Raw genomic sequence first — 69,388 nt, 5'->3', positions numbered from 1 at the left:
GAATTTCTGAAGGAAGAACAACGACAACAGGAAGCAAGTAGCGAGTTACCCCAGATTTGCGTGCGTCAAACACGTCAAAGTCTTACTGCCAAGCGTTGTTTGGCAACGTGCTCCAAATGTTTTAAAACAACTGCGGTTTTCAAAGATCTCGACTGTTTGGAGAAACGGCCTGGAAAAAAGGATTCCTCTTTCGCAGCGAGTTTGCGAGGACGGATGGGGTGCCGTACTCTTTAACAAAAATACTCCACTTGGGACGTATCGGGTGAGGAAATCGCGGCTCTACTTAGGCTTGAGAAAACGTACGTAGGTACCTGTGCCCGTCACCTGCGCGTCTCTAGGAAAGCGAGTTCTAGCGAAACTAAAGCTGCCGATGAGCCAAAAAAAAGGCACGGTTGTCTAAAACGTGCAGAAGTTCTAGTGGCCTGTCTCAACAACTGCACCAAAGACGATGCCAAATACTTTCTCCTCCACTCAGTTGTTCTCTTCGCGGCAAAAGAAGCTTTGTGCTAAACGTTGTTTGTTTTTTTTTTCCTTTCCTCTCAGCAGAACGTCAACTGCCGTGAAAGTACGAGACAGATGGAAAGGATCCGTAGTGGTCTGCAAGTACAAGGTAGGCCTGTGATACGTGTCTGCATTTTTCCTAAGGTGCTTGTAGCACGGACTTTACAGTTAACACGAGGAACGTGGCAGCTCTCCTTCTATGTGATTTTTTTAATGTGAAATATTTTAACGCCAATACTAAAAATAAAGGAGGTCTGTTCTGGACCGTGGTACGCCTATGCAAAGCTTGCTGCCCTCCGTCTGTTTTCTCTTCCTGCAAGCACGGTCTTCTGTTTCTGTGCGCTTGCTATGAAAGGGTGCTGTGAAAATAACGTTGGACTAGAAGAGGAAAGGAACCGTTTGTAAGAGTTGGGATGTTCGGGAGAAAGAGGCTTTGTTTTCACGATAAAAGCTTTAGGCTTTTTCAGTCAGTCAGTGTTTAAAATGCCTTACAGGAGCACTCGAACACCTTACTGAGATGCTAGCATCTGTGCTAAAAGCAATCAAGGTCAAAGAAGAGGCGCGGACAACACGGGACAAATCGGTGTCGCTTCGGTGCGTTTTCCAGGCTTTCCCGAGAAGCGGTAGCAGCCTCGTAACTAGCGACAGAGAGTCCTGATGTGGTTTTGGTGAGTTACTGCTTCTATCGCGTCCTTTTTCCTTAACCTGCAGCGCGTAATTTTGACTTTGGTTGGAAAGAGATTTTCCAGAATGGAAATCTTTCTCGTTCAAAGGAGTTGCCTTTTACGAACTTCCCATCAGAATGGATCTTCAGAGATGACGTGCTCGGCAGTAGAAGTCATCCGCAAGGAGACTTTTCGCTCTCTCTCTCTGGAAAAAAAAAAAAGGGGTAAGCCGATTTCCTTGCACAGACCCAAGCGCAGTACGTCTTCCGATAGTCGACGTACGGCTGATCTTTGGTTCTCGGGTGTAACGGTCGAGAGATCGTAAAGACGCGTTCCTCCGCACGCTCGGCTACGGCCAACAGCGTTAGCAAACCTGCCGGTCCTTTTTGGTAGCCTGATGTATTGCAGCACCGGGGATTTGATATTCCCCACCGCCTGCCCCCCCCCACCCCCCCCCCACCCCCCCCCCCCCCCCAAAAAAAGAGTAAAACCATACGGGAGATCTCTTATCTCACTGATTTTTCTATCGTAAATGAAATTTTAAAAAGAAAGTTAAAATTGTATAACTTCCAAACTGACTTGCGTTGTTTAAACTGCAACTGCCAAATAGCCGTAGCGTATAATTTATTAGGTGTGCTTAAGCAGTTGGGTAGTTGCTCTAAACGTTTCAAAAGAGAGGCAACTGAACGTTACGGGCTTTTTTCCCGATCTTTTGGCAGAGTGCTCTGAAGTCCTTTATTTCTGTCTCGCTTTCGACGGCGCCTTTCCCCGGCAGTTCGGTAGCATCGGTCTCGGCGCCGCTCCTAGTCACGTAACGCACGCAAAACCCCTGGTCAAACGATAGCTGTGTAGTTTGGAGGTAGATAATTTAACGGCATGAATTCACAGCTACGCAATTTCAATTAACGCAAAAGGAAAATGAAATACTTTTACGGTATAAGCCTTCTCATTGTACGTATGCTAAAAATGTGCGCGTACGTTTACATAAAATGAATTGCTGAGATTTGTTCTTTCTTTTTCATTTTACTCTTCAAAGTTTTACGCTTCACTTTCAGCTTTATCGGCCAAGCGAGCGAGATGCGCAGCAGCAGCAGCAGCAGCAGCGCAAGGGCTGGAGCTGTGGCGGCGGATCCGTGAGCGTAGATGCTGATTACGGCGCGCCCTTGTCCTGCAGCCTCACGGGGTTATCTCCCGGCAGCGGTGCTGTAAGGAAGGGACGGGGCGTTTTCGACACCAGCGAGAGCGTTTACTTCTCTACGAAGGACGCGTTCAGAATCGCGTCAATTAGTCCTCACGCGGATTTTAAGCGTTCGAATCGCTCGAGCTTTTAAAGGCCGCGTTGTATTTCGAGCTGACCCGTTGTCGTGGTTTAACCCGGCAGGCAGCCAAATACCACGCAGCCGCTCACTCACTCCCCCCACCCCCAGCGGGACGGGGAGAGAATCGGAAGGGTAAGAGTGAGGAAAAACTCGTGGGTTGAGGTAAAGACAGTTTAATAGAACAGGGAAAAAAAGGGAAAATAATGATGATAATGATAAAATATACAAAATGAGTGATGCACAATGCAGTTGCTCACCACCCGCGCTGACCGATAACCAAGTAGTGATCGGTACTTCCTGGATCACGCCTACCCTTCATATACTGAGCATGACGTCACATGGTATGGAATACCCCGTTGGCCAGCTGGGCTGGCTGTCCTGGCTGTGTTCCCTCCCACCTTGTGTACCTAGCTCAGTCAGTAGGCACGGGAGCTGTCCTTGGACTAGGAGGGCACTTAGCAACAACTGAAAACATCAGGGTGTTATCAACGTTCTCCTCCTACTAAATCCAAAACACAGCACTAGGAAGAAATTTAACCCTATCCCAGCCGAAACCAGGACACCCGTTTGCCTGGCATCCTCCTTTAGCTCGACTGCTACCCTCTCCCTTGTCCTGACCGAATTCCGCTGCTGCCTTCGGTGCTGTTTTTTTAACGTGCTGAAATATCCGTTGGGATTTTTGTTTTTCAGATGCCTCGCTGTAAGCGTCCCGTGGTGCTCAGGAGAGACCCCCGGCCCGGGTTTGCCTGCCGGTCGTTGGGCGTGCTGAGGGTAAGGGGCCGGCTGCCAGCCTGCGGGACGGGGGCTAAGGGGGGGCTGCAAGCGTTTGGGGGGGCTGCCCCTCCTTTATCTTTCTAGCGGAGCCCCCCTTTTTGGCGGGGGTGCGTGCGTACATACGCCAACGGCATTATTGACGTAACGAGCCGCCGGTTGGGGCCGTTTCCCTCCTGTTGTGCCTTTTTGGGGGCTGAATAAAAAGGGGGGTTTGGGGGCCTGGAGGGGTGATGATGTCATTTGGGGCACCCCAACATCACCGGCGGGCTGATGATGCCGTGGAGGAGCAGGTGAGTGGGGAAGGGGGGGTCGTCCCCCCCCCCCCAAAAAGGGGGTCACAGCCCCAAAATGCCTGATAATTCCTGGGGGGGTTCAAAAATTTTTAAAAAACTGTAAATCTATCTGTGAGGCCTCGAAATAGAGAAAAATCTCTCCTTGTTCTATATATGGAAAAATAATATTCCTTTATACGTATACAAGGATTTCAAAATAGGAACCTATACCTGCCCTATTATATAAAGGATTTTAGAGCAGAAAAAAATTCGGAAGACGTATATAGGGTTTTAAAATACAAAAAGAACTCACGTCTATATAAATTAAAAAAGAAAGCACTTCCAAATGCAAAAGGGATGATATATTTTATGTATGAAGGAATTGAAAATAGAAAAAAGTCTGAATAGATACCGCTGTCTACACTCACTACGTGTTATGTAGAGAGCCTAAATAGGCATTGTATGTAATCTAAGAGATGATCTATAAGTGTAAATAGGTATCTAAGTCTATAAAGAGATAAGTGTAAATATATGTAAGTTTAAATAGAGAAGTCTATAAAGACATTTAAGTGTCAAAATATGTAAGTCGACAGATATCTAGTCTGAGCAGGTATTATATATAATGAGTGGGAAATAGGGGGGTATAAGTGAAACATAAATATATTCACTAAATATAGAGAGAGAGGTATGTGTAAATACGTTAAGCGTAAACGTCTATGATAGATAAGGTTTGTAAAATGCAAAGAAACCCTGTTTATAGAATCTTCACCCCCCCCCCCCCCGAAACACCTCTCTATTGAAGATACAAAAGCGCTTTCAAAAGCTGCCTCTTCCCTGTTCTCCTTTTCCACCTTTTCCCATCCTGATTGGGGGCCAGTTCCCCCAACAGGGACTTTCCCCTGCAGGGCCGTGCACACAGAGCGGGACCTGCTGCCACGGCATAAAAACACCACAAAACCCCTAATTTGGGGCCTGCAAGGGGTGGGGAAAAAGAAAACCCGCATTTTTTGGGGAAAAATACCCAACTTGGAGCTCCCGGGAAAGCCAAATCCACCAGGATTTGGGCAGCCGGAAAGCAAAAAAACCCCCATTTTCATGCACAAAACGAAAAAGCAAAAATCGCCAATTTTTGTTGTGAAAAAGCGTTGAAAAACCTCCAAGTGGAATATTTTGGAAAAGGAAAAAACCCCAGCTTTGATATTATAGAAAAGCAAAAAACCCCCCGATTTGGGGAAGCTTTGGGGTGAAACACCAGCCATTTGAGGGGCCCGGACCCCTGGGGTGCTGCCTGCCCCGCCAACCTGCCCGTTGCCCCCCGCCCAAACTCTGGCACCCCCCTCCCGCTCCCCCGCCCCCCGCTCCCACCCCGCTCGCCCTCCTCCTGCGTTTTGGGTTTGTGCTGAAAACGGCGTGGGTGACGCGGGGCTGCGTGAGTTCCCGCTGCGCAGCGCTTGCACGGCGCCGGGGGCTGTGCTGCCCCTCGCCCCGCCCTGCCGGCGAGCGGGCTGGGGGTGCGCGAGGGCCTGGGAGGGGGCACCGCTGGGAGAGCTGACCCCGGCGGACCCAGGGGATGTTCCAGACACTATGACGTCAGGAAATAAAACTCGGGGGGCGGTTGGCGGGGGGGCCGCTGCTGGGCTGCGGCTGGCTGGGCATCGGGCGGTTGGCGGCGAGCCCTTGTTTTCGTTTGTACCGCTTGTCTGTCTGGGGTTTTTCTCTCTGTTGTTTGGGGTTTTTTTCCCCCCCTCCTTTCCCTTACAAGTGGAGTTTTTTCACTTTTGCCCTTCCAATTCTCTCCCCCCTCCCGCTGAGGGGGCAGCGAGTGAGCGGTTGTGTGGTGCTGAGTTGCGGGCTGGGATTCGACCACGGCACAAGGTGAGTGGCAAGCCCTGCCTGGCTAAACGCTTTAGGCTGCCCGCGTTATTCCTGCCATCTTGCGAGGCCCTCCTTGTTCTTTCCTGCTGCTTTCAAGTGCCTTGTGCTCCAGCAGCAGGCTGGGAAGGAGGGTTGTGGCAGGAGCGGCGGCTCCCCGTGACTCCTTCTCGGGCTGTGGGCTTCGCCCCGCGTGTGGGCTGCCGAGGATCGTGGGCTCTGCAGGGGCCACAGGCAGCCCGCAGAGCTTGAGGCCGAGCCGTTCCTTTCCCCCTGTGAGCATCTGGGGAGGGGGACTGGGGGGGCTGCGGACCCCCGAGGGGGCCGAGGAGTGGGGCTGTGCATCCCGGGGGGGGCTGCGAGCCCTAGGGGGTCGGGGAGAGGGGCTGGAGGACTTCCGGACCATAGAGCCCAGCCCAGTCCAGACCAGAGAGTATAGCTGGAGGACTCCCGGACCATAGAGATGGCGGACTGCCGGGCCAGAGAGTACACCTGGAGGACTTCCGGACCATAGAGACGGAGGTCCAGACGCATAGAATGTACCTGGGGGACTTCCGCACCATAGAGGAAAATGTGCGGCCTAGAGAGTACAGCTGGAGGACTGCCGGACCATCGAGACGGTCGTCCGGACCGGAGAGGGCACGTGGGGAACTTCCGGACCATAGAGAGCAAAGTCCGGCCTAGAGAGTACCCCCTGGAGGACTGCCGGACCATAGAGAGCAGAGTCCGGCCTAGAGAGTACCCCCTGGAGGACTGCCGGACCATAGAGAGCAGAGTCCGGCCTAGAGAGTACCCCCTGGAGGACTGCCGGACCATAGAGAGCAAAGTCCGGCCTAGAGAGTACCCCCGGAGGACTGCCGGACCATAGAGACGGGAGCTGGACCAGAGAGTACCCCCGGAGGACTGCCGGACCATAGAGAGCAAAGTCCGGCCTAGAGAGTACCCCCTGGAGGACTGCCGGACCATAGAGAGCAGAGTCCGGCCTAGAGAGTACCCCCTGGAGGACTGCCGGACCATAGAGAGCAGAGTCCGGCCTAGAGAGTACCCCCTGGAGGACTGCCGGACCATAGAGAGCAGAGTCCGGCCTAGAGAGTACCCCCTGGAGGACTGCCGGACCATAGAGAGCAAAGTCCGGCCTAGAGAGTACGCCCGGAGGACTGCCGGACCATAGAGAGCAGAGTCCGGCCTAGAGAGTACCCCCGGAGGACTGCCGGACCATAGAGAGCAGAGTCCGGCCTAGAGAGTACCCCCTGGAGGACTGCCGGACCATAGAGAGCAGAGTCCGGCCTAGAGAGTACCCCCTGGAGGACTGCCGGACCATAGAGAGCAGAGTCCGGCCTAGAGAGTACGCCCGGAGGACTGCCGGACCATAGAGAGCAAAGTCCGGCCTAGAGAGTACGGCCGGAGGACTGCCGGACCATAGAGAGCAAAGTCCGGCCTAGAGAGTACGCCCGGAGGACTGCCGGACCATAGAGAGCAAAGTCCGGCCTAGAGAGTACCCCCGGAGGACTGCCGGACCATAGAGAGCAAAGTCCGGCCTAGAGAGTACTCCTGGAGGAACGCCGGATCATAGAGACGGACGTCCAGACCAGAGAGTACACCTGGAGGACTCCCGGACCATCGAGATCAAGGTCCCCCAAGGAGCTGGGGAGTGGGGCTGTGGGTCCTGGCGGGACTTGAGAGTGGGGCTCCCAGGGGGCTGGAAAATGGTGTGGTCGGGTGCCGTGAGCTCCGGGGGTCCTGGGGCTGGGAAGTGCTTGCAAACGCTGGGGAGGGGCTGCGAGCCGTGCGCATGCGCGGTCCCCGGGGCGCCGTGCGCATGCGCGGTCCCCGGGGCGCCGTGCGCATGCGCGGTCCCCGGGGCGCCGTGCGCATGCGCGGTCCCCGGGGCGCCGTGCGCATGCGCGGTCCCCGGGGCGCCGTGCGCATGCGCGGTCCCCGGGGCGCCGTGCGCATGCGCGGTCCCGGGTGGGGACTACAACTCCCGGCGTGCCTCGCGCGGGCGGTCCGGTGGAGCCGCGCGCTGATTGGTTGCGGACGGTATTCCAACGGGCCGCGCGGCGGGCTCTGCACCGAGGCGGCGGCGCAGCGTGAGTGTGAGGGGCCGCGGGCCCGGGGAGCCGGGCTGTGGCGGGGGGGGGGGCGGTTCTGCAGGCTCCGGGGACAGGGTCTGGGGGGGCTCCAGGCGGGGGAGGGGCTGTGAGCATCTGGGGAGTGGGGAGTTGGGGGGGGGGCTGCGTGCCCTAGGGGGGCCGCGCAGTGGGCCGGGGCGGGGGGGGCCGGCGGGCGGGAGGAGGGGGGGGGCGCTTTGTGCAAACAGATCCTCCCTGCGAGTCCCCACTGTCGCCCCGTGGGGCCGGGGACCCCCCAGCCCTCCCTGCAGGCAGACTGGGGGCTTCGCGGGCCGGGTCGAGGGAGGAGCTGCTGGAGAGAGGGCTTAGAAACGGCCTTCTGCCCCGAAACTCCTGCAGCATTTGGAGGGGAGGGACAGGTCCACCCCAGGGCCCCAAGGGGAAGACCTCGGAGCAGGGACCTGGGGTTGTTCCAGGAGCAAAAGCTGGTCCCAGCCAGCTCGCCTCTGCTCCCGCGGCACCGGGATCGGACCTTTCAGCCCCGTTTCTGCCCGAAGCATCACGCAAGCGCTTGCCCTCCCCGGGGTCACCTTTGGGACTTGAGAAGAGGCGCAGCAGCTGGGTTTTTGGGCTCAGAAATGGGCGCTAAGTGAGCTGGTTTGGGGGCCTAAAGCAGAAGCCGGTTTGGCCGTTTGTGCGGGGGGGTGGGAGGGCATTGGGGGCTGCAGGGGAAAGCAGGGGGTGGGCAGGGTGCGTGGACCCTCTCGGGGGGGGGGGCGGGTCTGGTCCTGCTGCACCCCGAAGTGCGGGAGGCCGGCATGCACCAGGCCCAACTCAACGTCTGCGGTGGTCTCTGGGGGGAAGAGGCGGTCTCTGCTTTTCAGACCCCGCACGCCCTCTTCGAGTCCAGCTCTTGCTTGTCGACTGCTTAGAATAGTTATTAACTAATTAGTCGTACAAACTCATTAATGCTTATACAATGTCCAACTATGATATTTAATCCTAATAGTCGAGTTTTGACGGCGGTTGGTTTACGACCTTGTCAAAAGCCCAGGCTGTTGCAAATAGCTGGAGCTTGTAAGGAGAAGGAGCTGAAATCAACGGTGCAGAGCTGGAGCTTCGATTAGCCAGAACCGTAGCAAGCAGGAGCTGGAACGAGACGAGGTGTCCGCTGTCTGGGGCATGCCTTAGCCAGAGGCAAAATTACCAGCAGCTGTAACGAGCGGGAGCTGCGATTCGCTGCAGTGTCTGTTTGCCGGAGCATCCGTCGGCCAGACTGCACTCCCAGCACGGCTGAAGAGCAGCCAGGCGCAGGCAGGGCTGTCCCCGGCAAGGCGCTCCGAGCGGCAGGGAGGCGAGTTGTCCTTCTGCCAGCGGGGAGCCCGGCCTCTTCCCTCGGGGATTAAATCCACGCCACGCGTGGATCCGCTCTCTTTGCGTGGAGGGTCTCTCCCGGTCCCGTTCCCGAGGGCTGAAGTGAGGTGGGGGTCCCCCGGCTCTCCCCGGGGGGCAGGCGGCAGCACGAGGCGGCGGTGTCTCCCCGGTACCCGGCAAAGGGGAGCGAAACCGGCCGGCTGGAGCTCCGGGGGTGCACAGCCCGGCCCCGCACGGCAGAATCCTTCCCTGGGTTTTCACCGTTGGCTGGGTGTGACAAACAGGTTCATTTTGTGCCTCCTCTTTTCCCAGCGTCACCTTCTGCGTCACGTGAAGAAAATCCTGCGTGGCTGATGCCGCTTGCTGCTCAGGTAACGGCACGTGGGGGGCCGGGGGAGCGGGGAGAAACATTGGCGCGTTCAAGGACGCTGCAGGTGCTCCACGTCAAACCCAGGGAAAAGGCAAATTTGTGCCGGTGCAGAAAAGCTGATGAACAGTTGCCGTTAACAGAGCGCGCGTGCCTCGTTCCCGCATCGGTCCCTGGGTAGTTACGAGCGTTTTCCTTTCAGGGAAAAGAATGAGCTTTCGCCTACGATAAATTAAGAGCTGCCTGTGACCTTCTTTAGGGTCAAGTGTTTCTCTTCTGTTTGTTCGTACTGATTTTACGGGCAGGTTGGAAAGAGCCTTTTATTTTTACCTGCGTAACTCAATTTGTAGTACTACGTGGTGTCAGGAGAGTGAATTTTGGAGCACCCAGGCACTACTAGAAACGTAATGAATGAGACACGATGGAAGCTGATATTTCAACTTGATTTTTACGTGATTTTTTTTTCATTAGAGCGTCGATGGCACGTTGTCCTGTGGCTCAATCCACGTTCTGTTCAGTGGAGTCTTCAATCTAGCACTTTGAAGGACAAAAGTTGGTCCTTCCAAAAAAGGGCTAGTCGTTCATAGGATGGAGGTATAGACTTGGAGAGCCGCTTAAGTACGTGATCAGAATTGAAGCCAAATGCCGCTTCGCGTTGCTGCTGTTGGTCTTCGCTTTCATTAGTTTTCCCGCTGCTCCGTCATGGTTGGGAGCTCTGAATCATCCTTTTTTTCACTCCCTAACGCATTTTTCTCCCCAAGGAGAGGCTACGTTTAAAAGCTACTTAGTTTCCTCACAAATGCATTGGTCAGTAAAATGGAGTTATGATGCTTGGAACCACACAAATGACACCAGTCTTACAGATCTGGACTATTTCTGAACACGTGTTCATCGCGTGCAGATGTCATCGGGATACGGATCATCTGCACTTTGTGCTCTGTCGAGACGATCAGCTGAGACAGGGACGAGCTCCAAAAGAAAAGAAAGGTACAACGTCAAAGTTTTGTTTTGTTGTTGGTTTTTGTGTTTGTGTGTTTTGGGGTTTTTTTTCTTTGGTTTTTTGTTTGTTTGTTTGTTTGTTTGTTTTTCCTTAAGAGTGCGATGTTGACTGGTGGCAGCCTGCAGAGCTCTCTTGCTGCCTGACCTCTCCTTTCCTTCTCTGTCGCTCCTCTTTCGTGGCTGTCATTTTCACTCGGGTAGTTTTAGAAGAGCGATTTAGTTCCTCGCCTGTGTAAACGCGCTGGTAATAGCTGGAAGGTAAATGCTTGAACCAGTAGCGAATAACTTGGCTACAAGTAGAATTTCTGAAGGAAGAACAACGACAACAGGAAGCAAGTAGCGAGTTACCCCAGATTTGCGTGCGTCAAACACGTCAAAGTCTTACTGCCAAGCGTTGTTTGGCAACGTGCTCCAAATGTTTTAAAACAACTGCGGTTTTCAAAGATCTCGACTGTTTGGAGAAACGGCCTGGAAAAAAGGATTCCTCTTTCGCAGCGAGTTTGCGAGGACGGATGGGGTGCCGTACTCTTTAACAAAAATACTCCACTTGGGACGTATCGGGTGAGGAAATCGCGGCTCTACTTAGGCTTGAGAAAACGTACGTAGGTACCTGTGCCCGTCACCTGCGCGTCTCTAGGAAAGCGAGTTCTAGCGAAACTAAAGCTGCCGATGAGCCAAAAAAAAGGCACGGTTGTCTAAAACGTGCAGAAGTTCTAGTGGCCTGTCTCAACAACTGCACCAAAGACGATGCCAAATACTTTCTCCTCCACTCAGTTGTTCTCTTCGCGGCAAAAGAAGCTTTGTGCTAAACGTTGTTTGTTTTTTTTTTCCTTTCCTCTCAGCAGAACGTCAACTGCCGTGAAAGTACGAGACAGATGGAAAGGATCCGTAGTGGTCTGCAAGTACAAGGTAGGCCTGTGATACGTGTCTGCATTTTTCCTAAGGTGCTTGTAGCACGGACTTTACAGTTAACACGAGGAACGTGGCAGCTCTCCTTCTATGTGATTTTTTTAATGTGAAATATTTTAACGCCAATACTAAAAATAAAGGAGGTCTGTTCTGGACCGTGGTACGCCTATGCAAAGCTTGCTGCCCTCCGTCTGTTTTCTCTTCCTGCAAGCACGGTCTTCTGTTTCTGTGCGCTTGCTATGAAAGGGTGCTGTGAAAATAACGTTGGACTAGAAGAGGAAAGGAACCGTTTGTAAGAGTTGGGATGTTCGGGAGAAAGAGGCTTTGTTTTCACGATAAAAGCTTTAGGCTTTTTCAGTCAGTCAGTGTTTAAAATGCCTTACAGGAGCACTCGAACACCTTACTGAGATGCTAGCATCTGTGCTAAAAGCAATCAAGGTCAAAGAAGAGGCGCGGACAACACGGGACAAATCGGTGTCGCTTCGGTGCGTTTTCCAGGCTTTCCCGAGAAGCGGTAGCAGCCTCGTAACTAGCGACAGAGAGTCCTGATGTGGTTTTGGTGAGTTACTGCTTCTATCGCGTCCTTTTTCCTTAACCTGCAGCGCGTAATTTTGACTTTGGTTGGAAAGAGATTTTCCAGAATGGAAATCTTTCTCGTTCAAAGGAGTTGCCTTTTACGAACTTCCCATCAGAATGGATCTTCAGAGATGACGTGCTCGGCAGTAGAAGTCATCCGCAAGGAGACTTTTCGCTCTCTCTCTCTCTGGAAAAAAAAAAAAGGGGTAAGCCGATTTCCTTGCACAGACCCAAGCGCAGTACGTCTTCCGATAGTCGACGTACGGCTGATCTTTGGTTCTCGGGTGTAACGGTCGAGAGATCGTAAAGACGCGTTCCTCCGCACGCTCGGCTACGGCCAACAGCGTTAGCAAACCTGCCAGTCCTTTTTGGTAGCCTGATGTATTGCAGCACTGGGGATTTGATATTCCCCACTGCCTGCCCCCCCCCACCCCCCCCCCACCCCCCACCCCCCCCCAAAAAAAGAGTAAAACCATATGGGAGATCTCTTATCTCACTGATTTTTCTATCGTAAATGAAATTTTAAAAAGAAAGTTAAAATTGTATAACTTCCAAACTGACTTGCGTTGTTGAAACTGCAACTGCCAAATAGCCGTAGCGTATAATTTATTAGGTGTGCTTAAGCAGTTGGGTAGTTGCTCTAAACGTTTCAAAAGAGAGGCAACTGAACGTTACGGGCTTTTTTCCCGATCTTTTGGCAGAGTGCTCTGAAGTCCTTTATTTCTGTCTCGCTTTCGACGGCGCCTTTCCCCGGCAGTTCGGTAGCATCGGTCTCGGCGCCGCTCCTAGTCACGTAACGCACGCAAAACCCCTGGTCAAACGATAGCTGTGTAGTTTGGAGGTAGATAATTTAACGGCATGAATTCACAGCTACGCAATTTCAATTAACGCAAAAGGAAAATGAAATACTTTTACGGTATAAGCCTTCTCATTGTACGTATGCTAAAAATGTGCGCGTACGTTTACATAAAATGAATTGCTGAGATTTGTTCTTTCTTTTTCATTTTACTCTTCAAAGTTTTACGCTTCACTTTCAGCTTTATCGGCCAAGCGAGCGAGATGCGCAGCAGCAGCAGCAGCAGCAGCGCAAGGGCTGGAGCTGTGGCGGCGGATCCGTGAGCGTAGATGCTGATTACGGCGCGCCCTTGTCCTGCAGCCTCACGGGGTTATCTCCCGGCAGCGGTGCTGTAAGGAAGGGACGGGGCGTTTTCCGACACCAGCGAGAGCGTTTACTTCTCTACGAAGGACGCGTTCAGAATCGCGTCAATTAGTCCTCACGCGGATTTTGAGCGTTCGAATCGCTCGAGCTTTTAAAGGCCGCGTTGTATTTCGAGCTGACCCGTTGTCGTGGTTTAACCCGGCAGGCAGCCAAATACCACGCAGCCGCTCACTCACTCCCCCCACCCCCAGCGGGACGGGGAGAGAATCGGAAGGGTAAGAGTGAGGAAAAACTCGTGGGTTGAGGTAAAGACAGTTTAATAGAACAGGGAAAAAAAGGGAAAATAATGATGATAATGATAAAATATACAAAATGAGTGATGCACAATGCAGTTGCTCACCACCCGCGCTGACCGATAACCAAGTAGTGATCGGTACTTCCTGGATCACGCCTACCCTTCATATACTGAGCATGACGTCACATGGTATGGAATACCCCGTTGGCCAGCTGGGCTGGCTGTCCTGGCTGTGTTCCCTCCCACCTTGTGTACCTAGCTCAGTCAGTAGGCACGGGAGCTGTCCTTGGACTAGGAGGGCACTTAGCAACAACTGAAAACATCAGGGTGTTATCAACGTTCTCCTCCTACTAAATCCAAAACACAGCACTAGGAAGAAATTTAACCCTATCCCAGCCGAAACCAGGACACCCGTTTGCCTGGCATCCTCCTTTAGCTCGACTGCTACCCTCTCCCTTGTCCTGACCGAATTCCGCTGCTGCCTTCGGTGCTGTTTTTTTAACGTGCTGAAATATCCGTTGGGATTTTTGTTTTTCAGATGCCTCGCTGTAAGCGTCCCGTGGTGCTCAGGAGAGACCCCCGGCCCGGGTTTGCCTGCCGGTCGTTGGGCGTGCTGAGGGTAAGGGGCCGGCTGCCAGCCTGCGGGACGGGGGCTAAGGGGGGGCTGCAAGCGTTTGGGGGGGCTGCCCCTCCTTTATCTTTCTAGCGGAGCCCCCCTTTTTGGCGGGGGTGCGTGCGTACATACGCCAACGGCATTATTGACGTAACGAGCCGCCGGTTGGGGCCGTTTCCCTCCTGTTGTGCCTTTTTGGGGGCTGAATAAAAAGGGGGGTTTGGGGGCCTGGAGGGGTGATGATGTCATTTGGGGCACCCCAACATCACCGGCGGGCTGATGATGCCGTGGAGGAGCAGGTGAGTGGGGAAGGGGGGGTCGTCCCCCCCCCCCCAAAAAGGGGGTCACAGCCCCAAAATGCCTGATAATTCCTGGGGGGGTTCAAAAATTTTTAAAAAACTGTAAATCTATCTGTGAGGCCTCGAAATAGAGAAAAATCTCTCCTTGTTCTATATATGGAAAAATAATATTCCTTTATACGTATACAAGGATTTCAAAATAGGAACCTATACCTGCCCTATTATATAAAGGATTTTAGAGCAGAAAAAAATTCGGAAGACGTATATAGGGTTTTAAAATACAAAAAGAACTCACGTCTATATAAATTAAAAAAGAAAGCACTTCCAAATGCAAAAGGGATGATATATTTTATGTATGAAGGAATTGAAAATAGAAAAAAGTCTGAATAGATACCGCTGTCTACACTCACTACGTGTTATGTAGAGAGCCTAAATAGGCATTGTATGTAATCTAAGAGATGATCTATAAGTGTAAATAGGTATCTAAGTCTATAAAGAGATAAGTGTAAATATATGTAAGTTTAAATAGAGAAGTCTATAAAGACATTTAAGTGTCAAAATATGTAAGTCGACAGATATCTAGTCTGAGCAGGTATTATATATAATGAGTGGGAAATAGGGGGGTATAAGTGAAACATAAATATATTCACTAAATATAGAGAGAGAGGTATGTGTAAATACGTTAAGCGTAAACGTCTATGATAGATAAGGTTTGTAAAATGCAAAGAAACCCTGTTTATAGAATCTTCACCCCCCCCCCCCCCGAAACACCTCTCTATTGAAGATACAAAAGCGCTTTCAAAAGCTGCCTCTTCCCTGTTCTCCTTTTCCACCTTTTCCCATCCTGATTGGGGGCCAGTTCCCCCAACAGGGACTTTCCCCTGCAGGGCCGTGCACACAGAGCGGGACCTGCTGCCACGGCATAAAAACACCACAAAACCCCTAATTTGGGGCCTGCAAGGGGTGGGGAAAAAGAAAACCCGCATTTTTTGGGGAAAAATACCCAACTTGGAGCTCCCGGGAAAGCCAAATCCACCAGGATTTGGGCAGCCGGAAAGCAAAAAAACCCCCATTTTCATGCACAAAACGAAAAAGCAAAAATCGCCAATTTTTGTTGTGAAAAAGCGTTGAAAAACCTCCAAGTGGAATATTTTGGAAAAGGAAAAAACCCCAGCTTTGATATTATAGAAAAGCAAAAAACCCCCCGATTTGGGGAAGCTTTGGGGTGAAACACCAGCCATTTGAGGGGCCCGGACCCCTGGGGTGCTGCCTGCCCCGCCAACCTGCCCGTTGCCCCCCGCCCAAACTCTGGCACCCCCCTCCCGCTCCCCCGCCCCCCGCTCCCACCCCGCTCGCCCTCCTCCTGCGTTTTGGGTTTGTGCTGAAAACGGCGTGGGTGACGCGGGGCTGCGTGAGTTCCCGCTGCGCAGCGCTTGCACGGCGCCGGGGGCTGTGCTGCCCCTCGCCCCGCCCTGCCGGCGAGCGGGCTGGGGGTGCGCGAGGGCCTGGGAGGGGGCACCGCTGGGAGAGCTGACCCCGGCGGACCCAGGGGATGTTCCAGACCCTGTGACGTCAGGAAATAAAACTCGGGGGGCGGTTGGCGGGGGGGCCGCTGCTGGGCTGCGGCTGGCTGGGCATCGGGCGGTTGGCGGCGAGCCCTTGTTTTCGTTTGTACCGCTTGTCTGTCTGGGGTTTTTCTCTCTGTTGTTTGGGGTTTTTTTCCCCCCCTCCTTTCCCTTACAAGTGGAGTTTTTTCACTTTTGCCCTTCCAATTCTCTCCCCCCTCCCGCTGAGGGGGCAGCGAGTGAGCGGTTGTGTGGTGCTGAGTTGCGGGCTGGGATTCGACCACGGCACAAGGTGAGTGGCAAGCCCTGCCTGGCTAAACGCTTTAGGCTGCCCGCGTTATTCCTGCCATCTTGCGAGGCCCTCCTTGTTCTTTCCTGCTGCTTTCAAGTGCCTTGTGCTCCAGCAGCAGGCTGGGAAGGAGGGTTGTGGCAGGAGCGGCGGCTCCCCGTGACTCCTTCTCGGGCTGTGGGCTTCGCCCCGCGTGTGGGCTGCCGAGGATCGTGGGCTCTGCAGGGGCCACAGGCAGCCCGCAGAGCTTGAGGCCGAGCCGTTCCTTTCCCCCTGTGAGCATCTGGGGAGGGGGACTGGGGGGGCTGCGGACCCCCGAGGGGGCCGAGGAGTGGGGCTGTGCATCCCGGGGGGGGCTGCGAGCCCTAGGGGGTCGGGGAGAGGGGCTGGAGGACTTCCGGACCATAGAGCCCAGCCCAGTCCAGACCAGAGAGTATAGCTGGAGGACTCCCGGACCATAGAGATGGCGGACTGCCGGGCCAGAGAGTACACCTGGAGGACTTCCGGACCATAGAGACGGAGGTCCAGACGCATAGAATGTACCTGGGGGACTTCCGCACCATAGAGGAAAATGTGCGGCCTAGAGAGTACAGCTGGAGGACTGCCGGACCATCGAGACGGTCGTCCGGACCGGAGAGGGCACGTGGGGAACTTCCGGACCATAGAGAGCAAAGTCCGGCCTAGAGAGTACCCCCTGGAGGACTGCCGGACCATAGAGAGCAGAGTCCGGCCTAGAGAGTACCCCCTGGAGGACTGCCGGACCATAGAGAGCAGAGTCCGGCCTAGAGAGTACCCCCTGGAGGACTGCCGGACCATAGAGAGCAGAGTCCGGCCTAGAGAGTACCCCCGGAGGACTGCCGGACCATAGAGACGGGAGCTGGACCAGAGAGTACCCCCGGAGGACTGCCGGACCATAGAGAGCAAAGTCCGGCCTAGAGAGTACCCCCTGGAGGACTGCCGGACCATAGAGAGCAGAGTCCGGCCTAGAGAGTACCCCCTGGAGGACTGCCGGACCATAGAGAGCAGAGTCCGGCCTAGAGAGTACCCCCTGGAGGACTGCCGGACCATAGAGAGCAGAGTCCGGCCTAGAGAGTACCCCCTGGAGGACTGCCGGACCATAGAGAGCAGAGTCCGGCCTAGAGAGTACGCCCGGAGGACTGCCGGACCATAGAGAGCAAAGTCCGGCCTAGAGAGTACCCCCGGAGGACTGCCGGACCATAGAGAGCAGAGTCCGGCCTAGAGAGTACCCCCTGGAGGACTGCCGGACCATAGAGAGCAGAGTCCGGCCTAGAGAGTACCCCCTGGAGGACTGCCGGACCATAGAGAGCAGAGTCCGGCCTAGAGAGTACGCCCGGAGGACTGCCGGACCATAGAGAGCAAAGTCCGGCCTAGAGAGTACGGCCGGAGGACTGCCGGACCATAGAGAGCAAAGTCCGGCCTAGAGAGTACGCCCGGAGGACTGCCGGACCATAGAGAGCAAAGTCCGGCCTAGAGAGTACCCTCGGAGGACTGCCGGACCATAGAGAGCAAAGTCCGGCCTAGAGAGTACTCCTGGAGGAACGCCGGATCATAGAGACGGACGTCCAGACCAGAGAGTACACCTGGAGGACTCCCGGACCATCGAGATCAAGGTCCCCCAAGGAGCTGGGGAGTGGGGCTGTGGGTCCTGGCGGGACTTGAGAGTGGGGCTCCCAGGGGGCTGGAAAATGGTGTGGTCGGGTGCCGTGAGCTCCGGGGGTCCTGGGGCTGGGAAGTGCTTGCAAACGCTGGGGAGGGGCTGCGAGCCGTGCGCATGCGCGGTCCCCGGGGCGCCGTGCGCATGCGCGGTCCCCGGGGCGCCGTGCGCATGCGCGGTCCCCGGGGCGCCGTGCGCATGCGCGGTCCCCGGGGCGCCGTGCGCATGCGCGGTCCCCGGGGCGCCGTGCGCATGCGCGGTCCCCGGGGCGCCGTGCGCATGCGCGGTCCCGGGTGGGGACTACAACTCCCGGCGTGCCTCGCGCGGGCGGTCCGGTGGAGCCGCGCGCTGATTGGTTGCGGACGGTATTCCAACGGGCCGCGCGGCGGGCTCTGCACCGAGGCGGCGGCGCAGCGTGAGTGTGAGGGGCCGCGGGCCCGGGGAGCCGGGCTGTGGCGGGGGGGGGGGCGGTTCTGCAGGCTCCGGGGACAGGGTCTGGGGGGGCTCCAGGCGGGGGAGGGGCTGTGAGCATCTGGGGAGTGGGGAGTTGGGGGGGGGGCTGCGTGCCCTAGGGGGGCCGCGCAGTGGGCCGGGGCGGGGGGGGCCGGCGGGCGGGAGGAGGGGGGGGGGCGCTTTGTGCAAACAGATCCTCCCTGCGAGTCCCCACTGTCGCCCCGTGGGGCCGGGGACCCCCCAGCCCTCCCTGCAGGCAGACTGGGGGCTTCGCGGGCCGGGTCGAGGGAGGAGCTGCTGGAGAGAGGGCTTAGAAACGGCCTTCTGCCCCGAAACTCCTGCAGCATTTGGAGGGGAGGGACAGGTCCACCCCAGGGCCCCAAGGGGAAGACCTCGGAGCAGGGACCTGGGGTTGTTCCAGGAGCAAAAGCTGGTCCCAGCCAGCTCGCCTCTGCTCCCGCGGCACCGGGATCGGACCTTTCAGCCCCGTTTCTGCCCGAAGCATCACGCAAGCGCTTGCCCTCCCCGGGGTCACCTTTGGGACTTGAGAAGAGGCGCAGCAGCTGGGTTTTTGGGCTCAGAAATGGGCGCTAAGTGAGCTGGTTTGGGGGCCTAAAGCAGAAGCCGGTTTGGCCGTTTGTGCGGGGGGGTGGGAGGGCATTGGGGGCTGCAGGGGAAAGCAGGGGGTGGGCAGGGTGCGTGGACCCTCTCGGGGGGGGGGGCGGGTCTGGTCCTGCTGCACCCCGAAGTGCGGGAGGCCGGCATGCACCAGGCCCAACTCAACGTCTGCGGTGGTCTCTGGGGGGAAGAGGCGGTCTCTGCTTTTCAGACCCCGCACGCCCTCTTCGAGTCCAGCTCTTGCTTGTCGACTGCTTAGAATAGTTATTAACTAATTAGTCGTACAAACTCATTAATGCTTATACAATGTCCAACTATGATATTTAATCCTAATAGTCGAGTTTTGACGGCGGTTGGTTTACGACCTTGTCAAAAGCCCAGGCTGTTGCAAATAGCTGGAGCTTGTAAGGAGAAGGAGCTGAAATCAACGGTGCAGAGCTGGAGCTTCGATTAGCCAGAACCGTAGCAAGCAGGAGCTGGAACGAGACGAGGTGTCCGCTGTCTGGGGCATGCCTTAGCCAGAGGCAAAATTACCAGCAGCTGTAACGAGCGGGAGCTGCGATTCGCTGCAGTGTCTGTTTGCCGGAGCATCCGTCGGCCAGACTGCACTCCCAGCACGGCTGAAGAGCAGCCAGGCGCAGGCAGGGCTGTCCCCGGCAAGGCGCTCCGAGCGGCAGGGAGGCGAGTTGTCCTTCTGCCAGCGGGGAGCCCGGCCTCTTCCCTCGGGGATTAAATCCACGCCACGCGTGGATCCGCTCTCTTTGCGTGGAGGGTCTCTCCCGGTCCCGTTCCCGAGGGCTGAAGTGAGGTGGGGGTCCCCCGGCTCTCCCCGGGGGGCAGGCGGCAGCACGAGGCGGCGGTGTCTCCCCGGTACCCGGCAAAGGGGAGCGAAACCGGCCGGCTGGAGCTCCGGGGGTGCACAGCCCGGCCCCGCACGGCAGAATCCTTCCCTGGGTTTTCACCGTTGGCTGGGTGTGACAAACAGGTTCATTTTGTGCCTCCTCTTTTCCCAGCGTCACCTTCTGCGTCACGTGAAGAAAATCCTGCGTGGCTGATGCCGCTTGCTGCTCAGGTAACGGCACGTGGGGGGCCGGGGGAGCGGGGAGAAACATTGGCGCGTTCAAGGACGCTGCAGGTGCTCCACGTCAAACCCAGGGAAAAGGCAAATTTGTGCCGGTGCAGAAAAGCTGATGAACAGTTGCCGTTAACAGAGCGCGCGTGCCTCGTTCCCGCATCGGTCCCTGGGTAGTTACGAGCGTTTTCCTTTCAGGGAAAAGAATGAGCTTTCGCCTACGATAAATTAAGAGCTGCCTGTGACCTTCTTTAGGGTCAAGTGTTTCTCTTCTGTTTGTTCGTACTGATTTTACGGGCAGGTTGGAAAGAGCCTTTTATTTTTACCTGCGTAACTCAATTTGTAGTACTACGTGGTGTCAGGAGAGTGAATTTTGGAGCACCCAGGCACTACTAGAAACGTAATGAATGAGACACGATGGAAGCTGATATTTCAACTTGATTTTTACGTGATTTTTTTTTCATTAGAGCGTCGATGGCACGTTGTCCTGTGGCTCAATCCACGTTCTGTTCAGTGGAGTCTTCAATCTAGCACTTTGAAGGACAAAAGTTGGTCCTTCCAAAAAAGGGCTAGTCGTTCATAGGATGGAGGTATAGACTTGGAGAGCCGCTTAAGTACGTGATCAGAATTGAAGCCAAATGCCGCTTCGCGTTGCTGCTGTTGGTCTTCACTTTCATTAGTTTTCCCGCTGCTCCGTCATGGTTGGGAGCTCTGAATCATCCTTTTTTTCACTCCCTAACGCATTTTTCTCCCCAAGGAGAGGCTACGTTTAAAAGCTACTTAGTTTCCTCACAAATGCATTGGTCAGTAAAATGGAGTTATGATGCTTGGAACCACACAAATGACACCAGTCTTACAGATCTGGACTATTTCTGAACACGTGTTCATCGCGTGCAGATGTCATCGGGATACGGATCATCTGCACTTTGTGCTCTGTCGAGACGATCAGCTGAGACAGGGACGAGCTCCAAAAGAAAAGAAAGGTACAACGTCAAAGTTTTGTTTTGTTGTTGGTTTTTGTGTTTGTGTGTTTTGGGGTTTTTTTTCTTTGGTTTTTTGTTTGTTTGTTTGTTTGTTTGTTTTTCCTTAAGAGTGCGATGTTGACTGGTGGCAGCCTGCAGAGCTCTCTTGCTGCCTGACCTCTCCTTTCCTTCTCTGTCGCTCCTCTTTCGTGGCTGTCATTTTCACTCGGGTAGTTTTAGAAGAGCGATTTAGTTCCTCGCCTGTGTAAACGCGCTGGTAATAGCTGGAAGGTAAATGCTTGAACTAGTAGCGAATAACTTGGCTACAAGTAGAATTTCTGAAGGAAGAACAACGACAACAGGAAGCAAGTAGCGAGTTACCCCAGATTTGCGTGCGTCAAACACGTCAAAGTCTTACTGCCAAGCGTTGTTTGGCAACGTGCTCCAAATGTTTTAAAACAACTGCGGTTTTCAAAGATCTCGACTGTTTGGAGAAACGGCCTGGAAAAAAGGATTCCTCTTTCGCAGCGAGTTTGCGAGGACGGATGGGGTGCCGTACTCTTTAACAAAAATACTCCACTTGGGACGTATCGGGTGAGGAAATCGCGGCTCTACTTAGGCTTGAGAAAACGTACGTAGGTACCTGTGCCCGTCACCTGCGCGTCTCTAGGAAAGCGAGTTCTAGCGAAACTAAAGCTGCCGATGAGCCAAAAAAAAGGCACGGTTGTCTAAAACGTGCAGAAGTTCTAGTGGCCTGTCTCAACAACTGCACCAAAGACGATGCCAAATACTTTCTCCTCCACTCAGTTGTTCTCTTCGCGGCAAAAGAAGCTTTGTGCTAAACGTTGTTTGTTTTTTTTTTCCTTTCCTCTCAGCAGAACGTCAACTGCCGTGAAAGTACGAGACAGATGGAAAGGATCCGTAGTGGTCTGCAAGTACAAGGTAGGCCTGTGATACGTGTCTGCATTTTTCCTAAGGTGCTTGTAGCACGGACTTTACAGTTAACACGAGGAACGTGGCAGCTCTCCTTCTATGTGATTTTTTTAATGTGAAATATTTTAACGCCAATACTAAAAATAAAGGAGGTCTGTTCTGGACCGTGGTACGCCTATGCAAAGCTTGCTGCCCTCCGTCTGTTTTCTCTTCCTGCAAGCACGGTCTTCTGTTTCTGTACGCTTGCTATGAAAGGGTGCTGTGAAAATAACGTTGGACTAGAAGAGGAAAGGAACCGTTTGTAAGAGTTGGGATGTTCGGGAGAAAGAGGCTTTGTTTTCACGATAAAAGCTTTAGGCTTTTTCAGTCAGTCAGTGTTTAAAATGCCTTACAGGAGCACTCGAACACCTTACTGAGATGCTAGCATCTGTGCTAAAAGCAATCAAGGTCAAAGAAGAGGCGCGGACAACACGGGACAAATCGGTGTCGCTTCGGTGCGTTTTCCAGGCTTTCCCGAGAAGCGGTAGCAGCCTCGTAACTAGCGACAGAGAGTCCTGATGTGGTTTTGGTGAGTTACTGCTTCTATCGCGTCCTTTTTCCTTAACCTGCAGCGCGTAATTTTGACTTTGGTTGGAAAGAGATTTTCCAGAATGGAAATCTTTCTCGTTCAAAGGAGTTGCCTTTTACGAACTTCCCATCAGAATGGATCTTCAGAGATGACGTGCTCGGCAGTAGAAGTCATCCGCAAGGAGACTTTTCGCTCTCTCTCTCTGGAAAAAAAAAAAAGGGGTAGGTCGATTTCCTTGCACAGACCCAAGCGCAGTACGTCTTCCGATAGTCGACGTACGGCTGATCTTTGGTTCTCGGGTGTAACGGTCGAGAGATCGTAAAGACGCGTTCCTCCGCACGCTCGGCTACGGCCAACAGCGTTAGCAAACCTGCCGGTCCTTTTTGGTAGCCTGATGTATTGCAGCACTGGGGATTTGATATTCCCCACCGCCTGCCCCCCCCCACCCCCCCCCACCCCCCCCCCCCCCCAAAAAAAGAGTAAAACCATATGGGAGATCTCTTATCTCACTGATTTTTCTATCGTAAATGAAATTTTAAAAAGAAAGTTAAAATTGTATAACTTCCAAACTGACTTGCGTTGTTGAAACTGCAACTGCCAAATAGCCGTAGCGTATAATTTATTAGGTGTGCTTAAGCAGTTGGGTAGTTGCTCTAAACGTTTCAAAAGAGAGGCAACTGAACGTTACGGGCTTTTTTCCCGATCTTTTGGCAGAGTGCTCTGAAGTCCTTTATTTCTGTCTCGCTTTCGACGGCGCCTTTCCCCGGCAGTTCGGTAGCATCGGTCTCGGCGCCGCTCCTAGTCACGTAACGCACGCAAAACCCCTGGTCAAACGATAGCTGTGTAGTTTGGAGGTAGATAATTTAACGGCATGAATTCACAGCTACGCAATTTCAATTAACGCAAAAGGAAAATGAAATACTTTTACGGTATAAGCCTTCTCATTGTACGTATGCTAAAAATGTGCGCGTACGTTTACATAAAATGAATTGCTGAGATTTGTTCTTTCTTTTTCATTTTACTCTTCAAAGTTTTACGCTTCACTTTCAGCTTTATCGGCCAAGCGAGCGAGATGCGCAGCAGCAGCAGCAGCAGCAGCGCAAGGGCTGGAGCTGTGGCGGCGGATCCGTGAGCGTAGATGCTGATTACGGCGCGCCCTTGTCCTGCAGCCTCACGGGGTTATCTCCCGGCAGCGGTGCTGTAAGGAAGGGACGGGGCGTTTTCCGACACCAGCGAGAGCGTTTACTTCTCTACGAAGGACGCGTTCAGAATCGCGTCAATTAGTCCTCACGCGGATTTTAAGCGTTCGAATCGCTCGAGCTTTTAAAGGCCGCGTTGTATTTCGAGCTGACCCGTTGTCGTGGTTTAACCCGGCAGGCAGCCAAATACCACGCAGCCGCTCACTCACTCCCCCCACCCCCAGCGGGACGGGGAGAGAATCGGAAGGGTAAGAGTGAGGAAAAACTCGTGGGTTGAGGTAAAGACAGTTTAATAGAACAGGGAAAAAAAGGGAAAATAATGATGATAATGATAAAATATACAAAATGAGTGATGCACAATGCAGTTGCTCACCACCCGCGCTGACCGATAACCAAGTAGTGATCGGTACTTCCTGGATCACGCCTACCCTTCATATACTGAGCATGACGTCACATGGTATGGAATACCCCGTTGGCCAGCTGGGCTGGCTGTCCTGGCTGTGTTCCCTCCCACCTTGTGTACCTAGCTCAGTCAGTAGGCACGGGAGCTGTCCTTGGACTAGGAGGGCACTTAGCAACAACTGAAAACATCAGGGTGTTATCAACGTTCTCCTCCTACTAAATCCAAAACACAGCACTAGGAAGAAATTTAACCCTATCCCAGCCGAAACCAGGACACCCGTTTGCCTGGCATCCTCCTTTAGCTCGACTGCTACCCTCTCCCTTGTCCTGACCGAATTCCGCTGCTGCCTTCGGTGCTGTTTTTTTAACGTGCTGAAATATCCGTTGGGATTTTTGTTTTTCAGATGCCTCGCTGTAAGCGTCCCGTGGTGCTCAGGAGAGACCCCCGGCCCGGGTTTGCCTGCCGGTCGTTGGGCGTGCTGAGGGTAAGGGGCCGGCTGCCAGCCTGCGGGACGGGGGCTAAGGGGGGGCTGCAAGCGTTTGGGGGGGCTGCCCCTCCTTTATCTTTCTAGCGGAGCCCCCCTTTTTGGCGGGGGTGCGTGCGTACATACGCCAACGGCATTATTGACGTAACGAGCCGCCGGTTGGGGCCGTTTCCCTCCTGTTGTGCCTTTTTGGGGGCTGAATAAAAAGGGGGGTTTGGGGGCCTGGAGGGGTGATGATGTCATTTGGGGCACCCCAACATCACCGGCGGGCTGATGATGCCGTGGAGGAGCAGGTGAGTGGGGAAGGGGGGGTCGTCCCCCCCCCCCCAAAAAGGGGGTCACAGCCCCAAAATGCCTGATAATTCCTGGGGGGGTTCAAAAATTTTTAAAAAACTGTAAATCTATCTGTGAGGCCTCGAAATAGAGAAAAATCTCTCCTTGTTCTATATATGGAAAAATAATATTCCTTTATACGTATACAAGGATTTCAAAATAGGAACCTATACCTGCCCTATTATATAAAGGATTTTAGAGCAGAAAAAAATTCGGAAGACGTATATAGGGTTTTAAAATACAAAAAGAACTCACGTCTATATAAATTAAAAAAGAAAGCACTTCCAAATGCAAAAGGGATGATATATTTTATGTATGAAGGAATTGAAAATAGAAAAAAGTCTGAATAGATACCGCTGTCTACACTCACTACGTGTTATGTAGAGAGCCTAAATAGGCATTGTATGTAATCTAAGAGATGATCTATAAGTGTAAATAGGTATCTAAGTCTATAAAGAGATAAGTGTAAATATATGTAAGTTTAAATAGAGAAGTCTATAAAGACATTTAAGTGTCAAAATATGTAAGTCGACAGATATCTAGTCTGAGCAGGTATTATATATAATGAGTGGGAAATAGGGGGGTATAAGTGAAACATAAATATATTCACTAAATATAGAGAGAGAGGTATGTGTAAATACGTTAAGCGTAAACGTCTATGATAGATAAGGTTTGTAAAATGCAAAGAAACCCTGTTTATAGAATCTTCACCCCCCCCCCCCCCGAAACACCTCTCTATTGAAGATACAAAAGCGCTTTCAAAAGCTGCCTCTTCCCTGTTCTCCTTTTCCACCTTTTCCCATCCTGATTGGGGGCCAGTTCCCCCAACAGGGACTTTCCCCTGCAGGGCCGTGCACACAGAGCGGGACCTGCTGCCACGGCATAAAAACACCACAAAACCCCTAATTTGGGGCCTGCAAGGGGTGGGGAAAAAGAAAACCCGCATTTTTTGGGGAAAAATACCCAACTTGGAGCTCCCGGGAAAGCCAAATCCACCAGGATTTGGGCAGCCGGAAAGCAAAAAAACCCCCATTTTCATGCACAAAACGAAAAAGCAAAAATCGCCAATTTTTGTTGTGAAAAAGCGTTGAAAAACCTCCAAGTGGAATATTTTGGAAAAGGAAAAAACCCCAGCTTTGATATTATAGAAAAGCAAAAAACCCCCCGATTTGGGGAAGCTTTGGGGTGAAACACCAGCCATTTGAGGGGCCCGGACCCCTGGGGTGCTGCCTGCCCCGCCAACCTGCCCGTTGCCCCCCGCCCAAACTCTGGCACCCCCCTCCCGCTCCCCCGCCCCCCGCTCCCACCCCGCTCGCCCTCCTCCTGCGTTTTGGGTTTGTGCTGAAAACGGCGTGGGTGACGCGGGGCTGCGTGAGTTCCCGCTGCGCAGCGCTTGCACGGCGCCGGGGGCTGTGCTGCCCCTCGCCCCGCCCTGCCGGCGAGCGGGCTGGGGGTGCGCGAGGGCCTGGGAGGGGGCACCGCTGGGAGAGCTGACCCCGGCGGACCCAGGGGATGTTCCAGACACTATGACGTCAGGAAATAAAACTCGGGGGGCGGTTGGCGGGGGGGCCGCTGCTGGGCTGCGGCTGGCTGGGCATCGGGCGGTTGGCGGCGAGCCCTTGTTTTCGTTTGTACCGCTTGTCTGTCTGGGGTTTTTCTCTCTGTTGTTTGGGGTTTTTTTCCCCCCCTCCTTTCCCTTACAAGTGGAGTTTTTTCACTTTTGCCCTTCCAATTCTCTCCCCCCTCCCGCTGAGGGGGCAGCGAGTGAGCGGTTGTGTGGTGCTGAGTTGCGGGCTGGGATTCGACCACGGCACAAGGTGAGTGGCAAGCCCTGCCTGGCTAAACGCTTTAGGCTGCCCGCGTTATTCCTGCCATCTTGCGAGGCCCTCCTTGTTCTTTCCTGCTGCTTTCAAGTGCCTTGTGCTCCAGCAGCAGGCTGGGAAGGAGGGTTGTGGCAGGAGCGGCGGCTCCCTGTGACTCCTTCTCGGGCTGTGGGCTTCGCCCCGCGTGTGGGCTGCCGAGGATCGTGGGCTCTGCAGGGGCCACAGGCAGCCCGCAGAGCTTGAGGCCGAGCCGTTCCTTTCCCCCTGTGAGCATCTGGGGAGGGGGACTGGGGGGGCTGCGGACCCCCGAGGGGGCCGAGGAGTGGGGCTGTGCATCCCGGGGGGGGCTGCGAGCCCTAGGGGGTCGGGGAGAGGGGCTGGAGGACTTCCGGACCATAGAGCCCAGCCCAGTCCAGACCAGAGAGTATAGCTGGAGGACTCCCGGACCATAGAGATGGCGGACTGCCGGGCCAGAGAGTACACCTGGAGGACTTCCGGACCATAGAGACGGAGGTCCAGACGCATAGAATGTACCTGGGGGACTTCCGCACCATAGAGGAAAATGTGCGGCCTAGAGAGTACAGCTGGAGGACTGCCGGACCATCGAGACGGTCGTCCGGACCGGAGAGGGCACGTGGGGAACTTCCGGACCATAGAGAGCAAAGTCCGGCCTAGAGAGTACCCCCTGGAGGACTGCCGGACCATAGAGAGCAGAGTCCGGCCTAGAGAGTACCCCCTGGAGGACTGCCGGACCATAGAGAGCAGAGTCCGGCCTAGAGAGTACCCCCTGGAGGACTGCCGGACCATAGAGAGCAGAGTCCGGCCTAGAGAGTACCCCCGGAGGACTGCCGGACCATAGAGAGCAAAGTCCGGCCTAGAGAGTACGCCCGGAGGACTGCCGGACCATAGAGAGCAAAGTCCGGCCTAGAGAGTACGCCCGGAGGACTGCCGGACCATAGAGAGCAAAGTCCGGCCTAGAGAGTACGCCCGGAGGACTGCCGGACCATAGAGAGCAAAGTCCGGCCTAGAGAGTACCCCCGGAGGACTGCCGGACCATAGAGAGCAAAGTCCGGCCTAGAGAGTACTCCTGGAGGAACGCCGGATCATAGAGACGGACGTCCAGACCAGAGAGTACACCTGGAGGACTCCCGGACCATCGAGATCAAGGTCCCCCAAGGAGCTGGGGAGTGGGGCTGTGGGTCCTGGCGGGACTTGAGAGTGGGGCTCCCAGGGGGCTGGAAAATGGTGTGGTCGGGTGCCGTGAGCTCCGGGGGTCCTGGGGCTGGGAAGTGCTTGCAAACGCTGGGGAGGGGCTGCGAGCCGTGCGCATGCGCGGTCCCCGGGGCGCCGTGCGCATGCGCGGTCCCCGGGGCGCCGTGCGCATGCGCGGTCCCCGGGGCGCCGTGCGCATGCGCGGTCCCGGGTGGGGACTACAACTCCCGGCGTGCCTCGCGCGGGCGGTCCGGTGGAGCCGCGCGCTGATTGGTTGCGGACGGTATTCCAACGGGCCGCGCGGCGGGCTCTGCACCGAGGCGGCGGCGCAGCGTGAGTGTGAGGGGCCGCGGGCCCGGGGAGCCGGGCTGTGGCGGGGGGGGGGCGGTTCTGCAGGCTCCGGGGACAGGGTCTGGGGGGGCTCCAGGCGGGGGAGGGGCTGTGAGCATCTGGGGAGTGGGGAGTTGGGGGGGGGGCTGCGTGCCCTAGGGGGGCCGCGCAGTGGGCCGGGGCGGGGGGGGCCGGCGGGCGGGAGGAGGGGGGGGGCGCTTTGTGCAAACAGATCCTCCCTGCGAGTCCCCACTGTCGCCCCGTGGGGCCGGGGACCCCCCAGCCCTCCCTGCAGGCAGACTGGGGGCTTCGCGGGCCGGGTCGAGGGAGGAGCTGCTGGAGAGAGGGCTTAGAAACGGCCTTCTGCCCCGAAACTCCTGCAGCATTTGAAGGGGAGGGACAGGTCCACCCCAGGGCCCCAAGGGGAAGACCTCGGAGCAGGGACCTGGGGTTGTTCCAGGAGCAAAAGCTGGTCCCAGCCAGCTCGCCTCTGCTCCCGCGGCACCGGGATCGGACCTTTCAGCCCCGTTTCTGCCCGAAGCATCACGCAAGCGCTTGCCCTCCCCGGGGTCACCTTTGGGACTTGAGAAGAGGCGCAGCAGCTGGGTTTTTGGGCTCAGAAATGGGCGCTAAGTGAGCTGGTTTGGGGGCCTAAAGCAGAAGCCGGTTTGGCCGTTTGTGCGGGGGGGTGGGAGGGCATTGGGGGCTGCAGGGGAAAGCAGGGGGTGGGCAGGGTGCGTGGACCCTCTCGGGGGGGGGGGCGGGTCTGGTCCTGCTGCACCCCGAAGTGCGGGAGGCCGGCATGCACCAGGCCCAACTCAACGTCTGCGGTGGTCTCTGGGGGGAAGAGGCGGTCTCTGCTTTTCAGACCCCGCACGCCCTCTTCGAGTCCAGCTCTTGCTTGTCGACTGCTTAGAATAGTTATTAACTAATTAGTCGTACAAACTCATTAATGCTTATACAATGTCCAACTATGATATTTAATCCTAATAGTCGAGTTTTGACGGCGGTTGGTTTACGACCTTGTCAAAAGCCCAGGCTGTTGCAAATAGCTGGAGCTTGTAAGGAGAAGGAGCTGAAATCAACGGTGCAGAGCTGGAGCTTCGATTAGCCAGAACCGTAGCAAGCAGGAGCTGGAACGAGACGAGGTGTCCGCTGTCTGGGGCATGCCTTAGCCAGAGGCAAAATTACCAGCAGCTGTAACGAGCGGGAGCTGCGATTCGCTGCAGTGTCTGTTTGCCGGAGCATCCGTCGGCCAGACTGCACTCCCAGCACGGCTGAAGAGCAGCCAGGCGCAGGCAGGGCTGTCCCCGGCAAGGCGCTCCGAGCGGCAGGGAGGCGAGTTGTCCTTCTGCCAGCGGGGAGCCCGGCCTCTTCCCTCGGGGATTAAATCCACGCCACGCGTGGATCCGCTCTCTTTGCGTGGAGGGTCTCTCCCGGTCCCGTTCCCGAGGGCTGAAGTGAGGTGGGGGTCCCCCGGCTCTCCCCGGGGGGCAGGCGGCAGCACGAGGCGGCGGTGTCTCCCCGGTACCCGGCAAAGGGGAGCGAAACCGGCCGGCTGGAGCTCCGGGGGTGCACAGCCCGGCCCCGCACGGCAGAATCCTTCCCTGGGTTTTCACCGTTGGCTGGGTGTGACAAACAGGTTCATTTTGTGCCTCCTCTTTTCCCAGCGTCACCTTCTGCGTCACGTGAAGAAAATCCTGCGTGGCTGATGCCGCTTGCTGCTCAGGTAACGGCACGTGGGGGGCCGGGGGAGCGGGGAGAAACATTGGCGCGTTCAAGGACGCTGCAGGTGCTCCACGTCAAACCCAGGGAAAAGGCAAATTTGTGCCGGTGCAGAAAAGCTGATGAACAGTTGCCGTTAACAGAGCGCGCGTGCCTCGTTCCCGCATCGGTCCCTGGGTAGTTACGAGCGTTTTCCTTTCAGGGAAAAGAATGAGCTTTCGCCTACGATAAATTAAGAGCTGCCTGTGACCTTCTTTAGGGTCAAGTGTTTCTCTTCTGTTTGTTCGTACTGATTTTACGGGCAGGTTGGAAAGAGCCTTTTATTTTTACCTGCGTAACTCAATTTGTAGTACTACGTGGTGTCAGGAGAGTGAATTTTGGAGCACCCAGGCACTACTAGAAACGTAATGAATGAGACACGATGGAAGCTGATATTTCAACTTGATTTTTACGTGATTTTTTTTTCATTAGAGCGTCGATGGCACGTTGTCCTGTGGCTCAATCCACGTTCTGTTCAGTGGAGTCTTCAATCTAGCACTTTGAAGGACAAAAGTTGGTCCTTCCAAAAAAGGGCTAGTCGTTCATAGGATGGAGGTATAGACTTGGAGAGCCGCTTAAGTACGTGATCAGAATTGAAGCCAAATGCCGCTTCGCGTTGCTGCTGTTGGTCTTCACTTTCATTAGTTTTCCCGCTGCTCCGTCATGGTTGGGAGCTCTGAATCATCCTTTTTTTCACTCCCTAACGCATTTTTCTCCCCAAGGAGAGGCTACGTTTAAAAGCTACTTAGTTTCCTCACAAATGCATTGGTCAGTAAAATGGAGTTATGATGCTTGGAACCACACAAATGACACCAGTCTTACAGATCTGGACTATTTCTGAACACGTGTTCATCGCGTGCAGATGTCATCGGGATACGGATCATCTGCACTTTGTGCTCTGTCGAGACGATCAGCTGAGACAGGGACGAGCTCCAAAAGAAAAGAAAGGTACAACGTCAAAGTTTTGTTTTGTTGTTGGTTTTTGTGTTTGTGTGTTTTGGGGTTTTTTTTCTTTGGTTTTTTGTTTGTTTGTTTGTTTGTTTGTTTTTCCTTAAGAGTGCGATGTTGACTGGTGGCAGCCTGCAGAGCTCTCTTGCTGCCTGACCTCTCCTTTCCTTCTCTGTCGCTCCTCTTTCGTGGCTGTCATTTTCACTCGGGTAGTTTTAGAAGAGCGATTTAGTTCCTCGCCTGTGTAAACGCGCTGGTAATAGCTGGAAGGTAAATGCTTGAACCAGTAGCGAATAACTTGGCTACAAGTAGAATTTCTGAAGGAAGAACAACGACAACAGGAAGCAAGTAGCGAGTTACCCTAGATTTGCGTGCGTCAAACACGTCAAAGTCTTACTGCCAAGCGTTGTTTGGCAACGTGCTCCAAATGTTTTAAAACAACTGCGGTTTTCAAAGATCTCGACTGTTTGGAGAAACGGCCTGGAAAAAAGGATTCCTCTTTCGCAGCGAGTTTGCGAGGACGGATGGGGTGCCGTACTCTTTAACAAAAATACTCCACTTGGGACGTATCGGGTGAGGAAATCGCGGCTCTACTTAGGCTTGAGAAAACGTACGTAGGTACCTGTGCCCGTCACCTGCGCGTCTCTAGGAAAGCGAGTTCTAGCGAAACTAAAGCTGCCGATGAGCCAAAAAAAAGGCACGGTTGTCTAAAACGTGCAGAAGTTCTAGTGGCCTGTCTCAACAACTGCACCAAAGACGATGCCAAATACTTTCTCCTCCACTCAGTTGTTCTCTTCGCGGCAAAAGAAGCTTTGTGCTAAACGTTGTTTGTTTTTTTTTTCCTTTCCTCTCAGCAGAACGTCAACTGCCGTGAAAGTACGAGACAGATGGAAAGGATCCGTAGTGGTCTGCAAGTACAAGGTAGGCCTGTGATACGTGTCTGCATTTTTCCTAAGGTGCTTGTAGCACGGACTTTACAGTTAACACGAGGAACGTGGCAGCTCTCCTTCTATGTGATTTTTTTAATGTGAAATATTTTAACGCCAATACTAAAAATAAAGGAGGTCTGTTCTGGACCGTGGTACGCCTATGCAAAGCTTGCTGCCCTCCGTCTGTTTTCTCTTCCTGCAAGCACGGTCTTCTGTTTCTGTGCGCTTGCTAGGAAAGGGTGCTGTGAAAATAACGTTGGACTAGAAGAGGAAAGGAACCGTTTGTAAGAGTTGGGATGTTCGGGAGAAAGAGGCTTTGTTTTCACGATAAAAGCTTTAGGCTTTTTCAGTCAGTCAGTGTTTAAAATGCCTTACAGGAGCACTCGAACACCTTACTGAGATGCTAGCATCTGTGCTAAAAGCAATCAAGGTCAAAGAAGAGGCGCGGACAACACGGGACAAATCGGTGTCGCTTCGGTGCGTTTTCCAGGCTTTCCCGAGAAGCGGTAGCAGCCTCGTAACTAGCGACAGAGAGTCCTGATGTGGTTTTGGTGAGTTACTGCTTCTATCGCGTCCTTTTTCCTTAACCTGCAGCGCGTAATTTTGACTTTGGTTGGAAAGAGATTTTCCAGAATGGAAATCTTTCTCGTTCAAAGGAGTTGCCTTTTACGAACTTCCCATCAGAATGGATCTTCAGAGATGACGTGCTCGGCAGTAGAAGTCATCCGCAAGGAGACTTTTCGCTCTCTCTCTCTGGAAAAAAAAAAAAGGGGTAAGCCGATTTCCTTGCACAGACCCAAGCGCAGTACGTCTTCCGATAGTCGACGTACGGCTGATCTTTGGTTCTCGGGTGTAACGGTCGAGAGATCGTAAAGACGCGTTCCTCCGCACGCTCGGCTACGGCCAACAGCGTTAGCAAACCTGCCAGTCCTTTTTGGTAGCCTGATGTATTGCAGCACTGGGGATTTGATATTCCCCACCGCCTGCCCCCCCCCCCCCCCCCCCCCCAAAAAAAGAGTAAAACCATACGGGAGATCTCTTATCTCACTGATTTTTCTATCGTAAATGAAATTTTAAAAAGAAAGTTAAAATTGTATAACTTCCAAACTGACTTGCGTTGTTGAAACTGCAACTGCCAAATAGCCGTAGCGTATAATTTATTAGGTGTGCTTAAGCAGTTGGGTAGTTGCTCTAAACGTTTCAAAAGAGAGGCAACTGAACGTTACGGGCTTTTTTCCCGATCTTTTGGCAGAGTGCTCTGAAGTCCTTTATTTCTGTCTCGCTTTCGACGGCGCCTTTCCCCGGCAGTTCGGTAGCATCGGTCTCGGCGCCGCTCCTAGTCACGTAACGCACGCAAAACCCCTGGTCAAACGATAGCTGTGTAGTTTGGAGGTAGATAATTTAACGGCATGAATTCACAGCTACGCAATTTCAATTAACGCAAAAGGAAAATGAAATACTTTTACGGTATAAGCCTTCTCATTGTACGTATGCTAAAAATGTGCGCGTACGTTTACATAAAATGAATTGCTGAGATTTGTTCTTTCTTTTTCATTTTACTCTTCAAAGTTTTACGCTTCACTTTCAGCTTTATCGGCCAAGCGAGCGAGATGCGCAGCAGCAGCAGCAGCGCAAGGGCTGGAGCTGTGGCGGCGGATCCGTGAGCGTAGATGCTGATTACGGCGCGCCCTTGTCCTGCAGCCTCACGGGGTTATCTCCCGGCAGCGGTGCTGTAAGGAAGGGACGGGGCGTTTTCCGACACCAGCGAGAGCGTTTACTTCTCTACGAAGGACGCGTTCAGAATCGCGTCAATTAGTCCTCACGCGGATTTTAAGCGTTCGAATCGCTCGAGCTTTTAAAGGCCGCGTTGTATTTCGAGCTGACCCGTTGTCGTGGTTTAACCCGGCAGGCAGCCAAATACCACGCAGCCGCTCACTCACTCCCCCCACCCCCAGCGGGACGGGGAGAGAATCGGAAGGGTAAGAGTGAGGAAAAACTCGTGGGTTGAGGTAAAGACAGTTTAATAGAACAGGGAAAAAAAGGGAAAATAATGATGATAATGATAAAATATACAAAATGAGTGATGCACAATGCAGTTGCTCACCACCCGCGCTGACCGATAACCAAGTAGTGATCGGTACTTCCTGGATCACGCCTACCCTTCATATACTGAGCATGACGTCACATGGTATGGAATACCCCGTTGGCCAGCTGGGCTGGCTGTCCTGGCTGTGTTCCCTCCCACCTTGTGTACCTAGCTCAGTCAGTAGGCACGGGAGCTGTCCTTGGACTAGGAGGGCACTTAGCAACAACTGAAAACATCAGGGTGTTATCAACGTTCTCCTCCTACTAAATCCAAAACACAGCACTAGGAAGAAATTTAACCCTATCCCAGCCGAAACCAGGACACCCGTTTGCCTGGCATCCTCCTTTAGCTCGACTGCTACCCTCTCCCTTGTCCTGACCGAATTCCGCTGCTGCCTTCGGTGCTGTTTTTTTAACGTGCTGAAATATCCGTTGGGATTTTTGTTTTTCAGATGCCTCGCTGTAAGCGTCCCGTGGTGCTCAGGAGAGACCCCCGGCCCGGGTTTGCCTGCCGGTCGTTGGGCGTGCTGAGGGTAAGGGGCCGGCTGCCAGCCTGCGGGACGGGGGCTAAGGGGGGGCTGCAAGCGTTTGGGGGGGCTGCCCCTCCTTTATCTTTCTAGCGGAGCCCCCCTTTTTGGCGGGGGTGCGTGCGTACATACGCCAACGGCATTATTGACGTACGAGCCGCCGGTTGGGGCCGTTTCCCTCCTGTTGTGCCTTTTTGGGGGCTGAATAAAAAGGGGGGTTTGGGGGCCTGGAGGGGTGATGATGTCATTTGGGGCACCCCAACATCACCGGCGGGCTGATGATGCCGTGGAGGAGCAGGTGAGTGGGGAAGGGGGGGTCGTCCCCCCCCCCCCCCCCCAAAAAGGGGGTCACAGCCCCAAAATGCCTGATAATTCCTGGGGGGGTTCAAAAATTTTTAAAAAACTGTAAATCTATCTGTGAGGCCTCGAAATAGAGAAAAATCTCTCCTTGTTCTATATATGGAAAAATAATATTCCTTTATACGTATACAAGGATTTCAAAATAGGAACCTATACCTGCCCTATTATATAAAGGATTTTAGAGCAGAAAAAAATTCGGAAGACGTATATAGGGTTTTAAAATACAAAAAGAACTCACGTCTATATAAATTAAAAAAGAAAGCACTTCCAAATGCAAAAGGGATGATATATTTTATGTATGAAGGAATTGAAAATAGAAAAAAGTCTGAATAGATACCGCTGTCTACACTCACTACGTGTTATGTAGAGAGCCTAAATAGGCATTGTATGTAATCTAAGAGATGATCTATAAGTGTAAATAGGTATCTAAGTCTATAAAGAGATAAGTGTAAATATATGTAAGTTTAAATAGAGAAGTCTATAAAGACATTTAAGTGTCAAAATATGTAAGTCGACAGATATCTAGTCTGAGCAGGTATTATATATAATGAGTGGGAAATAGGGGGGTATAAGTGAAACATAAATATATTCACTAAATATAGAGAGAGAGGTATGTGTAAATACGTTAAGCGTAAACGTCTATGATAGATAAGGTTTGTAAAATGCAAAGAAACCCTGTTTATAGAATCTTCACCCCCCCCCCCCCCGAAACACCTCTCTATTGAAGATACAAAAGCGCTTTCAAAAGCTGCCTCTTCCCTGTTCTCCTTTTCCACCTTTTCCCATCCTGATTGGGGGCCAGTTCCCCCAACAGGGACTTTCCCCTGCAGGGCCGTGCACACAGAGCGGGACCTGCTGCCACGGCATAAAAACACCACAAAACCCCTAATTTGGGGCCTGCAAGGGGTGGGGAAAAAGAAAACCCGCATTTTTTGGGGAAAAATACCCAACTTGGAGCTCCCGGGAAAGCCAAATCCACCAGGATTTGGGCAGCCGGAAAGCAAAAAAACCCCCATTTTCATGCACAAAACGAAAAAGCAAAAATCGCCAATTTTTGTTGTGAAAAAGCGTTGAAAAACCTCCAAGTGGAATATTTTGGAAAAGGAAAAAACCCCAGCTTTGATATTATAGAAAAGCAAAAAACCCCCCGATTTGGGGAAGCTTTGGGGTGAAACACCAGCCATTTGAGGGGCCCGGACCCCTGGGGTGCTGCCTGCCCCGCCAACCTGCCCGTTGCCCCCCGCCCAAACTCTGGCACCCCCCTCCTGCTCCCCCGCCCCCCGCTCCCACCCCGCTCGCCCTCCTCCTGCGTTTTGGGTTTGTGCTGAAAACGGCGTGGGTGACGCGGGGCTGCGTGAGTTCCCGCTGCGCAGCGCTTGCACGGCGCCGGGGGCTGTGCTGCCCCTCGCCCCGCCCTGCCGGCGAGCGGGCTGGGGGTGCGCGAGGGCCTGGGAGGGGGCACCGCTGGGAGAGCTGACCCCGGCGGACCCAGGGGATGTTCCAGACACTATGACGTCAGGAAATAAAACTCGGGGGGCGGTTGGCGGGGGGGCCGCTGCTGGGCTGCGGCTGGCTGGGCATCGGGCGGTTGGCGGCGAGCCCTTGTTTTCGTTTGTACCGCTTGTCTGTCTGGGGTTTTTCTCTCTGTTGTTTGGGGTTTTTTTCCCCCCCTCCTTTCCCTTACAAGTGGAGTTTTTTCACTTTTGCCCTTCCAATTCTCTCCCCCCTCCCGCTGAGGGGGCAGCGAGTGAGCGGTTGTGTGGTGCTGAGTTGCGGGCTGGGATTCGACCACGGCACAAGGTGAGTGGCAAGCCCTGCCTGGCTAAACGCTTTAGGCTGCCCGCGTTATTCCTGCCATCTTGCGAGGCCCTCCTTGTTCTTTCCTGCTGCTTTCAAGTGCCTTGTGCTCCAGCAGCAGGCTGGGAAGGAGGGTTGTGGCAGGAGCGGCGGCTCCCCGTGACTCCTTCTCGGGCTGTGGGCTTCGCCCCGCGTGTGGGCTGCCGAGGATCGTGGGCTCTGCAGGGGCCACAGGCAGCCCGCAGAGCTTGAGGCCGAGCCGTTCCTTTCCCCCTGTGAGCATCTGGGGAGGGGGACTGGGGGGGCTGCGGACCCCCGAGGGGGCCGAGGAGTGGGGCTGTGCATCCCGGGGGGGCCGGGGGGGGCTGCGAGCCCTAGGGGGTCGGGGAGAGGGGCTGGAGGACTTCCGGACCATAGAGCCCAGCCCAGTCCAGACCAGAGAGTATAGCTGGAGGACTCCCGGACCATAGAGATGGCGGACTGCCGGGCCAGAGAGTACACCTGGAGGACTTCCGGACCATAGAGACGGAGGTCCAGACGCATAGAATGTACCTGGGGGACTTCCGCACCATAGAGGAAAATGTGCGGCCTAGAGAGTACAGCTGGAGGACTGCCGGACCATCGAGACGGTCGTCCGGACCGGAGAGGGCACGTGGGGAACTTCCGGACCATAGAGAGCAAAGTCCGGCCTAGAGAGTACCCCCTGGAGGACTGCCGGACCATAGAGAGCAGAGTCCGGCCTAGAGAGTACCCCCTGGAGGACTGCCGGACCATAGAGAGCAGAGTCCGGCCTAGAGAGTACCCCCTGGAGGACTGCCGGACCATAGAGAGCAAAGTCCGGCCTAGAGAGTACGCCCGGAGGACTGCCGGACCATAGAGAGCAAAGTCCGGCCTAGAGAGTACCCCCGGAGGACTGCCGGACCATAGAGAGCAGAGTCCGGCCTAGAGAGTACCCCCTGGAGGACTGCCGGACCATAGAGAGCAGAGTCCGGCCTAGAGAGTACCCCCTGGAGGACTGCCGGACCATAGAGAGCAAAGTCCGGCCTAGAGAGTACGCCCGGAGGACTGCCGGACCATAGAGAGCAAAGTCCGGCCTAGAGAGTACGCCCGGAGGACTGCCGGACCATAGAGAGCAAAGTCCGGCCTAGAGAGTACGCCCGGAGGACTGCCGGACCATAGAGAGCAAAGTCCGGCCTAGAGAGTACCCCCGGAGGACTGCCGGACCATAGAGAGCAAAGTCCGGCCTAGAGAGTACTCCTGGAGGAACGCCGGATCATAGAGACGGACGTCCAGACCAGAGAGTACACCTGGAGGACTCCCGGACCATCGAGATCAAGGTCCCCCAAGGAGCTGGGGAGTGGGGCTGTGGGTCCTGGCGGGACTTGAGAGTGGGGCTCCCAGGGGGCTGGAAAATGGTGTGGTCGGGTGCCGTGAGCTCCGGGGGTCCTGGGGCTGGGAAGTGCTTGCAAACGCTGGGGAGGGGCTGCGAGCCGTGCGCATGCGCGGTCCCCGGGGCGCCGTGCGCATGCGCGGTCCCCGGGGCGCCGTGCGCATGCGCGGTCCCCGGGGCGCCGTGCGCATGCGCGGTCCCCGGGGCGCCGTGCGCATGCGCGGTCCCCGGGGCGCCGTGCGCATGCGCGGTCCCCGGGGCGCCGTGCGCATGCGCGGTCCCCGGGGCGCCGTGCGCATGCGCGGTCCCCGGGGCGCCGTGCGCATGCGCGGTCCCCGGGGCGCCGTGCGCATGCGCGGTCCCCGGGGCGCCGTGCGCATGCGCGGTCCCGGGTAGGGACTACAACTCCCGGCGTGCCTCGCGCGGGCGGTCCGGTGGAGCCGCGCGCTGATTGGTTGCGGACGGTATTCCAACGGGCCGCGCGGCGGGCTCTGCACCGAGGCGGCGGCGCAGCGTGAGTGTGAGGGGCCGCGGGCCCGGGGAGCCGGGCTGTGGCGGGGGGGGGGCGGTTCTGCAGGCTCCGGGGACAGGGTCTGGGGGGGCTCCAGGCGGGGGAGGGGCTGTGAGCATCTGGGGAGTGGGGAGTTGGGGGGGGGGCTGCGTGCCCTAGGGGGGCCGCGCAGTGGGCCGGGGCGGGGGGGGCCGGCGGGCGGGAGGAGGGGGGGGGCGCTTTGTGCAAACAGATCCTCCCTGCGAGTCCCCACTGTCGCCCCGTGGGGCCGGGGACCCCCCAGCCCTCCCTGCAGGCAGACTGGGGGCTTCGCGGGCCGGGTCGAGGGAGGAGCTGCTGGAGAGAGGGCTTAGAAACGGCCTTCTGCCCCGAAACTCCTGCAGCATTTGGAGGGGAGGGACAGGTCCACCCCAGGGCCCCAAGGGGAAGACCTCGGAGCAGGGACCTGGGGTTGTTCCAGGAGCAAAAGCTGGTCCCAGCCAGCTCGCCTCTGCTCCCGCGGCACCGGGATCGGACCTTTCAGCCCCGTTTCTGCCCGAAGCATCACGCAAGCGCTTGCCCTCCCCGGGGTCACCTTTGGGACTTGAGAAGAGGCGCAGCAGCTGGGTTTTTGGGCTCAGAAATGGGCGCTAAGTGAGCTGGTTTGGGGGCCTAAAGCAGAAGCCGGTTTGGCCGTTTGTGCGGGGGGGTGGGAGGGCATTGGGGGCTGCAGGGGAAAGCAGGGGGTGGGCAGGGTGCGTGGACCCTCTCGGGGGGGGGGGCGGGTCTGGTCCTGCTGCACCCCGAAGTGCGGGAGGCCGGCATGCACCAGGCCCAACTCAACGTCTGCGGTGGTCTCTGGGGGGAAGAGGCGGTCTCTGCTTTTCAGACCCCGCACGCCCTCTTCGAGTCCAGCTCTTGCTTGTCGACTGCTTAGAATAGTTATTAACTAATTAGTCGTACAAACTCATTAATGCTTATACAATGTCCAACTATGATATTTAATCCTAATAGTCGAGTTTTGACGGCGGTTGGTTTACGACCTTGTCAAAAGCCCAGGCTGTTGCAAATAGCTGGAGCTTGTAAGGAGAAGGAGCTGAAATCAACGGTGCAGAGCTGGAGCTTCAATTAGCCAGAACCGTAGCAAGCAGGAGCTGGAACGAGACGAGGTGTCCGCTGTCTGGGGCATGCCTTAGCCAGAGGCAAAATTACCAGCAGCTGTAACGAGCGGGAGCTGCGATTCGCTGCAGTGTCTGTTTGCCGGAGCATCCGTCGGCCAGACTGCACTCCCAGCACGGCTGAAGAGCAGCCAGGCGCAGGCAGGGCTGTCCCCGGCAAGGCGCTCCGAGCGGCAGGGAGGCGAGTTGTCCTTCTGCCAGCGGGGAGCCCGGCCTCTTCCCTCGGGGATTAAATCCACGCCACGCGTGGATCCGCTCTCTTTGCGTGGAGGGTCTCTCCCGGTCCCGTTCCCGAGGGCTGAAGTGAGGTGGGGGTCCCCCGGCTCTCCCCGGGGGGCAGGCGGCAGCACGAGGCGGCGGTGTCTCCCCGGTACCCGGCAAAGGGGAGCGAAACCGGCCGGCTGGAGCTCCGGGGGTGCACAGCCCGGCCCCGCACGGCAGAATCCTTCCCTGGGTTTTCACCGTTGGCTGGGTGTGACAAACAGGTTCATTTTGTGCCTCCTCTTTTCCCAGCGTCACCTTCTGCGTCACGTGAAGAAAATCCTGCGTGGCTGATGCCGCTTGCTGCTCAGGTAACGGCACGTGGGGGGCCGGGGGAGCGGGGAGAAACATTGGCGCGTTCAAGGACGCTGCAGGTGCTCCACGTCAAACCCAGGGAAAAGGCAAATTTGTGCCGGTGCAGAAAAGCTGATGAACAGTTGCCGTTAACAGAGCGCGCGTGCCTCGTTCCCGCATCGGTCCCTGGGTAGTTACGAGCGTTTTCCTTTCAGGGAAAAGAATGAGCTTTCGCCTACGATAAATTAAGAGCTGCCTGTGACCTTCTTTAGGGTCAAGTGTTTCTCTTCTGTTTGTTCGTACTGATTTTACGGGCAGGTTGGAAAGAGCCTTTTATTTTTACCTGCGTAACTCAATTTGTAGTACTACGTGGTGTCAGGAGAGTGAATTTTGGAGCACCCAGGCACTACTAGAAACGTAATGAATGAGACACGATGGAAGCTGATATTTCAACTTGATTTTTACGTGATTTTTTTTTCATTAGAGCGTCGATGGCACGTTGTCCTGTGGCTCAATCCACGTTCTGTTCAGTGGAGTCTTCAATCTAGCACTTTGAAGGACAAAAGTTGGTCCTTCCAAAAAAGGGCTAGTCGTTCATAGGATGGAGGTATAGACTTGGAGAGCCGCTTAAGTACGTGATCAGAATTGAAGCCAAATGCCGCTTCGCGTTGCTGCTGTTGGTCTTCACTTTCATTAGTTTTCCCGCTGCTCCGTCATGGTTGGGAGCTCTGAATCATCCTTTTTTTCACTCCCTAACGCATTTTTCTCCCCAAGGAGAGGCTACGTTTAAAAGCTACTTAGTTTCCTCACAAATGCATTGGTCAGTAAAATGGAGTTATGATGCTTGGAACCACACAAATGACACCAGTCTTACAGATCTGGACTATTTCTGAACACGTGTTCATCGCGTGCAGATGTCATCGGGATACGGATCATCTGCACTTTGTGCTCTGTCGAGACGATCAGCTGAGACAGGGACGAGCTCCAAAAGAAAAGAAAGGTACAACGTCAAAGTTTTGTTTTGTTGTTGGTTTTTGTGTTTGTGTGTTTTGGGGTTTTTTTTCTTTGGTTTTTTGTTTGTTTGTTTGTTTGTTTGTTTTTCCTTAAGAGTGCGATGTTGACTGGTGGCAGCCTGCAGAGCTCTCTTGCTGCCTGACCTCTCCTTTCCTTCTCTGTCGCTCCTCTTTCGTGGCTGTCATTTTCACTCGGGTAGTTTTAGAAGAGCGATTTAGTTCCTCGCCTGTGTAAACGCGCTGGTAATAGCTGGAAGGTAAATGCTTGAACCAGTAGCGAATAACTTGGCTACAAGTAGAATTTCTGAAGGAAGAACAACGACAACAGGAAGCAAGTAGCGAGTTACCCTAGATTTGCGTGCGTCAAACACGTCAAAGTCTTACTGCCAAGCGTTGTTTGGCAACGTGCTCCAAATGTTTTAAAACAACTGCGGTTTTCAAAGATCTCGACTGTTTGGAGAAACGGCCTGGAAAAAAGGATTCCTCTTTCGCAGCGAGTTTGCGAGGACGGATGGGGTGCCGTACTCTTTAACAAAAATACTCCACTTGGGACGTATCGGGTGAGGAAATCGCGGCTCTACTTAGGCTTGAGAAAACGTACGTAGGTACCTGTGCCCGTCACCTGCGCGTCTCTAGGAAAGCGAGTTCTAGCGAAACTAAAGCTGCCGATGAGCCAAAAAAAAGGCACGGTTGTCTAAAACGTGCAGAAGTTCTAGTGGCCTGTCTCAACAACTGCACCAAAGACGATGCCAAATACTTTCTCCTCCACTCAGTTGTTCTCTTCGCGGCAAAAGAAGCTTTGTGCTAAACGTTGTTTGTTTTTTTTTTCCTTTCCTCTCAGCAGAACGTCAACTGCCGTGAAAGTACGAGACAGATGGAAAGGATCCGTAGTGGTCTGCAAGTACAAGGTAGGCCTGTGATACGTGTCTGCATTTTTCCTAAGGTGCTTGTAGCACGGACTTTACAGTTAACACGAGGAACGTGGCAGCTCTCCTTCTATGTGATTTTTTTAATGTGAAATATTTTAACGCCAATACTAAAAATAAAGGAGGTCTGTTCTGGACCGTGGTACGCCTATGCAAAGCTTGCTGCCCTCCGTCTGTTTTCTCTTCCTGCAAGCACGGTCTTCTGTTTCTGTGCGCTTGCTATGAAAGGGTGCTGTGAAAATAACGTTGGACTAGAAGAGGAAAGGAACCGTTTGTAAGAGTTGGGATGTTCGGGAGAAAGAGGCTTTGTTTTCACGATAAAAGCTTTAGGCTTTTTCAGTCAGTCAGTGTTTAAAATGCCTTACAGGAGCACTCGAACACCTTACTGAGATGCTAGCATCTGTGCTAAAAGCAATCAAGGTCAAAGAAGAGGCGCGGACAACACGGGACAAATCGGTGTCGCTTCGGTGCGTTTTCCAGGCTTTCCCGAGAAGCGGTAGCAGCCTCGTAACTAGCGACAGAGAGTCCTGATGTGGTTTTGGTGAGTTACTGCTTCTATCGCGTCCTTTTTCCTTAACCTGCAGCGCGTAATTTTGACTTTGGTTGGAAAGAGATTTTCCAGAATGGAAATCTTTCTCGTTCAAAGGAGTTGCCTTTTACGAACTTCCCATCAGAATGGATCTTCAGAGATGACGTGCTCGGCAGTAGAAGTCATCCGCAAGGAGACTTTTCGCTCTCTCTCTCTCTGGAAAAAAAAAAAAGGGGTAAGCCGATTTCCTTGCACAGACCCAAGCGCAGTACGTCTTCCGATAGTCGACGTACGGCTGATCTTTGGTTCTCGGGTGTAACGGTCGAGAGATCGTAAAGACGCGTTCCTCCGCACGCTCGGCTACGGCCAACAGCGTTAGCAAACCTGCCAGTCCTTTTTGGTAGCCTGATGTATTGCAGCACTGGGGATTTGATATTCCCCACCGCCTGCCCCCCCCCACCCCCCCCCACCCCCCCCACCCCAAAAAAAGAGTAAAACCATACGGGAGATCTCTTATCTCACTGATTTTTCTATCGTAAATGAAATTTTAAAAAGAAAGTTAAAATTGTATAACTTCCAAACTGACTTGCGTTGTTGAAACTGCAACTGCCAAATAGCCGTAGCGTATAATTTATTAGGTGTGCTTAAGCAGTTGGGTAGTTGCTCTAAACGTTTCAAAAGAGAGGCAACTGAACGTTACGGGCTTTTTTCCCGATCTTTTGGCAGAGTGCTCTGAAGTCCTTTATTTCTGTCTCGCTTTCGACGGCGCCTTTCCCCGGCAGTTCGGTAGCATCGGTCTCGGCGCCGCTCCTAGTCACGTAACGCACGCAAAACCCCTGGTCAAACGATAGCTGTGTAGTTTGGAGGTAGATAATTTAACGGCATGAATTCACAGCTACGCAATTTCAATTAACGCAAAAGGAAAATGAAATACTTTTACGGTATAAGCCTTCTCATTGTACGTATGCTAAAAATGTGCGCGTACGTTTACATAAAATGAATTGCTGAGATTTGTTCTTTCTTTTTCATTTTACTCTTCAAAGTTTTACGCTTCACTTTCAGCTTTATCGGCCAAGCGAGCGAGATGCGCAGCAGCAGCAGCAGCAGCAGCGCAAGGGCTGGAGCTGTGGCGGCGGATCCGTGAGCGTAGATGCTGATTACGGCGCGCCCTTGTCCTGCAGCCTCACGGGGTTATCTCCCGGCAGCGGTGCTGTAAGGAAGGGACGGGGCGTTTTCCGACACCAGCGAGAGCGTTTACTTCTCTACGAAGGACGCGTTCAGAATCGCGTCAATTAGTCCTCACGCGGATTTTAAGCGTTCGAATCGCTCGAGCTTTTAAAGGCCGCGTTGTATTTCGAGCTGACCCGTTGTCGTGGTTTAACCCGGCAGGCAGCCAAATACCACGCAGCCGCTCACTCACTCCCCCCACCCCCAGCGGGACGGGGAGAGAATCGGAAGGGTAAGAGTGAGGAAAAACTCGTGGGTTGAGGTAAAGACAGTTTAATAGAACAGGGAAAAAAAGGGAAAATAATGATGATAATGATAAAATATACAAAATGAGTGATGCACAATGCAGTTGCTCACCACCCGCGCTGACCGATAACCAAGTAGTGATCGGTACTTCCTGGATCACGCCTACCCTTCATATACTGAGCATGACGTCACATGGTATGGAATACCCCGTTGGCCAGCTGGGCTGGCTGTCCTGGCTGTGTTCCCTCCCACCTTGTGTACCTAGCTCAGTCAGTAGGCACGGGAGCTGTCCTTGGACTAGGAGGGCACTTAGCAACAACTGAAAACATCAGGGTGTTATCAACGTTCTCCTCCTACTAAATCCAAAACACAGCACTAGGAAGAAATTTAACCCTATCCCAGCCGAAACCAGGACACCCGTTTGCCTGGCATCCTCCTTTAGCTCGACTGCTACCCTCTCCCTTGTCCTGACCGAATTCCGCTGCTGCCTTCGGTGCTGTTTTTTTAACGTGCTGAAATATCCGTTGGGATTTTTGTTTTTCAGATGCCTCGCTGTAAGCGTCCCGTGGTGCTCAGGAGAGACCCCCGGCCCGGGTTTGCCTGCCGGTCGTTGGGCGTGCTGAGGGTAAGGGGCCGGCTGCCAGCCTGCGGGACGGGGGCTAAGGGGGGGCTGCAAGCGTTTGGGGGGGCTGCCCCTCCTTTATCTTTCTAGCGGAGCCCCCCTTTTTGGCGGGGGTGCGTGCGTACATACGCCAACGGCATTATTGACGTAACGAGCCGCCGGTTGGGGCCGTTTCCCTCCTGTTGTGCCTTTTTGGGGGCTGAATAAAAAGGGGGGTTTGGGGGCCTGGAGGGGTGATGATGTCATTTGGGGCACCCCAACATCACCGGCGGGCTGATGATGCCGTGGAGGAGCAGGTGAGTGGGGAAGGGGGGGTCGTCCCCCCCCCCCCAAAAAGGGGGTCACAGCCCCAAAATGCCTGATAATTCCTGGGGGGGTTCAAAAATTTTTAAAAAACTGTAAATCTATCTGTGAGGCCTCGAAATAGAGAAAAATCTCTCCTTGTTCTATATATGGAAAAATAATATTCCTTTATACGTATACAAGGATTTCAAAATAGGAACCTATACCTGCCCTATTATATAAAGGATTTTAGAGCAGAAAAAAATTCGGAAGACGTATATAGGGTTTTAAAATACAAAAAGAACTCACGTCTATATAAATTAAAAAAGAAAGCACTTCCAAATGCAAAAGGGATGATATATTTTATGTATGAAGGAATTGAAAATAGAAAAAAGTCTGAATAGATACCGCTGTCTACACTCACTACGTGTTATGTAGAGAGCCTAAATAGGCATTGTATGTAATCTAAGAGATGATCTATAAGTGTAAATAGGTATCTAAGTCTATAAAGAGATAAGTGTAAATATATGTAAGTTTAAATAGAGAAGTCTATAAAGACATTTAAGTGTCAAAATATGTAAGTCGACAGATATCTAGTCTGAGCAGGTATTATATATAATGAGTGGGAAATAGGGGGGTATAAGTGAAACATAAATATATTCACTAAATATAGAGAGAGAGGTATGTGTAAATACGTTAAGCGTAAACGTCTATGATAGATAAGGTTTGTAAAATGCAAAGAAACCCTGTTTATAGAATCTTCACCCCCCCCCCCCCCGAAACACCTCTCTATTGAAGATACAAAAGCGCTTTCAAAAGCTGCCTCTTCCCTGTTCTCCTTTTCCACCTTTTCCCATCCTGATTGGGGGCCAGTTCCCCCAACAGGGACTTTCCCCTGCAGGGCCGTGCACACAGAGCGGGACCTGCTGCCACGGCATAAAAACACCACAAAACCCCTAATTTGGGGCCTGCAAGGGGTGGGGAAAAAGAAAACCCGCATTTTTTGGGGAAAAATACCCAACTTGGAGCTCCCGGGAAAGCCAAATCCACCAGGATTTGGGCAGCCGGAAAGCAAAAAAACCCCCATTTTCATGCACAAAACGAAAAAGCAAAAATCGCCAATTTTTGTTGTGAAAAAGCGTTGAAAAACCTCCAAGTGGAATATTTTGGAAAAGGAAAAAACCCCAGCTTTGATATTATAGAAAAGCAAAAAACCCCCCGATTTGGGGAAGCTTTGGGGTGAAACACCAGCCATTTGAGGGGCCCGGACCCCTGGGGTGCTGCCTGCCCCGCCAACCTGCCCGTTGCCCCCCGCCCAAACTCTGGCACCCCCCTCCCGCTCCCCCGCCCCCCGCTCCCACCCCGCTCGCCCTCCTCCTGCGTTTTGGGTTTGTGCTGAAAACGGCGTGGGTGACGCGGGGCTGCGTGAGTTCCCGCTGCGCAGCGCTTGCACGGCGCCGGGGGCTGTGCTGCCCCTCGCCCCGCCCTGCCGGCGAGCGGGCTGGGGGTGCGCGAGGGCCTGGGAGGGGGCACCGCTGGGAGAGCTGACCCCGGCGGACCCAGGGGATGTTCCAGACACTATGACGTCAGGAAATAAAACTCGGGGGGCGGTTGGCGGGGGGGCCGCTGCTGGGCTGCGGCTGGCTGGGCATCGGGCGGTTGGCGGCGAGCCCTTGTTTTCGTTTGTACCGCTTGTCTGTCTGGGGTTTTTCTCTCTGTTGTTTGGGGTTTTTTTCCCCCCCTCCTTTCCCTTACAAGTGGAGTTTTTTCACTTTTGCCCTTCCAATTCTCTCCCCCCTCCCGCTGAGGGGGCAGCGAGTGAGCGGTTGTGTGGTGCTGAGTTGCGGGCTGGGATTCGACCACGGCACAAGGTGAGTGGCAAGCCCTGCCTGGCTAAACGCTTTAGGCTGCCCGCGTTATTCCTGCCATCTTGCGAGGCCCTCCTTGTTCTTTCCTGCTGCTTTCAAGTGCCTTGTGCTCCAGCAGCAGGCTGGGAAGGAGGGTTGTGGCAGGAGCGGCGGCTCCCCGTGACTCCTTCTCGGGCTGTGGGCTTCGCCCCGCGTGTGGGCTGCCGAGGATCGTGGGCTCTGCAGGGGCCACAGGCAGCCCGCAGAGCTTGAGGCCGAGCCGTTCCTTTCCCCCTGTGAGCATCTGGGGAGGGGGACTGGGGGGGCTGCGGACCCCCGAGGGGGCCGAGGAGTGGGGCTGTGCATCCCGGGGGGGGCTGCGAGCCCTAGGGGGTCGGGGAGAGGGGCTGGAGGACTTCCGGACCATAGAGCCCAGCCCAGTCCAGACCAGAGAGTATAGCTGGAGGACTCCCGGACCATAGAGATGGCGGACTGCCGGGCCAGAGAGTACACCTGGAGGACTTCCGGACCATAGAGACGGAGGTCCAGACGCATAGAATGTACCTGGGGGACTTCCGCACCATAGAGGAAAATGTGCGGCCTAGAGAGTACAGCTGGAGGACTGCCGGACCATCGAGACGGTCGTCCGGACCGGAGAGGGCACGTGGGGAACTTCCGGACCATAGAGAGCAAAGTCCGGCCTAGAGAGTACCCCCTGGAGGACTGCCGGACCATAGAGAGCAGAGTCCGGCCTAGAGAGTACCCCCTGGAGGACTGCCGGACCATAGAGAGCAGAGTCCGGCCTAGAGAGTACCCCCTGGAGGACTGCCGGACCATAGAGAGCAGAGTCCGGCCTAGAGAGTACCCCCGGAGGACTGCCGGACCATAGAGAGCAGAGTCCGGCCTAGAGAGTACGCCCGGAGGACTGCCGGACCATAGAGAGCAAAGTCCGGCCTAGAGAGTACGCCCGGAGGACTGCCGGACCATAGAGAGCAAAGTCCGGCCTAGAGAGTACGCCCGGAGGACTGCCGGACCATAGAGAGCAAAGTCCGGCCTAGAGAGTACCCCCGGAGGACTGCCGGACCATAGAGAGCAAAGTCCGGCCTAGAGAGTACTCCTGGAGGAACGCCGGATCATAGAGACGGACGTCCAGACCAGAGAGTACACCTGGAGGACTCCCGGACCATCGAGATCAAGGTCCCCCAAGGAGCTGGGGAGTGGGGCTGTGGGTCCTGGCGGGACTTGAGAGTGGGGCTCCCAGGGGGCTGGAAAATGGTGTGGTCGGGTGCCGTGAGCTCCGGGGGTCCTGGGGCTGGGAAGTGCTTGCAAACGCTGGGGAGGGGCTGCGAGCCGTGCGCATGCGCGGTCCCCGGGGCGCCGTGCGCATGCGCGGTCCCCGGGGCGCCGTGCGCATGCGCGGTCCCCGGGGCGCCGTGCGCATGCGCGGTCCCGGGTGGGGACTACAACTCCCGGCGTGCCTCGCGCGGGCGGTCCGGTGGAGCCGCGCGCTGATTGGTTGCGGACGGTATTCCAACGGGCCGCGCGGCGGGCTCTGCACCGAGGCGGCGGCGCAGCGTGAGTGTGAGGGGCCGCGGGCCCGGGGAGCCGGGCTGTGGCGGGGGGGGGGGCGGTTCTGCAGGCTCCGGGGACAGGGTCTGGGGGGGCTCCAGGCGGGGGAGGGGCTGTGAGCATCTGGGGAGTGGGGAGTTGGGGGGGGGGCTGCGTGCCCTAGGGGGGCCGCGCAGTGGGCCGGGCCGGGGCGGGGGGCCGGCGGGCGGGAGGAGGGGGGGGGCGCTTTGTGCAAACAGATCCTCCCTGCGAGTCCCCACTGTCGCCCCGTGGGGCCGGGGACCCCCCAGCCCTCCCTGCAGGCAGACTGGGGGCTTCGCGGGCCGGGTCGAGGGAGGAGCTGCTGGAGAGAGGGCTTAGAAACGGCCTTCTGCCCCGAAACTCCTGCAGCATTTGAAGGGGAGGGACAGGTCCACCCCAGGGCCCCAAGGGGAAGACCTCGGAGCAGGGACCTGGGGTTGTTCCAGGAGCAAAAGCTGGTCCCAGCCAGCTCGCCTCTGCTCCCGCGGCACCGGGATCGGACCTTTCAGCCCCGTTTCTGCCCGAAGCATCACGCAAGCGCTTGCCCTCCCCGGGGTCACCTTTGGGACTTGAGAAGAGGCGCAGCAGCTGGGTTTTTGGGCTCAGAAATGGGCGCTAAGTGAGCTGGTTTGGGGGCCTAAAGCAGAAGCCGGTTTGGCCGTTTGTGCGGGGGGGTGGGAGGGCATTGGGGGCTGCAGGGGAAAGCAGGGGGTGGGCAGGGTGCGTGGACCCTCTCGGGGGGGGGGGCGGGTCTGGTCCTGCTGCACCCCGAAGTGCGGGAGGCCGGCATGCACCAGGCCCAACTCAACGTCTGCGGTGGTCTCTGGGGGGAAGAGGCGGTCTCTGCTTTTCAGACCCCGCACGCCCTCTTCGAGTCCAGCTCTTGCTTGTCGACTGCTTAGAATAGTTATTAACTAATTAGTCGTACAAACTCATTAATGCTTATACAATGTCCAACTATGATATTTAATCCTAATAGTCGAGTTTTGACGGCGGTTGGTTTACGACCTTGTCAAAAGCCCAGGCTGTTGCAAATAGCTGGAGCTTGTAAGGAGAAGGAGCTGAAATCAACGGTGCAGAGCTGGAGCTTCGATTAGCCAGAACCGTAGCAAGCAGGAGCTGGAACGAGACGAGGTGTCCGCTGTCTGGGGCATGCCTTAGCCAGAGGCAAAATTACCAGCAGCTGTAACGAGCGGGAGCTGCGATTCGCTGCAGTGTCTGTTTGCCGGAGCATCCGTCGGCCAGACTGCACTCCCAGCACGGCTGAAGAGCAGCCAGGCGCAGGCAGGGCTGTCCCCGGCAAGGCGCTCCGAGCGGCAGGGAGGCGAGTTGTCCTTCTGCCAGCGGGGAGCCCGGCCTCTTCCCTCGGGGATTAAATCCACGCCACGCGTGGATCCGCTCTCTTTGCGTGGAGGGTCTCTCCCGGTCCCGTTCCCGAGGGCTGAAGTGAGGTGGGGGTCCCCCGGCTCTCCCCGGGGGGCAGGCGGCAGCACGAGGCGGCGGTGTCTCCCCGGTACCCGGCAAAGGGGAGCGAAACCGGCCGGCTGGAGCTCCGGGGGTGCACAGCCCGGCCCCGCACGGCAGAATCCTTCCCTGGGTTTTCACCGTTGGCTGGGTGTGACAAACAGGTTCATTTTGTGCCTCCTCTTTTCCCAGCGTCACCTTCTGCGTCACGTGAAGAAAATCCTGCGTGGCTGATGCCGCTTGCTGCTCAGGTAACGGCACGTGGGGGGCCGGGGGAGCGGGGAGAAACATTGGCGCGTTCAAGGACGCTGCAGGTGCTCCGCGTCAAACCCAGGGAAAAGGCAAATTTGTGCCGGTGCAGAAAAGCTGATGAACAGTTGCCGTTAACAGAGCGCGCGTGCCTCGTTCCCGCATCGGTCCCTGGGTAGTTACGAGCGTTTTCCTTTCAGGGAAAAGAATGAGCTTTCGCCTACGATAAATTAAGAGCTGCCTGTGACCTTCTTTAGGGTCAAGTGTTTCTCTTCTGTTTGTTCGTACTGATTTTACGGGCAGGTTGGAAAGAGCCTTTTATTTTTACCTGCGTAACTCAATTTGTAGTACTACGTGGTGTCAGGAGAGTGAATTTTGGAGCACCCAGGCACTACTAGAAACGTAATGAATGAGACACGATGGAAGCTGATATTTCAACTTGATTTTTACGTGATTTTTTTTTCATTAGAGCGTCGATGGCACGTTGTCCTGTGGCTCAATCCACGTTCTGTTCAGTGGAGTCTTCAATCTAGCACTTTGAAGGACAAAAGTTGGTCCTTCCAAAAAAGGGCTAGTCGTTCATAGGATGGAGGTATAGACTTGGAGAGCCGCTTAAGTACGTGATCAGAATTGAAGCCAAATGCCGCTTCGCGTTGCTGCTGTTGGTCTTCGCTTTCATTAGTTTTCCCGCTGCTCCGTCATGGTTGGGAGCTCTGAATCATCCTTTTTTTCACTCCCTAACGCATTTTTCTCCCCAAGGAGAGGCTACGTTTAAAAGCTACTTAGTTTCCTCACAAATGCATTGGTCAGTAAAATGGAGTTATGATGCTTGGAACCACACAAATGACACCAGTCTTACAGATCTGGACTATTTCTGAACACGTGTTCATCGCGTGCAGATGTCATCGGGATACGGATCATCTGCACTTTGTGCTCTGTCGAGACGATCAGCTGAGACAGGGACGAGCTCCAAAAGAAAAGAAAGGTACAACGTCAAAGTTTTGTTTTGTTGTTGGTTTTTGTGTTTGTGTGTTTTGGGGTTTTTTTTCTTTGGTTTTTTGTTTGTTTGTTTGTTTGTTTGTTTTTCCTTAAGAGTGCGATGTTGACTGGTGGCAGCCTGCAGAGCTCTCTTGCTGCCTGACCTCTCCTTTCCTTCTCTGTCGCTCCTCTTTCGTGGCTGTCATTTTCACTCGGGTAGTTTTAGAAGAGCGATTTAGTTCCTCGCCTGTGTAAACGCGCTGGTAATAGCTGGAAGGTAAATGCTTGAACCAGTAGCGAATAACTTGGCTACAAGTAGAATTTCTGAAGGAAGAACAACGACAACAGGAAGCAAGTAGCGAGTTACCCTAGATTTGCGTGCGTCAAACACGTCAAAGTCTTACTGCCAAGCGTTGTTTGGCAACGTGCTCCAAATGTTTTAAAACAACTGCGGTTTTCAAAGATCTCGACTGTTTGGAGAAACGGCCTGGAAAAAAGGATTCCTCTTTCGCAGCGAGTTTGCGAGGACGGATGGGGTGCCGTACTCTTTAACAAAAATACTCCACTTGGGACGTATCGGGTGAGGAAATCGCGGCTCTACTTAGGCTTGAGAAAACGTACGTAGGTACCTGTGCCCGTCACCTGCGCGTCTCTAGGAAAGCGAGTTCTAGCGAAACTAAAGCTGCCGATGAGCCAAAAAAAAGGCACGGTTGTCTAAAACGTGCAGAAGTTCTAGTGGCCTGTCTCAACAACTGCACCAAAGACGATGCCAAATACTTTCTCCTCCACTCAGTTGTTCTCTTCGCGGCAAAAGAAGCTTTGTGCTAAACGTTGTTTGTTTTTTTTTTCCTTTCCTCTCAGCAGAACGTCAACTGCCGTGAAAGTACGAGACAGATGGAAAGGATCCGTAGTGGTCTGCAAGTACAAGGTAGGCCTGTGATACGTGTCTGCATTTTTCCTAAGGTGCTTGTAGCACGGACTTTACAGTTAACACGAGGAACGTGGCAGCTCTCCTTCTATGTGATTTTTTTAATGTGAAATATTTTAACGCCAATACTAAAAATAAAGGAGGTCTGTTCTGGACCGTGGTACGCCTATGCAAAGCTTGCTGCCCTCCGTCTGTTTTCTCTTCCTGCAAGCACGGTCTTCTGTTTCTGTGCGCTTGCTATGAAAGGGTGCTGTGAAAATAACGTTGGACTAGAAGAGGAAAGGAACCGTTTGTAAGAGTTGGGATGTTCGGGAGAAAGAGGCTTTGTTTTCACGATAAAAGCTTTAGGCTTTTTCAGTCAGTCAGTGTTTAAAATGCCTTACAGGAGCACTCGAACACCTTACTGAGATGCTAGCATCTGTGCTAAAAGCAATCAAGGTCAAAGAAGAGGCGCGGACAACACGGGACAAATCGGTGTCGCTTCGGTGCGTTTTCCAGGCTTTCCCGAGAAGCGGTAGCAGCCTCGTAACTAGCGACAGAGAGTCCTGATGTGGTTTTGGTGAGTTACTGCTTCTATCGCGTCCTTTTTCCTTAACCTGCAGCGCGTAATTTTGACTTTGGTTGGAAAGAGATTTTCCAGAATGGAAATCTTTCTCGTTCAAAGGAGTTGCCTTTTACGAACTTCCCATCAGAATGGATCTTCAGAGATGACGTGCTCGGCAGTAGAAGTCATCCGCAAGGAGACTTTTCGCTCTCTCTCTCTCTGGAAAAAAAAAAAAGGGGTAAGCCGATTTCCTTGCACAGACCCAAGCGCAGTACGTCTTCCGATAGTCGACGTACGGCTGATCTTTGGTTCTCGGGTGTAACGGTCGAGAGATCGTAAAGACGCGTTCCTCCGCACGCTCGGCTACGGCCAACAGCGTTAGCAAACCTGCCAGTCCTTTTTGGTAGCCTGATGTATTGCAGCACTGGGGATTTGATATTCCCCACCGCCTGCCCCCCCCCACCCCCCCCCACCCCCCCCACCCCAAAAAAAGAGTAAAACCATACGGGAGATCTCTTATCTCACTGATTTTTCTATCGTAAATGAAATTTTAAAAAGAAAGTTAAAATTGTATAACTTCCAAACTGACTTGCGTTGTTGAAACTGCAACTGCCAAATAGCCGTAGCGTATAATTTATTAGGTGTGCTTAAGCAGTTGGGTAGTTGCTCTAAACGTTTCAAAAGAGAGGCAACTGAACGTTACGGGCTTTTTTCCCGATCTTTTGGCAGAGTGCTCTGAAGTCCTTTATTTCTGTCTCGCTTTCGACGGCGCCTTTCCCCGGCAGTTCGGTAGCATCGGTCTCGGCGCCGCTCCTAGTCACGTAACGCACGCAAAACCCCTGGTCAAACGATAGCTGTGTAGTTTGGAGGTAGATAATTTAACGGCATGAATTCACAGCTACGCAATTTCAATTAACGCAAAAGGAAAATGAAATACTTTTACGGTATAAGCCTTCTCATTGTACGTATGCTAAAAATGTGCGCGTACGTTTACATAAAATGAATTGCTGAGATTTGTTCTTTCTTTTTCATTTTACTCTTCAAAGTTTTACGCTTCACTTTCAGCTTTATCGGCCAAGCGAGCGAGATGCGCAGCAGCAGCAGCAGCAGCAGCGCAAGGGCTGGAGCTGTGGCGGCGGATCCGTGAGCGTAGATGCTGATTACGGCGCGCCCTTGTCCTGCAGCCTCACGGGGTTATCTCCCGGCAGCGGTGCTGTAAGGAAGGGACGGGGCGTTTTCCGACACCAGCGAGAGCGTTTACTTCTCTACGAAGGACGCGTTCAGAATCGCGTCAATTAGTCCTCACGCGGATTTTAAGCGTTCGAATCGCTCGAGCTTTTAAAGGCCGCGTTGTATTTCGAGCTGACCCGTTGTCGTGGTTTAACCCGGCAGGCAGCCAAATACCACGCAGCCGCTCACTCACTCCCCCCACCCCCAGCGGGACGGGGAGAGAATCGGAAGGGTAAGAGTGAGGAAAAACTCGTGGGTTGAGGTAAAGACAGTTTAATAGAACAGGGAAAAAAAGGGAAAATAATGATGATAATGATAAAATATACAAAATGAGTGATGCACAATGCAGTTGCTCACCACCCGCGCTGACCGATAACCAAGTAGTGATCGGTACTTCCTGGATCACGCCTACCCTTCATATACTGAGCATGACGTCACATGGTATGGAATACCCCGTTGGCCAGCTGGGCTGGCTGTCCTGGCTGTGTTCCCTCCCACCTTGTGTACCTAGCTCAGTCAGTAGGCACGGGAGCTGTCCTTGGACTAGGAGGGCACTTAGCAACAACTGAAAACATCAGGGTGTTATCAACGTTCTCCTCCTACTAAATCCAAAACACAGCACTAGGAAGAAATTTAACCCTATCCCAGCCGAAACCAGGACACCCGTTTGCCTGGCATCCTCCTTTAGCTCGACTGCTACCCTCTCCCTTGTCCTGACCGAATTCCGCTGCTGCCTTCGGTGCTGTTTTTTTAACGTGCTGAAATATCCGTTGGGATTTTTGTTTTTCAGATGCCTCGCTGTAAGCGTCCCGTGGTGCTCAGGAGAGACCCCCGGCCCGGGTTTGCCTGCCGGTCGTTGGGCGTGCTGAGGGTAAGGGGCCGGCTGCCAGCCTGCGGGACGGGGGCTAAGGGGGGGCTGCAAGCGTTTGGGGGGGCTGCCCCTCCTTTATCTTTCTAGCGGAGCCCCCCTTTTTGGCGGGGGTGCGTGCGTACATACGCCAACGGCATTATTGACGTAACGAGCCGCCGGTTGGGGCCGTTTCCCTCCTGTTGTGCCTTTTTGGGGGCTGAATAAAAAGGGGGGTTTGGGGGCCTGGAGGGGTGATGATGTCATTTGGGGCACCCCAACATCACCGGCGGGCTGATGATGCCGTGGAGGAGCAGGTGAGTGGGGAAGGGGGGGTCGTCCCCCCCCCCCCAAAAAGGGGGTCACAGCCCCAAAATGCCTGATAATTCCTGGGGGGGTTCAAAAATTTTTAAAAAACTGTAAATCTATCTGTGAGGCCTCGAAATAGAGAAAAATCTCTCCTTGTTCTATATATGGAAAAATAATATTCCTTTATACGTATACAAGGATTTCAAAATAGGAACCTATACCTGCCCTATTATATAAAGGATTTTAGAGCAGAAAAAAATTCGGAAGACGTATATAGGGTTTTAAAATACAAAAAGAACTCACGTCTATATAAATTAAAAAAGAAAGCACTTCCAAATGCAAAAGGGATGATATATTTTATGTATGAAGGAATTGAAAATAGAAAAAAGTCTGAATAGATACCGCTGTCTACACTCACTACGTGTTATGTAGAGAGCCTAAATAGGCATTGTATGTAATCTAAGAGATGATCTATAAGTGTAAATAGGTATCTAAGTCTATAAAGAGATAAGTGTAAATATATGTAAGTTTAAATAGAGAAGTCTATAAAGACATTTAAGTGTCAAAATATGTAAGTCGACAGATATCTAGTCTGAGCAGGTATTATATATAATGAGTGGGAAATAGGGGGGTATAAGTGAAACATAAATATATTCACTAAATATAGAGAGAGAGGTATGTGTAAATACGTTAAGCGTAAACGTCTATGATAGATAAGGTTTGTAAAATGCAAAGAAACCCTGTTTATAGAATCTTCACCCCCCCCCCCCCCCCCCGAAACACCTCTCTATTGAAGATACAAAAGCGCTTTCAAAAGCTGCCTCTTCCCTGTTCTCCTTTTCCACCTTTTCCCATCCTGATTGGGGGCCAGTTCCCCCAACAGGGACTTTCCCCTGCAGGGCCGTGCACACAGAGCGGGACCTGCTGCCACGGCATAAAAACACCACAAAACCCCTAATTTGGGGCCTGCAAGGGGTGGGGAAAAAGAAAACCCGCATTTTTTGGGGAAAAATACCCAACTTGGAGCTCCCGGGAAAGCCAAATCCACCAGGATTTGGGCAGCCGGAAAGCAAAAAAACCCCCATTTTCATGCACAAAACGAAAAAGCAAAAATCGCCAATTTTTGTTGTGAAAAAGCGTTGAAAAACCTCCAAGTGGAATATTTTGGAAAAGGAAAAAACCCCAGCTTTGATATTATAGAAAAGCAAAAAACCCCCCGATTTGGGGAAGCTTTGGGGTGAAACACCAGCCATTTGAGGGGCCCGGACCCCTGGGGTGCTGCCTGCCCCGCCAACCTGCCCGTTGCCCCCCGCCCAAACTCTGGCACCCCCCTCCCGCTCCCCCGCCCCCCGCTCCCACCCCGCTCGCCCTCCTCCTGCGTTTTGGGTTTGTGCTGAAAACGGCGTGGGTGACGCGGGGCTGCGTGAGTTCCCGCTGCGCAGCGCTTGCACGGCGCCGGGGGCTGTGCTGCCCCTCGCCCCGCCCTGCCGGCGAGCGGGCTGGGGGTGCGCGAGGGCCTGGGAGGGGGCACCGCTGGGAGAGCTGACCCCGGCGGACCCAGGGGATGTTCCAGACACTATGACGTCAGGAAATAAAACTCGGGGGGCGGTTGGCGGGGGGGCCGCTGCTGGGCTGCGGCTGGCTGGGCATCGGGCGGTTGGCGGCGAGCCCTTGTTTTCGTTTGTACCGCTTGTCTGTCTGGGGTTTTTCTCTCTGTTGTTTGGGGTTTTTTTCCCCCCCTCCTTTCCCTTACAAGTGGAGTTTTTTCACTTTTGCCCTTCCAATTCTCTCCCCCCTCCCGCTGAGGGGGCAGCGAGTGAGCGGTTGTGTGGTGCTGAGTTGCGGGCTGGGATTCGACCACGGCACAAGGTGAGTGGCAAGCCCTGCCTGGCTAAACGCTTTAGGCTGCCCGCGTTATTCCTGCCATCTTGCGAGGCCCTCCTTGTTCTTTCCTGCTGCTTTCAAGTGCCTTGTGCTCCAGCAGCAGGCTGGGAAGGAGGGTTGTGGCAGGAGCGGCGGCTCCCCGTGACTCCTTCTCGGGCTGTGGGCTTCGCCCCGCGTGTGGGCTGCCGAGGATCGTGGGCTCTGCAGGGGCCACAGGCAGCCCGCAGAGCTTGAGGCCGAGCCGTTCCTTTCCCCCTGTGAGCATCTGGGGAGGGGGACTGGGGGGGCTGCGGACCCCCGAGGGGGCCGAGGAGTGGGGCTGTGCATCCCGGGGGGGGCTGCGAGCCCTAGGGGGTCGGGGAGAGGGGCTGGAGGACTTCCGGACCATAGAGCCCAGCCCAGTCCAGACCAGAGAGTATAGCTGGAGGACTCCCGGACCATAGAGATGGCGGACTGCCGGGCCAGAGAGTACACCTGGAGGACTTCCGGACCATAGAGACGGAGGTCCAGACGCATAGAATGTACCTGGGGGACTTCCGCACCATAGAGGAAAATGTGCGGCCTAGAGAGTACAGCTGGAGGACTGCCGGACCATCGAGACGGTCGTCCGGACCGGAGAGGGCACGTGGGGAACTTGCGGACCATAGAGAGCAAAGTCCGGCCTAGAGAGTACCCCCTGGAGGACTGCCGGACCATAGAGAGCAGAGTCCGGCCTAGAGAGTACCCCCTGGAGGACTGCCGGACCATAGAGAGCAGAGTCCGGCCTAGAGAGTACCCCCTGGAGGACTGCCGGACCATAGAGAGCAGAGTCCGGCCTAGAGAGTACGCCCGGAGGACTGCCGGACCATAGAGAGCAAAGTCCGGCCTAGAGAGTACGCCCGGAGGACTGCCGGACCATAGAGAGCAAAGTCCGGCCTAGAGAGTACGCCCGGAGGACTGCCGGACCATAGAGAGCAAAGTCCGGCCTAGAGAGTACCCCCGGAGGACTGCCGGACCATAGAGAGCAAAGTCCGGCCTAGAGAGTACTCCTGGAGGAACGCCGGATCATAGAGACGGACGTCCAGACCAGAGAGTACACCTGGAGGACTCCCGGACCATCGAGATCAAGGTCCCCCAAGGAGCTGGGGAGTGGGGCTGTGGGTCCTGGCGGGACTTGAGAGTGGGGCTCCCAGGGGGCTGGAAAATGGTGTGGTCGGGTGCCGTGAGCTCCGGGGGTCCTGGGGCTGGGAAGTGCTTGCAAACGCTGGGGAGGGGCTGCGAGCCGTGCGCATGCGCGGTCCCCGGGGCGCCGTGCGCATGCGCGGTCCCCGGGGCGCCGTGCGCATGCGCGGTCCCCGGGGCGCCGTGCGCATGCGCGGTCCCCGGGGCGCCGTGCGCATGCGCGGTCCCGGGTGGGGACTACAACTCCCGGCGTGCCTCGCGCGGGCGGTCCGGTGGAGCCGCGCGCTGATTGGTTGCGGACGGTATTCCAACGGGCCGCGCGGCGGGCTCTGCACCGAGGCGGCGGCGCAGCGTGAGTGTGAGGGGCCGCGGGCCCGGGGAGCCGGGCTGTGGCGGGGGGGGGGGCGGTTCTGCAGGCTCCGGGGACAGGGTCTGGGGGGGCTCCAGGCGGGGGAGGGGCTGTGAGCATCTGGGGAGTGGGGAGTTGGGGGGGGGGCTGCGTGCCCTAGGGGGGCCGCGCAGTGGGCCGGGGCGGGGGGGGCCGGCGGGCGGGAGGAGGGGGGGGGCGCTTTGTGCAAACAGATCCTCCCTGCGAGTCCCCACTGTCGCCCCGTGGGGCCGGGGACCCCCCAGCCCTCCCTGCAGGCAGACTGGGGGCTTCGCGGGCCGGGTCGAGGGAGGAGCTGCTGGAGAGAGGGCTTAGAAACGGCCTTCTGCCCCGAAACTCCTGCAGCATTTGGAGGGGAGGGACAGGTCCACCCCAGGGCCCCAAGGGGAAGACCTCGGAGCAGGGACCTGGGGTTGTTCCAGGAGCAAAAGCTGGTCCCAGCCAGCTCGCCTCTGCTCCCGCGGCACCGGGATCGGACCTTTCAGCCCCGTTTCTGCCCGAAGCATCACGCAAGCGCTTGCCCTCCCCGGGGTCACCTTTGGGACTTGAGAAGAGGCGCAGCAGCTGGGTTTTTGGGCTCAGAAATGGGCGCTAAGTGAGCTGGTTTGGGGGCCTAAAGCAGAAGCCGGTTTGGCCGTTTGTGCGGGGGGGTGGGAGGGCATTGGGGGCTGCAGGGGAAAGCAGGGGGTGGGCAGGGTGCGTGGACCCTCTCGGGGGGGGGGGGCGGGTCTGGTCCTGCTGCACCCCGAAGTGCGGGAGGCCGGCATGCACCAGGCCCAACTCAACGTCTGCGGTGGTCTCTGGGGGGAAGAGGCGGTCTCTGCTTTTCAGACCCCGCACGCCCTCTTCGAGTCCAGCTCTTGCTTGTCGACTGCTTAGAATAGTTATTAACTAATTAGTCGTACAAACTCATTAATGCTTATACAATGTCCAACTATGATATTTAATCCTAATAGTCGAGTTTTGACGGCGGTTGGTTTACGACCTTGTCAAAAGCCCAGGCTGTTGCAAATAGCTGGAGCTTGTAAGGAGAAGGAGCTGAAATCAACGGTGCAGAGCTGGAGCTTCGATTAGCCAGAACCGTAGCAAGCAGGAGCTGGAACGAGACGAGGTGTCCGCTGTCTGGGGCATGCCTTAGCCAGAGGCAAAATTACCAGCAGCTGTAACGAGCGGGAGCTGCGATTCGCTGCAGTGTCTGTTTGCCGGAGCATCCGTCGGCCAGACTGCACTCCCAGCACGGCTGAAGAGCAGCCAGGCGCAGGCAGGGCTGTCCCCGGCAAGGCGCTCCGAGCGGCAGGGAGGCGAGTTGTCCTTCTGCCAGCGGGGAGCCCGGCCTCTTCCCTCGGGGATTAAATCCACGCCACGCGTGGATCCGCTCTCTTTGCGTGGAGGGTCTCTCCCGGTCCCGTTCCCGAGGGCTGAAGTGAGGTGGGGGTCCCCCGGCTCTCCCCGGGGGGCAGGCGGCAGCACGAGGCGGCGGTGTCTCCCCGGTACCCGGCAAAGGGGAGCGAAACCGGCCGGCTGGAGCTCCGGGGGTGCACAGCCCGGCCCCGCACGGCAGAATCCTTCCCTGGGTTTTCACCGTTGGCTGGGTGTGACAAACAGGTTCATTTTGTGCCTCCTCTTTTCCCAGCGTCACCTTCTGCGTCACGTGAAGAAAATCCTGCGTGGCTGATGCCGCTTGCTGCTCAGGTAACGGCACGTGGGGGGCCGGGGGAGCGGGGAGAAACATTGGCGCGTTCAAGGACGCTGCAGGTGCTCCACGTCAAACCCAGGGAAAAGGCAAATTTGTGCCGGTGCAGAAAAGCTGATGAACAGTTGCCGTTAACAGAGCGCGCGTGCCTCGTTCCCGCATCGGTCCCTGGGTAGTTACGAGCGTTTTCCTTTCAGGGAAAAGAATGAGCTTTCGCCTACGATAAATTAAGAGCTGCCTGTGACCTTCTTTAGGGTCAAGTGTTTCTCTTCTGTTTGTTCGTACTGATTTTACGGGCAGGTTGGAAAGAGCCTTTTATTTTTACCTGCGTAACTCAATTTGTAGTACTACGTGGTGTCAGGAGAGTGAATTTTGGAGCACCCAGGCACTACTAGAAACGTAATGAATGAGACACGATGGAAGCTGATATTTCAACTTGATTTTTACGTGATTTTTTTTTCATTAGAGCGTCGATGGCACGTTGTCCTGTGGCTCAATCCACGTTCTGTTCAGTGGAGTCTTCAATCTAGCACTTTGAAGGACAAAAGTTGGTCCTTCCAAAAAAGGGCTAGTCGTTCATAGGATGGAGGTATAGACTTGGAGAGCCGCTTAAGTACGTGATCAGAATTGAAGCCAAATGCCGCTTCGCGTTGCTGCTGTTGGTCTTCACTTTCATTAGTTTTCCCGCTGCTCCGTCATGGTTGGGAGCTCTGAATCATCCTTTTTTTCACTCCCTAACGCATTTTTCTCCCCAAGGAGAGGCTACGTTTAAAAGCTACTTAGTTTCCTCACAAATGCATTGGTCAGTAAAATGGAGTTATGATGCTTGGAACCACACAAATGACACCAGTCTTACAGATCTGGACTATTTCTGAACACGTGTTCATCGCGTGCAGATGTCATCGGGATACGGATCATCTGCACTTTGTGCTCTGTCGAGACGATCAGCTGAGACAGGGACGAGCTCCAAAAGAAAAGAAAGGTACAACGTCAAAGTTTTGTTTTGTTGTTGGTTTTTGTGTTTGTGTGTTTTGGGGTTTTTTTTCTTTGGTTTTTTGTTTGTTTGTTTGTTTGTTTGTTTTTCCTTAAGAGTGCGATGTTGACTGGTGGCAGCCTGCAGAGCTCTCTTGCTGCCTGACCTCTCCTTTCCTTCTCTGTCGCTCCTCTTTCGTGGCTGTCATTTTCACTCGGGTAGTTTTAGAAGAGCGATTTAGTTCCTCGCCTGTGTAAACGCGCTGGTAATAGCTGGAAGGTAAATGCTTGAACCAGTAGCGAATAACTTGGCTACAAGTAGAATTTCTGAAGGAAGAACAACGACAACAGGAAGCAAGTAGCGAGTTACCCTAGATTTGCGTGCGTCAAACACGTCAAAGTCTTACTGCCAAGCGTTGTTTGGCAACGTGCTCCAAATGTTTTAAAACAACTGCGGTTTTCAAAGATCTCGACTGTTTGGAGAAACGGCCTGGAAAAAAGGATTCCTCTTTCGCAGCGAGTTTGCGAGGACGGATGGGGTGCCGTACTCTTTAACAAAAATACTCCACTTGGGACGTATCGGGTGAGGAAATCGCGGCTCTACTTAGGCTTGAGAAAACGTACGTAGGTACCTGTGCCCGTCACCTGCGCGTCTCTAGGAAAGCGAGTTCTAGCGAAACTAAAGCTGCCGATGAGCCAAAAAAAAGGCACGGTTGTCTAAAACGTGCAGAAGTTCTAGTGGCCTGTCTCAACAACTGCACCAAAGACGATGCCAAATACTTTCTCCTCCACTCAGTTGTTCTCTTCGCGGCAAAAGAAGCTTTGTGCTAAACGTTGTTTGTTTTTTTTTTCCTTTCCTCTCAGCAGAACGTCAACTGCCGTGAAAGTACGAGACAGATGGAAAGGATCCGTAGTGGTCTGCAAGTACAAGGTAGGCCTGTGATACGTGTCTGCATTTTTCCTAAGGTGCTTGTAGCACGGACTTTACAGTTAACACGAGGAACGTGGCAGCTCTCCTTCTATGTGATTTTTTTAATGTGAAATATTTTAACGCCAATACTAAAAATAAAGGAGGTCTGTTCTGGACCGTGGTACGCCTATGCAAAGCTTGCTGCCCTCCGTCTGTTTTCTCTTCCTGCAAGCACGGTCTTCTGTTTCTGTGCGCTTGCTATGAAAGGGTGCTGTGAAAATAACGTTGGACTAGAAGAGGAAAGGAACCGTTTGTAAGAGTTGGGATGTTCGGGAGAAAGAGGCTTTGTTTTCACGATAAAAGCTTTAGGCTTTTTCAGTCAGTCAGTGTTTAAAATGCCTTACAGGAGCACTCGAACACCTTACTGAGATGCTAGCATCTGTGCTAAAAGCAATCAAGGTCAAAGAAGAGGCGCGGACAACACGGGACAAATCGGTGTCGCTTCGGTGCGTTTTCCAGGCTTTCCCGAGAAGCGGTAGCAGCCTCGTAACTAGCGACAGAGAGTCCTGATGTGGTTTTGGTGAGTTACTGCTTCTATCGCGTCCTTTTTCCTTAACCTGCAGCGCGTAATTTTGACTTTGGTTGGAAAGAGATTTTCCAGAATGGAAATCTTTCTCGTTCAAAGGAGTTGCCTTTTACGAACTTCCCATCAGAATGGATCTTCAGAGATGACGTGCTCGGCAGTAGAAGTCATCCGCAAGGAGACTTTTCGCTCTCTCTCTCTGGAAAAAAAAAAAAGGGGTAAGCCGATTTCCTTGCACAGACCCAAGCGCAGTACGTCTTCCGATAGTCGACGTACGGCTGATCTTTGGTTCTCGGGTGTAACGGTCGAGAGATTGTAAAGACGCGTTCCTCCGCACGCTCGGCTACGGCCAACAGCGTTAGCAAACCTGCCAGTCCTTTTTGGTAGCCTGATGTATTGCAGCACTGGGGATTTGATATTCCCCACCGCCTGCCCCCCCCCACCCCCCCCCCACCCCCCACCCCCCCCCAAAAAAAGAGTAAAACCATATGGGAGATCTCTTATCTCACTGATTTTTCTATCGTAAATGAAATTTTAAAAAGAAAGTTAAAATTGTATAACTTCCAAACTGACTTGCGTTGTTGAAACTGCAACTGCCAAATAGCCGTAGCGTATAATTTATTAGGTGTGCTTAAGCAGTTGGGTAGTTGCTCTAAACGTTTCAAAAGAGAGGCAACTGAACGTTACGGGCTTTTTTCCCGATCTTTTGGCAGAGTGCTCTGAAGTCCTTTATTTCTGTCTCGCTTTCGACGGCGCCTTTCCCCGGCAGTTCGGTAGCATCGGTCTCGGCGCCGCTCCTAGTCACGTAACGCACGCAAAACCCCTGGTCAAACGATAGCTGTGTAGTTTGGAGGTAGATAATTTAACGGCATGAATTCACAGCTACGCAATTTCAATTAACGCAAAAGGAAAATGAAATACTTTTACGGTATAAGCCTTCTCATTGTACGTATGCTAAAAATGTGCGCGTACGTTTACATAAAATGAATTGCTGAGATTTGTTCTTTCTTTTTCATTTTACTCTTCAAAGTTTTACGCTTCACTTTCAGCTTTATCGGCCAAGCGAGCGAGATGCGCAGCAGCAGCAGCAGCAGCAGCGCAAGGGCTGGAGCTGTGGCGGCGGATCCGTGAGCGTAGATGCTGATTACGGCGCGCCCTTGTCCTGCAGCCTCACGGGGTTATCTCCCGGCAGCGGTGCTGTAAGGAAGGGACGGGGCGTTTTCCGACACCAGCGAGAGCGTTTACTTCTCTACGAAGGACGCGTTCAGAATCGCGTCAATTAGTCCTCACGCGGATTTTAAGCGTTCGAATCGCTCGAGCTTTTAAAGGCCGCGTTGTATTTCGAGCTGACCCGTTGTCGTGGTTTAACCCGGCAGGCAGCCAAATACCACGCAGCCGCTCACTCACTCCCCCCACCCCCAGCGGGACGGGGAGAGAATCGGAAGGGTAAGAGTGAGGAAAAACTCGTGGGTTGAGGTAAAGACAGTTTAATAGAACAGGGAAAAAAAGGGAAAATAATGATGATAATGATAAAATATACAAAATGAGTGATGCACAATGCAGTTGCTCACCACCCGCGCTGACCGATAACCAAGTAGTGATCGGTACTTCCTGGATCACGCCTACCCTTCATATACTGAGCATGACGTCACATGGTATGGAATACCCCGTTGGCCAGCTGGGCTGGCTGTCCTGGCTGTGTTCCCTCCCACCTTGTGTACCTAGCTCAGTCAGTAGGCACGGGAGCTGTCCTTGGACTAGGAGGGCACTTAGCAACAACTGAAAACATCAGGGTGTTATCAACGTTCTCCTCCTACTAAATCCAAAACACAGCACTAGGAAGAAATTTAACCCTATCCCAGCCGAAACCAGGACACCCGTTTGCCTGGCATCCTCCTTTAGCTCGACTGCTACCCTCTCCCTTGTCCTGACCGAATTCCGCTGCTGCCTTCGGTGCTGTTTTTTTAACGTGCTGAAATATCCGTTGGGATTTTTGTTTTTCAGATGCCTCGCTGTAAGCGTCCCGTGGTGCTCAGGAGAGACCCCCGGCCCGGGTTTGCCTGCCGGTCGTTGGGCGTGCTGAGGGTAAGGGGCCGGCTGCCAGCCTGCGGGACGGGGGCTAAGGGGGGGCTGCAAGCGTTTGGGGGGGCTGCCCCTCCTTTATCTTTCTAGCGGAGCCCCCCTTTTTGGCGGGGGTGCGTGCGTACATACGCCAACGGCATTATTGACGTAACGAGCCGCCGGTTGGGGCCGTTTCCCTCCTGTTGTGCCTTTTTGGGGGCTGAATAAAAAGGGGGGTTTGGGGGCCTGGAGGGGTGATGATGTCATTTGGGGCACCCCAACATCACCGGCGGGCTGATGATGCCGTGGAGGAGCAGGTGAGTGGGGAAGGGGGGGTCGTCCCCCCCCCCCCAAAAAGGGGGTCACAGCCCCAAAATGCCTGATAATTCCTGGGGGGGTTCAAAAATTTTTAAAAAACTGTAAATCTATCTGTGAGGCCTCGAAATAGAGAAAAATCTCTCCTTGTTCTATATATGGAAAAATAATATTCCTTTATACGTATACAAGGATTTCAAAATAGGAACCTATACCTGCCCTATTATATAAAGGATTTTAGAGCAGAAAAAAATTCGGAAGACGTATATAGGGTTTTAAAATACAAAAAGAACTCACGTCTATATAAATTAAAAAAGAAAGCACTTCCAAATGCAAAAGGGATGATATATTTTATGTATGAAGGAATTGAAAATAGAAAAAAGTCTGAATAGATACCGCTGTCTACACTCACTACGTGTTATGTAGAGAGCCTAAATAGGCATTGTATGTAATCTAAGAGATGATCTATAAGTGTAAATAGGTATCTAAGTCTATAAAGAGATAAGTGTAAATATATGTAAGTTTAAATAGAGAAGTCTATAAAGACATTTAAGTGTCAAAATATGTAAGTCGACAGATATCTAGTCTGAGCAGGTATTATATATAATGAGTGGGAAATAGGGGGGTATAAGTGAAACATAAATATATTCACTAAATATAGAGAGAGAGGTATGTGTAAATACGTTAAGCGTAAACGTCTATGATAGATAAGGTTTGTAAAATGCAAAGAAACCCTGTTTATAGAATCTTCACCCCCCCCCCCCCCGAAACACCTCTCTATTGAAGATACAAAAGCGCTTTCAAAAGCTGCCTCTTCCCTGTTCTCCTTTTCCACCTTTTCCCATCCTGATTGGGGGCCAGTTCCCCCAACAGGGACTTTCCCCTGCAGGGCCGTGCACACAGAGCGGGACCTGCTGCCACGGCATAAAAACACCACAAAACCCCTAATTTGGGGCCTGCAAGGGGTGGGGAAAAAGAAAACCCGCATTTTTTGGGGAAAAATACCCAACTTGGAGCTCCCGGGAAAGCCAAATCCACCAGGATTTGGGCAGCCGGAAAGCAAAAAAACCCCCATTTTCATGCACAAAACGAAAAAGCAAAAATCGCCAATTTTTGTTGTGAAAAAGCGTTGAAAAACCTCCAAGTGGAATATTTTGGAAAAGGAAAAAACCCCAGCTTTGATATTATAGAAAAGCAAAAAACCCCCCGATTTGGGGAAGCTTTGGGGTGAAACACCAGCCATTTGAGGGGCCCGGACCCCTGGGGTGCTGCCTGCCCCGCCAACCTGCCCGTTGCCCCCCGCCCAAACTCTGGCACCCCCCTCCCGCTCCCCCGCCCCCCGCTCCCACCCCGCTCGCCCTCCTCCTGCGTTTTGGGTTTGTGCTGAAAACGGCGTGGGTGACGCGGGGCTGCGTGAGTTCCCGCTGCGCAGCGCTTGCACGGCGCCGGGGGCTGTGCTGCCCCTCGCCCCGCCCTGCCGGCGAGCGGGCTGGGGGTGCGCGAGGGCCTGGGAGGGGGCACCGCTGGGAGAGCTGACCCCGGCGGACCCAGGGGATGTTCCAGACACTATGACGTCAGGAAATAAAACTCGGGGGGCGGTTGGCGGGGGGGCCGCTGCTGGGCTGTGGCTGGCTGGGCATCGGGCGGTTGGCGGCGAGCCCTTGTTTTCGTTTGTACCGCTTGTCTGTCTGGGGTTTTTCTCTCTGTTGTTTGGGGTTTTTTTCCCCCCCTCCTTTCCCTTACAAGTGGAGTTTTTTCACTTTTGCCCTTCCAATTCTCTCCCCCCTCCCGCTGAGGGGGCAGCGAGTGAGCGGTTGTGTGGTGCTGAGTTGCGGGCTGGGATTCGACCACGGCACAAGGTGAGTGGCAAGCCCTGCCTGGCTAAACGCTTTAGGCTGCCCGCGTTATTCCTGCCATCTTGCGAGGCCCTCCTTGTTCTTTCCTGCTGCTTTCAAGTGCCTTGTGCTCCAGCAGCAGGCTGGGAAGGAGGGTTGTGGCAGGAGCGGCGGCTCCCCGTGACTCCTTCTCGGGCTGTGGGCTTCGCCCCGCGTGTGGGCTGCCGAGGATCGTGGGCTCTGCAGGGGCCACAGGCAGCCCGCAGAGCTTGAGGCCGAGCCGTTCCTTTCCCCCTGTGAGCATCTGGGGAGGGGGACTGGGGGGGCTGCGGACCCCCGAGGGGGCCGAGGAGTGGGGCTGTGCATCCCGGGGGGGGCTGCGAGCCCTAGGGGGTCGGGGAGAGGGGCTGGAGGACTTCCGGACCATAGAGCCCAGCCCAGTCCAGACCAGAGAGTATAGCTGGAGGACTCCCGGACCATAGAGATGGCGGACTGCCGGGCCAGAGAGTACACCTGGAGGACTTCCGGACCATAGAGACGGAGGTCCAGACGCATAGAATGTACCTGGGGGACTTCCGCACCATAGAGGAAAATGTGCGGCCTAGAGAGTACAGCTGGAGGACTGCCGGACCATCGAGACGGTCGTCCGGACCGGAGAGGGCACGTGGGGAACTTGCGGACCATAGAGAGCAAAGTCCGGCCTAGAGAGTACCCCCTGGAGGACTGCCGGACCATAGAGAGCAGAGTCCGGCCTAGAGAGTACCCCCTGGAGGACTGCCGGACCATAGAGAGCAGAGTCCGGCCTAGAGAGTACCCCCTGGAGGACTGCCGGACCATAGAGAGCAGAGTCCGGCCTAGAGAGTACGCCCGGAGGACTGCCGGACCATAGAGAGCAAAGTCCGGCCTAGAGAGTACGCCCGGAGGACTGCCGGACCATAGAGAGCAAAGTCCGGCCTAGAGAGTACGCCCGGAGGACTGCCGGACCATAGAGAGCAAAGTCCGGCCTAGAGAGTACCCCCGGAGGACTGCCGGACCATAGAGAGCAAAGTCCGGCCTAGAGAGTACTCCTGGAGGAACGCCGGATCATAGAGACGGACGTCCAGACCAGAGAGTACACCTGGAGGACTCCCGGACCATCGAGATCAAGGTCCCCCAAGGAGCTGGGGAGTGGGGCTGTGGGTCCTGGCGGGACTTGAGAGTGGGGCTCCCAGGGGGCTGGAAAATGGTGTGGTCGGGTGCCGTGAGCTCCGGGGGTCCTGGGGCTGGGAAGTGCTTGCAAACGCTGGGGAGGGGCTGCGAGCCGTGCGCATGCGCGGTCCCCGGGGCGCCGTGCGCATGCGCGGTCCCCGGGGCGCCGTGCGCATGCGCGGTCCCCGGGGCGCCGTGCGCATGCGCGGTCCCCGGGGCGCCGTGCGCATGCGCGGTCCCGGGTGGGGACTACAACTCCCGGCGTGCCTCGCGCGGGCGGTCCGGTGGAGCCGCGCGCTGATTGGTTGCGGACGGTATTCCAACGGGCCGCGCGGCGGGCTCTGCACCGAGGCGGCGGCGCAGCGTGAGTGTGAGGGGCCGCGGGCCCGGGGAGCCGGGCTGTGGCGGGGGGGGGGGCGGTTCTGCAGGCTCCGGGGACAGGGTCTGGGGGGGCTCCAGGCGGGGGAGGGGCTGTGAGCATCTGGGGAGTGGGGAGTTGGGGGGGGGGCTGCGTGCCCTAGGGGGGCCGCGCAGTGGGCCGGGGCGGGGGGGGCCGGCGGGCGGGAGGAGGGGGGGGGGCGCTTTGTGCAAACAGATCCTCCCTGCGAGTCCCCACTGTCGCCCCGTGGGGCCGGGGACCCCCCAGCCCTCCCTGCAGGCAGACTGGGGGCTTCGCGGGCCGGGTCGAGGGAGGAGCTGCTGGAGAGAGGGCTTAGAAACGGCCTTCTGCCCCGAAACTCCTGCAGCATTTGGAGGGGAGGGACAGGTCCACCCCAGGGCCCCAAGGGGAAGACCTCGGAGCAGGGACCTGGGGTTGTTCCAGGAGCAAAAGCTGGTCCCAGCCAGCTCGCCTCTGCTCCCGCGGCACCGGGATCGGACCTTTCAGCCCCGTTTCTGCCCGAAGCATCACGCAAGCGCTTGCCCTCCCCGGGGTCACCTTTGGGACTTGAGAAGAGGCGCAGCAGCTGGGTTTTTGGGCTCAGAAATGGGCGCTAAGTGAGCTGGTTTGGGGGCCTAAAGCAGAAGCCGGTTTGGCCGTTTGTGCGGGGGGGTGGGAGGGCATTGGGGGCTGCAGGGGAAAGCAGGGGGTGGGCAGGGTGCGTGGACCCTCTCGGGGGGGGGGGCGGGTCTGGTCCTGCTGCACCCCGAAGTGCGGGAGGCCGGCATGCACCAGGCCCAACTCAACGTCTGCGGTGGTCTCTGGGGGGAAGAGGCGGTCTCTGCTTTTCAGACCCCGCACGCCCTCTTCGAGTCCAGCTCTTGCTTGTCGACTGCTTAGAATAGTTATTAACTAATTAGTCGTACAAACTCATTAATGCTTATACAATGTCCAACTATGATATTTAATCCTAATAGTCGAGTTTTGACGGCGGTTGGTTTACGACCTTGTCAAAAGCCCAGGCTGTTGCAAATAGCTGGAGCTTGTAAGGAGAAGGAGCTGAAATCAACGGTGCAGAGCTGGAGCTTCGATTAGCCAGAACCGTAGCAAGCAGGAGCTGGAACGAGACGAGGTGTCCGCTGTCTGGGGCATGCCTTAGCCAGAGGCAAAATTACCAGCA

General features: G+C 54.7%; 2 long non-coding RNA genes across 4 annotated transcripts in view; both read left to right on the top strand.

Moving 5' to 3' along the window:
* The window catches only part of LOC142074708 (uncharacterized), a 5,234-nt gene extending 1,353 nt beyond the window's left edge, over positions 1-3,881 (top strand). Inside the window, exons 2-6 of one of the 2 annotated variants that reach the window (XR_012670674.1) lie at positions 547-610; positions 996-1,169; positions 1,275-1,390; positions 2,222-2,371; positions 3,176-3,881. This is a non-coding gene — a long non-coding RNA (uncharacterized LOC142074708). Of the gene's footprint in view, positions 1-543; positions 611-995; positions 1,170-1,274; positions 1,391-2,221; positions 2,372-3,175 lie in introns of both variants that reach the window. The other variant, XR_012670673.1, reaches the window with a different exon arrangement.
* Positions 3,882-19,021: 15,140 nt separating this feature from the next.
* LOC142075083 (uncharacterized) lies at positions 19,022-23,703 on the top strand. Of its 2 annotated transcripts, XR_012670771.1 has the most exons (6): positions 19,022-19,738; positions 20,636-20,721; positions 21,579-21,642; positions 22,028-22,201; positions 22,307-22,422; positions 23,252-23,703. It is a non-coding gene; the product is annotated as an uncharacterized LOC142075083 (long non-coding RNA). The 2 variants fall into 2 exon arrangements; XR_012670770.1 differs by lacking the exon at positions 19,022-19,738 and having other exon boundaries at positions 20,085-20,721; positions 21,576-21,642.
* Positions 23,704-69,388: the final 45,685 nt, after the last annotated feature.

Source organism: Calonectris borealis, chromosome W (assembly GCF_964195595.1).
Source record: "Calonectris borealis chromosome W, bCalBor7.hap1.2, whole genome shotgun sequence".
Lineage (NCBI taxonomy): Eukaryota > Metazoa > Chordata > Aves > Procellariiformes > Procellariidae > Calonectris > Calonectris borealis.
Note: the sequence above shows the minus strand (reverse complement) of the source record. Positions and strands in the feature narration are given on the sequence as shown.